Source organism: Lolium perenne, chromosome 6 (genome assembly GCF_019359855.2).
Source record: "Lolium perenne isolate Kyuss_39 chromosome 6, Kyuss_2.0, whole genome shotgun sequence".
Lineage (NCBI taxonomy): Eukaryota > Viridiplantae > Streptophyta > Magnoliopsida > Poales > Poaceae > Lolium > Lolium perenne.
In genome coordinates, this window is record NC_067249.2 from 101,374,625 (window position 1) to 101,446,713 (window position 72,089).

The window sequence follows — 72,089 nt, forward strand, 5'->3', positions numbered from 1 at the left end:
ATCTGTTCCCATTCTTATGCAGGCTGAAACTGTTGCGCCTTTACTCAAGTGGATGCAAAATGAGGCTGCTGTGAGGACGATGGTGCCGACACCATCATCCGAAAACCTCTACAAGCACGAGGCCATGGGCCAGCTGGGTGGTGATCTTTTAATGAATCTGGTATATTTTCTTAATCCACATACATGATTTTATTATTATCTATTTAATTACTGTTGGCTTTGCCTAATGCTTACCAAAAGTTCAGAAACACTGCGTTTGCTTACAATCATCATGCACTAATTTGTCACTTTTCAGTCTGCATCATCCAGTATATAAACTGTTGAGTTGGCTTCTTTTGTAATCATTTGCATTGTTGTCAACTGTTGTCTATGCACAACCCTATTCTTCCACTTACATCCCGCACTATTTGCATCAGTCTATCTCATAGATTTATTAAATATCAATGATGAGTTCTGTTGCTATTCATATGCAGGATGAAGCTTCTGTGCCTCTACTCAAATGGAAAAAAAAATGATCCTGATGAGGCTGCTGTGAAGACGATGGTGCCGCTACCATCTTCTGAAAACCTCCTCAAGCACAAGGCCACGGGCCAGCTGGGTGGTATCCTTTTCAGTAAGCAGGTATATTTTCTTAATCCTCATACATGATTTGATTTGTCTGTTTATTGCCGGCTTTGTCTAATGCTTACCAATAGTTCAGAAACACACACAACCCTATTCTTCCACTTACATCCAGCACTATATGCATCAGTGTCTCATAGATTCATTTTATATATCACTGCTGATGTCTGTTGCTCTTCAATTTTCATATGCAGACTGAAACTGCTAAGCCTTCATTGGTCAAAAGGATTGCAACTGCTGCTGATGAGGCATCTGCAGAGGCTACCACCAAGTTACTGTCAGCCCCACCTTCTGGATGCTTATATAAGCTCAAGTCCAAGGACCAGCCGGGCCGTAACCATCCAAGGGTTCGGGTATATTTTCTTAAGCCACATTTACATGCCATGATTTATGTCTGATATTATCACCGGCTCTGTCTAATGCTTTTTGGAATTCGGAAACGCCAAATTAGCATGCTTATATTCATCATACACTAAATTTTGACTGTTCAGTTTGTAACATAGTGTTATGCACTCGCTTGTCAACATTTGCATTGCTCTGAACTATGCACTTTACACAACCTAATTCTTCCACTTACATTCAGCGCTACGCACCAGTAGTACCTCCCATGTTTCCTTCACCATCCCGATGCCGAGCTTGCGGGAATATGGCGGGCCCATGTACATACCCCGCATATAACACCTCCTATGGCTCTATCTACCTTTCTAATAACTCCTTCACAGAGTTACAGGTATGAATTCTCAGTGGTTTAGCATGAATTGGCATATAGTAAAGTCTTGTTTTTAGTCTTCCTGCTTCTTACATTAGTATCAATTTTCACCTGCAGACTGTACCTTGTGAACTTCGTCCAATGATTAACCAGATGTGTCCGCATGAAGGGTCTTTCACTATGCATGGCAATGGCAAATTGATGAACACCTACACGGTCTATGAGGTGTATGTCTACAAGACGCAGGCCATCACATATTTGTATGGACATGATTGGAGAAAGTTTGCTTTTGACTACGGTCTGAAGAAGGGCGACGAGCTGAGGATCAGAAACTCAAACGGGCAGATATACGTAACTGCTTACAGAGTTGGAGACACTTCGAAATATATATTATGTAACTTTTTTGTACTCATATCCTTTGATTACTGCATTCTGAGCAGTTGTTCTAAACCATTCCCTCTGTTCTAGCTTGCTGGGTTTAACATGATCAAAGTTACAGATCCCCTGATGGAACAGGAGCGGATGTCACAAAGGGCACCCACACCAGCACCGGCACCGGCTTCCCACTCTCCTGCATCAGCACCGGTTCCTGTACCAGCTCCGTTTACTGCATCTACCCAGCAGGCTCCTGCATCAGCACTGGTTCCTCTAGCTGCACCGTTTACTGCACCTGCCCAACAGTCTCCTGCATCAGCACTGGTTCCTCTAGAGGCATTGTTTATTGCACCTGCGCAGCAGTCTCCTGCATCAGCACCAGCTCATGTACCAGCCCAGGCTCCTGCACCTGCCCCAGCCAGATCACCGAGGTCTCAGCTCATTGCTGTGGCCACCCGTGTGGTGACCAGGACGCATCTGAAGGCTATGTTCTTGAGTATATGATAGCATAACTGCTCTTATCTTGATGTCTTCTCTACTCAAAGTCTCACATGGTTCAGTCTTCAGTGCATTGGTGCCATTGACTAATTTTTGGTGGTATCTCTTGCTTTGAATCAGAAATTGCCTAAAAGTATCTCCAAGGATCTCAATGCTGGCCGAAGGGGCAAGATTTCCCTCGTCATGGAGAGTGAAGGTCTCACCGTGGAGGGACGGTACTCCGTCAGTCCAACTGATGGCGTCTTGGCTGTTACTTCCAGTGGAAAAAGTTCATTGACGGTGCCAAACTTCGCATTGGATCAAAGTTGAAGGTCAAGATCTTTCGATGCCATTTGTGACATGCTGGTCATAAAGTTTGCGGTTGTCTAGTTCTGTTGTCCCATGAGCCCTTAGCAAATGCATTTGTAGTTATACTTATATAAGGTTATCTTATCTGAACTGCTAATTAATTGTATGGGTGGTAAAACTCTGGCAAGCTTTTGCTCTTAGCAAGTATGTATGTATGATCAGCTATTATGATAACTAATGTTTGTGTTCATCTTAATTTGCATTTCCGTTTTAGAAAAAAACTTAATTTCTATTTTGGCTGACCTGTTAGAGAACTATCAGATTGAATCCACAACATGATTCAAATAGATTCATTACACCGAGCCACATGTCTTGACCTTGCTATACACTAGTTCCATTAATCAGTGCAAGAAGGCTTACCTGAGCTGCCTGAACCACGGCAGATTCGAATCCACCTTAGCTATCTAGCTAGAAATACAACCTTTGCAGAAAGAGGATTTGCAGTATGGGGAGGCTGACATTGGGGACCCATGAGGCAGCAGCGTTGTCAACGTTTTAAAGGCGGCAGGAGATCGAAACAAAAAAAATAAGCCAAAAATCAGTTGGTAAACAAAATCCAAGAAATGAAACATTTACCTTTCTGAGAGGATGACATGCGGGACCCTTGAGGCAGCAGCATCCTCAACTATTCCAAGGCGGCAGGGGATCAAAATAAAAAAAGGAAATAGCCAGAAATTAATTAGGGTCAAAAATAAATCTATCAAAGGAAACCTTTATTGTTCATAGAGGATGACATGTGGGACCGACCTGCCAGCTGCGCCGTCATCGTTTCAAAGGGGGCAGGGGATCAAAAGAAAAAGGCAAATAGCCAGAAATTAGGGGTAAAAAATAAATCCAACAAAGGAAACTTTTATTGTTCACAGAGGATGACATGCGGGACCCATGAGCCAAAGAGCTTCCTCAACGTTTCAAAGTCAGCATGAGATTGAAAGAAAAAGGAAAGTGACCAAATATCAGGAGCCAAAAATAATCCAAGAAAAGAAATTTTATTGTACATAGAGGATGACATGCGGGACCCATTTTGCAAAGACGATCTTAACGTTTTCAAGGTGGCACAGGACGAAAAGAAAAATGAAGTAGCCAGAAATCAGGGGGTGAAAAAAATCCAAGAAAAGAAAGATTTCAATTGGGTTGCATCTGGACATCTGGGCCTTCGAACTATCCTGCTGGGCCTTTTGACTCGTACAATTTCAGCCCACTCCAAGAAAAGAAAGTTCGGATTTTTCTAAAAAAACAGGAAAGTCCTATGCTTCGCAAAAACACAAAACAAGGAGATTCAACATATAAGTTTGTTTATGTAAAAATAAAGATTTAATTTATCCGTTTGCAATAGCTCAGAGCGAAATACACTGTTTATTGTCTGCAAAATAATCAAGATATCACATGTTTCTTGTACGAGGAGGCTGACATCGGGGACCTATGAGCCAGCAGCGTCGTCAACGTTTTAAAGGCGGCAGGGGATGGAAAGAAAAAATAAACCAAAAATCTGTTGGTAAAAAATCCAAGAAAAGAAACATTTTCGTTCTGAGAGGATGACATGCGGGACCCATGAGGCAGCAGCATCCTCAGCGTTTATTGTTCATAGAGGTTGACATGTGGGACCCGTGAGCCAGCAGCGTCCTCAACGTTTTAAAGGCTGCAGGTGATCGAAAGAAAAAATAAGCCAAAAATCGTTTGGTTAACAAAATCCAAGAAAATAAACATTTACCGTTCTGAGAGGATGACATGCGGGACCCATGAGGCAGCAGCATCCTCAACGATTCCAAGGCGGCAGGGGAAATATCCAGAAATTAATTAGGGGTTCAAAATAAATCCATCAAAGGAAACTTTTATTGTTCATAGAGGATGACATGTGGGACCGACCTGCCAACAGCGTCCTCATCGTTTCAGAGGGGGCAGGAGATCAAAAGAAAAAGGCAAATAGCCAGAAATTAGGGGTCAAAAATAACTCCAAGAAAGAAAACTTTTATTGTTCGTAGAGGATGACATGCGGGACCCATGAGCCAGCAGCTTACTCAACGTTTCAAAGGCGGCATGAGATCGAAAGAAAAAGGCAAGTGACAAAATATCAGGAGCCAAAGATAATCCAAGAAAAGAAACTTTATTGTACATAGAGGATGACATGCGGGTCCCATTTAGCAGCAGCGGTCTCAACATTTCAAATGCGGCTTGAGATCAAAAGAAAAAGAAAGTTGATTGTACATAGAGGATGACATGCGGGTCCCATGAGCCAGCAGCGTTTCAAACGTGGCATGAGATCGAAAGAAAAAGTCAAGTGACCAAATATCAGGATCCAAAAATAATTCAAGAAAAGAAACTTGATTGTACATAGAGGCTGACATGTGGGACCTATGAGCCAGCAGAGTCCTCAACGTTTCAAAGGCGGCAGGGGATCAAAAGAAAAAGGAAATAGCCAAAAATCAGAGGGTGAAAAAAAACCAAGAAAATGAACTTTTATAGTACATAGAGGATGACATGCGGGTCCCATGAGCCAGCAGGTTCCTCAACGTTTCAAACGTGGCATGAGATCGAAAGGAAAAGGCAAGTGACCAAATATGAGGAGCCAAAAATAATTCAAGAAAAGAAAGTTTTATAGTACATAGAGGATGACATGCGGGTCCCATTTAGCAGCAGCGGTATCACCGTTTGAGAGGCTGCACGGGATCAAAAGAAAAAGGCAAGTGACCAAATATGAGGAGCCAAAAATAATTCAAGAAAATAAAGTTTTATAGTACATAGAGGATGACATGCGGGTCCCATTTATTAGCAGCGGTATCACCGTTTGAGAGGCGGGACGGGATCGAAAGAAAAAGGCAAGTGACCAAATATGAGGTGCCAAAAATAATTCAAGAAAAGAAAGTTTTACAGTACATAGAGGATGACATGCGGGTCCCATTTAGCAGCAGCGGTATCACCGTTTGAGAGGCGGCAGGGGATCGAAAGAAAAAGGCAAGTGACCAAATATGAGGTGCCAAAAAAAACTCCAAGAAAAGAAAGTTGATTGCACATAGAGGATGACATGCGGGTCCCATTTAGCAGCAGCGGTCTCAACGTTTCCAAGGCGGCAAGGGATCAAAAGAAAAAGGAAGTAGCCAGAAATCAGGGGGTCAAAAAAAATCCAAGAATAGAAAGAATTTTGGTTCATAGAGGATGACATGCGGGACCCATGATCCTGCATCGTAAATGGCTCGATCGGAGAACGTTGAACGAGATGGCGCGATCGAGAAAAAAAAACAATGCCAGAGAGGCTGCCATCTGGGCCCTACATCCCTCGGCGGTGCGGATTTGCGTTGACTCAGCCGGCGAACCCGAGATTTCGAGATGCACCACGTCCCGGGCCACCATACGCGACGTTTTGGCCGTTTTCGTCGGGCTAGGTGGCCTCAAAAACGAGAAAAAAAATGTTTTGACATGCACAACGGAGAGACCAAAAATCGTCGGCCATGGTCACCAGCAACCACGGCGCGACTTCAACTTCGTCGGCCATGGCAACTTTTCTTGTAGTGCTTTTCTTACCGGCAAGTTTAAAATCTTTATTAAGTTCTCTTACAGCCCAATAAGCTTTGTGCTCTAGTTCTAAAGGTAAATGACAGGCTTTTCCATAAACCATTTTATAAGGAGACATACCCATAGGATTTTTATAAGCAGTTCTATAAGCCCACAACGCTTCCTTCAACTTACTAGCCCAATTTTTCCTAGATTTATTAACAGTCTTTTGCAAGATAGATTTAATTTCTCTATTTGATAATTCTACTTGCCCACTAGTTTGAGGATGATAAGCTGAAGCAATTCTATGATTAATACCATATTTAGCAAGAGTTTTTCTAAAACCACCATGAATAAAATGAGAACCTCCATCAGTCATAAGATATCTAGGTACTCCAAACATAGGAAAAATAACATCTAAAAGCATTTTTAAAGAGGTCTCACCATCAGCACTTTTTGTGGGTATGGCTTCCACCCATTTAGTAACATAATCAACAGCAACAAGTATATGAGTGTTACCTTCTAAAGAAGGGAAAGGACCCATGAAGTCAAATCCCCAACAATCAAATGGTTCAATAACAAGAGTATAATTCATAGGCATTTCATTGCGTCTAGAGATATTACCAACTCTTTGACATTCATCACAAGATAAAATAAACTTTCTTGCATCTTTAAAGAGAGTTGGCCAATAAAAACCTGACTGTAGAACCTTTTGTGCGGTTCTATCTCCGGCGTGATGTCCTCCATAAACACTACCATGACACTTACTCAATATCTCTTGTTGTTCATATTCGGGGACACATCTTCGCATAATACCATCCACTCCTTCTTTATATAAGTGTGGGACATCCCGAAAATAATGCCTCAAGTCATAAAAGAATTTCCTCCTTTGCTGAGCTGAAAAGGTTGGAGGCAAGTACTTGGAAACAATAAAGTTAGCATAATCAGCATACCAAGGACTATCTCGCGAGCTCACCTTTATTGCAGTCAATTGTTCATTTGGAAAACTATCATTAAGAGGAACAGTATCATAAGCAATATTTTCCAATCTAGACAAATTATCAGCAACAGGATTATCAGCACCTTTCCTATCTACAATATGTAAATCAAATTCTTGCAAAAGAAGCACCCATCTAATAAGCCTTGGCTTAGCATCTTTCTTTTCCATAAGGTACCTAATTGCAGCATGATCTGTATGAACTGTGACTTTTGAATCAACAATATAAGGTCTAAACTTGTCACAAGCAAAAACTACAGCTAATAACTCTTTTTCAGTTGTAGCATAATTTCTTTGAGCAGCATCAAGAGTCTTACTAGCATAATGAATAACATTCAATTTTTTTATCTACTCGCTGTCCAAGAACAGCACCTACAGCAAAATCACTAGCATCACACATAATTTCAAAAGGTAAATTCCAATCAGGAGGTTCAACTACAGGAGCAGCTGTTAAGGCTCTCTTTAGAGTTTCAAAAGCTTCCTTACAATCATCCTCAAAAACAAAAGGTACATCTTTTTGAGGAAGATTAGTAAGAGGCTTTGAAATTTTAGAGAAATCTTTAATAAATCTCCTATAAAAACCAGCATGACCAAGAATACTACGAATACCTTTAACATCCCTAGGATAGGGCATCTTCTCAATTGCTTCAACTTTAGCTCTATCAACTTCAATACCTCTCTCAGAAATTTTATGTCCCAATACAATTCCTTCATTAACCATAAAGTGGCATTTCTCCCAATTAAGAACAAGGTTAGTTTCTTCACATCTCTGCAAAACTTTATCAAGGTTTCGCAAACAATTATCAAAAGAATTCCCATAGACAGAAAAATCATCCATGAATACCTCTACAATCTTTTCACAAAAGCCATGAAAAATAGCAGACATGCATCTTTGAAGAGTAGCAGGAGCATTACATAAACCAAAAGGCATACGCCTATAAGCATAAGTTCCATAGGGACAAGTGAAAGTGGCTTTCTCTTGATCTTTAGCTCTAATAGCAATTTGTGAAAACACAGAATAACCATCAAGAAAGCAGAAATGAGTATTTTTAGATAACCTTTCTAGCATTTGATCAATAAAAGGTAAAGGGTAATGATCTTTCTTAGTAACTTTATTAACCTTTCAAAAATCAATGCACATTCTATACCCTACAACTACTCTTTGAGGGATGAGCTCATCATTATCATTAGGTACAACAGTTATTCCTCCTTTCTTAGGAACACAATGTACAGGACTAACCCATCTACTATCAGCAATAGGATATATAATAACAGCTTCAAGAAGTTTCAATACCTCATTCCTTACCACATCCTTCATCTTAGGAATTAGACGACGCTGATGTTCAACAACAGGCTTTGCATCATCTTCCATGTTGATGGCATGTTGGCAAATAGAGGGAGAAATCCCCTTCAAGTCATCAAGAGTGTAGCCAATAGCTTCTCGGTGTTTCTTCAATATTTCCAATAATCTTTCTTCCTCAAAATCTGAAAGCTTAGCACTAATAATAACAGGATATGTTTTCTTATCATCAATATAAGCATACTTAAGATTATCAGGTAACGGTTTCAAATCAAAAACAGGATCTTCCTTTGGTGGTGGTGTTGTACCTAGATCTTCGACCGGTAAGTCATGTTTAAGAATGGGTTGACGAAGGAAAATTTCATCAAGCTCATTCCTTTCTTCCCTAAAGACTTCACTCTCATGATCCTCCAAATATTGCTGCAAAGGATTATTAGGAGCAAGAGCAATAGATGCAAGCTGTTCAACTCTAAAATCATCATTTGGCAATTCAGCTTCATAAGGAACTTTGGCAAATTTAGACAAATTAAACTCATAAGATTCACAAGCAAATTTAGTCACAATTTTCTCTTTCTTGCAATCTATAATAGCTCCACAAGTATTTAGAAAAGGTCTACCAAAAATGATAGGACAAGTCTTACTAGCAGCAGAACCAAGTACCAAAAAGTCAGCAGGATATTTAATCTTACCATATAGAACTTCCACATCTCGAACAATACCAATAGGAGAGATAGTTTCTCTATGAGCTAGCATGTAAAGCTCATAAGGAATGGGTCCCGCATGATTTCATAGCATGAACCACATCAATATCTTCAAGTTCACAAGAACCAATTTCATGCATGATTTCCCTGTAAAGCTCATAAGGAATGGCACTAGAACTTGCACCAATATCGCATAAACCATAATAACAATGATCACCAATTCTATCAGAGAGCATAGGAACACTGGCTTTCCTAGACTTACTAGGATGTGAAACAATATTAAAAGCATCTTCACAGAAAATGATGTGACCATCTTCTACATTTTCAGTCACAAGGTCTTTAACTATTGCAACAGTGATGCGTGTGGTTAACACGTCCGTTGGGAACCCCAAGAGGAAGGTGTGATGCGCACAGCGGCAAGTTTCCCTCAGTAAGAAACCAAGGTTTAATCGAACCAGTAGGAGTCAAGAAGCACGTTGAAGGTTGATGGCGGCGGGATGTAGTGCGGCGCAACACCAGAGATTCCGGCGCCAACGTGGAACCTGCACAACACAACCAAAGTACTTTGCCCCAACGAAACAGTGAGGTTGTCAATCTCACCGGCTTGCTGTAACAAAGGATTAACCGTATTGTGTGGAAGATGATTGTTTGCAGAAAACAGTAAAACAGTATTGCAGTAGATTGTATTTCAGTATAGAGAATTGGACCGGGGTCCACAGTTCACTAGAGGTGTCTCTCCCATAAGATAAACAGCATGTTGGGTGAACAAATTACAGTTGGGCAATTGACAAATAAAGAGGGCATGACCATGCACATACATATTATGATGAGTATAGTGAGATTTAATTGGGCATTACGACAAAGTACATAGACCGCTATCCAGCATGCATCTATGCCTAAAAAGTCCACCTTCAGGTTATCATCCGAACCCCCTCCAGTATTAAGTTGCTAACAATAGACAATTGCATTAAGTATTGCGCGTAATGTAATCAGTGACTATATCCTTGAACATAGCACCAATGTTTTATCCCTAGTGGCAACAGCACATCCACAACCTTAGAACTTTCTGTCACTGTCCCAGATATCAATGGAGGCATGAACCCACTATCGAGCATAAATACTCCCTCTTGGAGTTACAAGCATCTACTTGGCCAGAGCATCTACTAGTAACGGAGAGCATGCAAGATCATAAACAACACATAGACATAACTTTGATAATCAACATAACAAGTATTCTCTATTCATCGGATCCCAACAAACGCAACATATAGAATTACAGATAGATGATCTTGATCATGTTAAGCAGCTCACAAGATCCGACAATGAAGCACAATGGGGAGAAGACAACCATCTAGCTACTGCTATGGACCCATAGTCCAGGGGTAGACTACTCACACATCACTCCGGAGGCGACCATGGCGGCGTAGAGTCCTCCGGGAGATGATTCCCCTCTCCGGCAGGGTGCCGGAGGCGATCTCCTGAATCCCCCGAGATGGGATCGGCGGCGGCGGCGTCTCAGTAAGGTTTTCCGTATCGTGGCTCTCGGTACTGGGGGTTTCGCGATGGAGGCTTTAAGTAGGCGGAAGGGCAGGTCAGGAGGCGGCACGAGGGGCCCACACTACAGGCCAGCGCGGCCAGGGCTTGGGCCGCGCCGCCCTGTAGTCTGGCCACCTCGTGGCCCCACTTCGTCTCCTCTTCGGTCTTCTGGAAGCTTCGTGGCAAAATAGGACCCTGGGCGTTGATTTCGTCCAATTCCGAGAATATTTCGTTACTAGGATTTCTGAAACCAAAAACAGCAGAAAACAGCAACTGGCACTTCGGCATCTTGTTAATAGGTTAGTTCCAGAAAATGCACGAATATGACATAAAGTGTGCATAAAACATGTAGATAACATCAATAATGTGGCATGGAACATAAGAAATTATCGATACGTTGGAGACGTATCAGCATCCCCAAGCTTAGTTCTGCTCGTCCCGAGCAGGTAAAACGATAACAAAGATAATTTCTGGAGTGACATGCCATCATAACCTTGATCATACTATTTGTAAAGCATATGTAGTGAATGCAGCGATCAAAACAATGTATATGACATGAGTAAACAAGTGAATCATAAAGCAAAGACTTTTCATGAATAGTACTTCAAGACAAGCATCAATAAGTCTTGCATAAGAGTTAACTCATAAAGCAATAATTCAAAGTAAAAGCATTGAAGCAACACAAAGGAAGATTAAGTTTCAGCGGTTGCTTTCAACTTATAACATGTATATCTCATGGATATTGTCAACATAGAGTAATATAATAAGTGCAATATGCAAGTATGTAGGAATCAATGCACAGTTCACACAAGTGTTTGCTTCTTGAGGTGGAGAGAAATAGGTGAACTGACTCAACAATGAAAGTAAAAGAATGGTCCTCCATAGAGGAAAAGCATCGATTGCTATATTTGTGCTAGAGCTTTTATTTTGAAAACATGAAACAATTTTGTCAACGGTAGTAATAAAGCATATGTATCATGTAAATTATATCTTACAAGTTGCAAGCCTCATGCATAGTATACTAATAGTGCCCGCACCTTGTCCTAATTAGCTTGGACTACCAGATCATCGCAATGCACATGTTTTAACCAAGTGTCACAAAGGGGTACCTCTATGCACTTTGTACAAAGGTCTAAGGAGAAAGCTCGCATTGGATTTCTCGCTATTGATTATTCTCAACTTAGACATCCATACCGGGACAACATAGACAACAGATAATGGACTCCTCTTTTATGCATAAGCATGTAACAACAATTAATAATTTTCTCATATGAGATTGAGGATATATGTCCAAAACTGAAACTTCCACCATGGATCATGGCTTTAGTTAGCGGCCCAATGTTCTTCTCTAACAATATGCATGCTTAACCATAAGGTGGTAGATCGCTCTTACTTCAGACAAGACGAACATGCATAGCAACTCACATGAAATTCAACAAAGAGTAGTTGATGGCGTCCCCAGTGAACATGGTTATCGCACAACAAGCAACTTAATAAGAGATAAAGTGCATAAGTACATATTCAATACCACAATAGTTTTTAAGCTATTTGTCCCATGAGCTATATATTGCAAGGGTGAATGATGGAATTTAAAGGTAGCACTCAAGCAATTTACTTTGGAATGGCGGAAAATACCATGTAGTAGGTAGGTATGGTGGACACAAATGGCATAGTGGTTGGCTCAAGTATTTTGGATGCATGAGAGGTATTCCCTCTCGATACAAGGTTTAGGCTAGCAAGGCTTATTTGAAACAAACACAAGGATGAACCGGTGCAGCAAAACTCACATAAAAGACATATTGTAAACATTGTAAGACTCTACACCGTCTTCCTTGTTGTTCAAACTCAATACTAGAAATTATCTAGACCTTAGAGAAACCAAATATGCAAACCAAATTTTAGCATGCTCTATGTATTTCTTCATTAATGGGTGCAAAGCATATGATGCAAGAGCTTAAACATGAGCACAACAATTGCCAAGTATCACATTACCCAAGACATTATAGCAATTTACTACATGTATCATTTTCCAATTCCAACCATATAACAATTTAACGAAGAAGAAACTTCGCCATGAATACTATGAGCAGAAACTAAGGACATACTTGTCCATATGCTACAGCGGAGCGTGTCTCTCTCCCATAAAGTGAATGCTAGGAAACATTTTATTCAAACAAAACAAAAACAAAAAAACAAACCGACGCTCCAAGCAAAGCACATAAGATGTGATGGAATAAAAATATAGTTTCAGGGGAGGAACCTGATAATGTTGTCGATGAAGAAGGGGATGCCTTGGGCATCCCCAAGCTTAGACGCTTGAGTCTTCTTGATATATGCAGGGGTGAACCACCGGGGCATCCCCAAGCTTAGAGCTTTCACTCTCCTTGATCATGTTGCATCATACTCCTCTCTTGATCCTTGAAAACTTCCTCCACACCAAACTTAGAACAACTCATTAGAGGGTTAGCGACAATAAAAATTAACATGTTCAGAGGTGACACAATCATTCTTAACACTTCTGGACATTGCATAAAGCTACTGGACATTAATGGATCGAAGAAATTCATCCAACATAGCAAAAGAGGCAATGCGAAATAAAAGGCAGAATCTGTCAAAACAGAACAGTTCGTATTGACGAATTTTATCTAGGCACCAGACTTGCTCAAATGAAAATGCTCAAATTGAATGAAAGTTGCGCACATATCTGAGGATCACTCACGTAAATTGGCATAATTTTCTGAGTTACCTACAGAGAAAACAGCTCAGATTCGTGACAGCAAAGAAATCTGTTTCTGCGCAGTAATCCAAATCTAGTATGAACTTTACTATCAACGACTTTACTTGGCACAATAAAACACTAAACTAAGATAAGGAGAGGTTGCTACAGTAGTAAACAACTTCCAAGACACAAAATAAAAACAAAGTACTGTAGATAAAAACCATGGGTTGTCTCCCATAAGCGCTTTTCTTTAACGCCTTTCAGCTAGGCGCAGAAAGTGTGTATCAAGTATTATCAAGAGGCGAAGTGTCAACATCATAATTTGTTCTAATAATAGAATCAAAAGGTAACTTCATTCTCTTTCTAGGGAAGTGTTCCATACCTTTCTTGAGAGGAAATTGATATTTTATATTACCTTCCTTCATATCAATGATAGCACCAACAGTTCGAAGAAAAGGTCTTCCCAATATAATGGGACAAGATGCATTGCATTCAATATCCAAGACAACAAAATCAACGGGGACAAGGTTATTGTTAACGGTAATGCGAACATTATCAACTTTCCCCAAAGGTTTCTTTGTAGAATGATCAGCAAGATTAACATCCAAATAACAATTTTTCAGCGGTGGCAAGTCAAGCATATTATAAATTTTCTTAGGCATAACAGAAATACTTGCACCAAGATCACATAAAGCATTACAATCAAAATCTTTAACCTTCATCTTAATGATGGGCTCCCAACCACCCTCTAGCTTTCTAGGAATAGAGGCTTCGCGCTCTAGTTTCTCTTCTCTAGCTTTTATGAGAGCATTTGTAATATGTTGCGTGAAAGTCAAATTTATAGCACTAGCATTAGGACTTTTAGCAAGTTTTTGCAAGAACTTTATAACTTCAGAGATGTGGTAATCATCAAAATTCAAACCATTATAATCTAAAGCAATGGGATCATCATCCCCAATGTTGGAAAAAATTTCAGCAGCTTTTTCACAGGCAGTTTCAGCAGTTTTAGCAATTTCAGGCAGTTTCTCGCGCTTTGCATTAGAAGTGGAAACATCGCTAACACCAATTCTTTTATTATTAATAGTAGGAGGTGCAGCAACTTGTGTAGCATTAGCATTACAAGTGGTGGTAATAGTCCAAACTTTAGCTACATTCTTCTCTTTAGCTAGTTTTTCATTTTCTTCTCTATCCCACCTAGCACGCAGTTCGGCCATTAATCTTATATTCTCATTAATTCTAACTTGGATGGCATTTGCTGTAGTAACAATTTTATTATGATGATTTTCATTAGGCATAACTTTTGATTTCAAAAGATCAACATCAGCAGCAAGACTATCGACTTTAGAAGCAAGTATATCAATTTTCCCAAGCTTTTCTTCAACAGATTTGTTAAAGGCAGTTTGTGTACTAATAAATTCTTTAAGCATAGCTTCAAGTCCAGGGGGTGTGTTCCTATTATTATTGTAAGAATTACCATAAGAATTAGCATAACCGTTACCATTATTATAAGGATATGGCCTATAGTTATCACTAGAATTGTTCCGGTAAGCATTGTTGTTGAAATTATTATTTTTAATGAAGTTCACATCAACATGTTCTTCTTGTGCAACCAATGACACTAACGGAACATTATTAGAATTAACATTAGGCCTACCATTCACAAGCATAGACATAATAGCATCAATCTTATCACTCAAGGAAGAGGTTTCTTCGACAGAATTTACCTTCTTACCTTGTGGAGCTCTTTCCGTGTGCCATTCAGAGTAGTTGATCATCATATTATCAAGAAGCTTTGTTGCTTCACCAAGAGTGATGGACATAAAGGTACCTCCAGCAGCTGAATCCAATAAATTCCGCGAAGAAAAATTTAGTCTTGCATAGAAGGTTTGGATGATCATCCAAGTAGTCAGTCCATGGGTTGGGCAATTTTTAACCAGAGATTTCATTCTTTCCCATGCTTGTGCAACATGTTCAGTATCTAATTGTTTAAAATTCATTATGCTACTCCTCAAAGATATAATTTTAGTAGGGGGATAATATCTACCAATAAAAGCATCCTTGCATTTAGTCCATGAATCAATACTATTCTTAGGCAGAGATAGCAACCAATCTTTAGCTCTTCCTCTTAATGAGAAAGGGAACAATTTTAATTTTATAATGTCACCATCTACATCTTTTTATTTTTGCATTTCACATAGTTCAACAAAATTATTAAGATGGGCAGCAGCATCATCAGAACTAGCACCAGAAAATTGCTCTCGCATAACTAGATTCAGTAAAGCAGGTTTAATTTCAAAGAATTCTGCTGTAGTAGCAGGTGGAGCAATAGGTGTGCATAAGAAATCATTATTATTTGTGGTTGTGAAGTCACACAACTTAGTATTTTCAGGGGTAGCCATTTTAGCAACAGTAAGTAAAGCAAACTAGATAAAGTAAATGCAAGTAACTAATTTTTTTGGGTTTTTGATATAGCAAACAAGATAGCAAGTAAAGTAAAACTAGCAACTAATTTTTTTGTATTTTGATTTAGTGCAGCAAACAAAGTAGTAAATAAAACTAAGCAAGACAAAAACAAAGTAAAGAGATTGGGAAGTGGAGACTCCCATTGCAGCGTGTCTTGATCTCCCCGGCAACGGCGCCAGAAATTTGCTTGATGCGTGTGGTTAACACGTCCGTTGGGAACCCCAAGAGGAAGGTGTGATGCGCACAGCGGCAAGTTTCCCTCAGTAAGAAACCAAGGTTTAATCGAACCAGTAGGAGTCAAGAAGCACGTTGAAGGTCGATGGCGGCGGGATGTAGTGCGGCGCAACACCAGAGATTCCGGCGCCAACGTGGAACCTGCACAACACAACCAAAGTACTTTGCCCCAACGAAACAGTGAGGTTGTCAATCTCACCGGCTTGCTGTAACAAAGGATTAACCGTATTGTGTGGAAGATGATTGTTTGCAGAAAACAGTAAAACAGTATTGCAGTAGATTGTGTTTCAGTATAGAGAATTGGACCGGGGTCCACAGTTCACTAGAGGTGTCTCTCCCATAAGATAAACAGCATGTTGGGTGAACAAATTACAGTTGGGCAATTGACAAATAAAGAGGGCATGACCATGCACATACATATTATGATGAGTATAGTGAGATTTAATTGGGCATTACGACAAAGTACATAGACCGCTATCCAGCATGCATCTATGCCTAAAAAGTCCACCTTCGGGTTATCATCCGAACCCCCTCCAGTATTAAGTTGCTAACAACAGACAATTGCATTAAGTATTGCGCGTAATGTAATCAGTGACTATATCCTCGAACATAGCACCAATATTTTATCCCTAGTGGCAACAGCACATCCACAACCTTAGAACTTTCTGTCACTGTCCCAGATATCAATGGAGGCATGAACCCACTATCGAGCATAAATACTCCCTCTTGGAGTTACAAGCATCTACTTGGCCAGAGCATCTACTAGTAACGGAGAGCATGCAAGATCATAAACAACACATAGACATAACTTTGATAATCAACATAACAAGTATTCTCTATTCATCGGATCCCAACAAACGCAACATATAGAATTACAGATAGATGATCTTGATCATGTTAGGCAGCTCACAAGATCCGATAATGAAGCACAATGGGGCGAAGACAACCGTCTAGCTACTGCTATGGACCCATAGTCCAGGGGTAGACTACTCACACATCACTCCGGAGGCGACCATGGCGGCGTAGAGTCCTCCGGGAGATGATTCCCCTCTCCGGCAGGGTGCCGGAGGCGATCTCCTGAATCCCCCGAGATGGGATCGGCGGCGGCGGCGTCTCAGTAAGGTTTTCCGTATCGTGGCTCTCGGTACTGGGGGTTTCGCGACGGAGGCTTTAAGTAGGCGGAAGGGCAGGTCAGGAGGCGGCACGAGGGGCCCACACTACAGGCCGGCGTGGCCAGGGCTTGGGCCGCGCTGCCCTGTAGTCTGGCCACCTCGTGGCCCCACTTTGTCTCCTCTTCGGTCTTCTGGAAGCTTCGTGGCAAAATAGGACCCTGGGCGTTGATTTCGTCCAATTCCGAGAATATTTCGTTACTAGGATTTCTGAAACCAAAAACAGCAGAAAACAGCAACTGGCACTTAGGCATCTTGTTAATAGGTTAGTTCCAGAAAATGCACGAATATGACATAAAGTGTGCATAAAACATGTAGATAACATCAATAATGTGGCATGGAACATAAGAAATTATCGATACGTTGGAGACGTATCAAACAGCAGGTTCAACATTTATTTGCTCCTCAGGTTCCATAGGTTTCTTTGCACTTTTGTTAACCACACTAGTTATAACAGAATACTCCTTCATTTTAGCAGGAAAAGGAATTTTTCAATATAAGCTTCAGGAAGAATGTGATCAACAGTTTTAACTTCAATACATTTACCTATAGGTGAATCAGTTTTATCTTTGTAAGGTTCATGATACTTATTAAAACTCTTCCTAGGCAATTCAAAATGAGAGGCAAAAGCTTTATAAAAATTTGCAACAACTTGAGAGTCAAGACCATAAGTAGCACTCATATTTCGAAATGTATCAGTATCCATAAAAGTTTCAATGCATTAATAATCATAATTTATACCTGAATCTCTACCTTTGTCGTTCTCCCATCCTTCAGTATTCTCTTGAATCCGATCAAGAAGGTCCCATTTAAACTCTTCTTTGTTGCGCATGAATGATCCAGAACAAGTAGTATCCAGCAAGGTTTTATCTTGAAAAGAAAGTCTTGCATAGAAATTATCAATGATGATATTACCAGGAAGCTCATGAATGGGGCATTTGAGCATTAAAGACTTCAATCTCCCCCATGCTTGGGCAATACTCTCTCCATCATGAGGCCAGAAATTATATATGCGGTTTCGATCTTTGTGAATTTCACTTGGAGGATAGAATTTAGAATAAAATAGAGGCATAATATCCTTCCAATCAAGAGAATGCCCATTCTTCAGCAGTTTATACCAATGCGCCGCTTTACTAGACAGCGACATAGAGAATAGTTTCTTCCTAACTTCATCAATACCTGCACACTTGAATAACCCGCATAATTCATGTAAAAACAGTAAATGATCTCCAAGATGGACAGTTCCATCCCCATCATAGCGGTTATCCACAACACGTTCAATAATTTTCATAGGTATTTTATATGGAATCACTTTCTCACCTGTCGCCTCATCCACTACCTTTGCAGTAGTAGTAGATTTTCCAAATAGGAATTCAAGAGAAGATCTCTCCATAATGAATTATAGCAGCAGGCAGAAATAAAAAAAGCACGTACAGTAAATGTTTTCCTTACCAGTTCCACTTACCAATAGCGCTTCACTCCCCGGCAACGGCGCCAGAAAATAGTCTTGATGACCCACAAGTATAGGGGGTGTATCGTAGTACTTTCGATAAATAAGAGTGTCGAACCCAACGAGGAGCAGAAGGTGTTGACAAGCAGTTTCGATGAAGGATTCACTGTAAATGCTCGCAGACAAGTTTTCAGGAGGTTTTGATATAGCAGATAAATAAAATACAAGTAAGTAAAATGCGAGAATAATAATTGTAGCAAGTGGCCCAATCCTTTTTAGCACAAAGGACAAGACGGTTCGTTTACTTATGATGACCAAACGTTCTTGAGGACACACGGGAATTTAGTCTAGTGCTTTCGCTTCATATAGTTGATTAATCTTCATTGTTTTGATAAGTGTTGTGTGGGTGAACCTATGCTAATGCACCGCCCTTCCTAGGACTAATACATACTTGTGATTAAACCCCTTGCAAGCATCCGCAAATACAAGAAAGTAATTAAGATAAATCTAACCACAGCCTTAAACTCTGAGATCCTGCTATCTCTCATGCATCGATATACCAACGGGGGTTCACGGTTCTGTCACTCCGGCAACCCCACAATTAGCAAACGAATACAAGATGCATTCCCCTAGGCCCATAAAGGTGAAGTGTCATGTAGTCGACGTTCACATGACACCACTAGAGGAATAACACCACAACTTAAATATCAAACCATTAAATATTACTCAACATAGTTCACTACTAACATTTAGACTTCACCCATGTCCTCAAGAACTAAACGAACTACTCACAAGACATCATATGGAACATGATCAGAGGTGATATGATGATGGATAACAATCTGAACGTAAACCTTGATTCAACGGTTTCACTCAATAGCATCAATAACAATGAGTAATCAACACCGGGAGAGTTTCCCCTATGAAATACTCAAGATTCAACCCTAGATGTTACAGCGGAGACGAGGTGCAGCGGTGGAGATGACGGTGTCGGTGGTGGAGATGATGATGATGATGATGATCCCAATGAAGTCCAGCTCGATGACGGTGACGATGGCGACGATTTCCCCCCTCCGGGAGGGAATTTCCCCGATAGATTTCTACCTGCCGGAGAGCTCTTTTCTCTCTGGTGTTTTCCGCCTCGAGGAGGCGGCGATGACTATCCTCGATGTTTCCCCGCACCTTAGGGTTTCTGGGAGATGAAGTACGCGAATAGGCGATGGCCGAGGGGGTCGTGGGCCCCCTCCCCACGTGGCGGCGCCGGCATTGGTGGTCGCGCCGGCCCATGGGGAGGGCCCATGGCTGCCCTCCTCGGCCTCCCCTTTTGGCTGGCTCCGTCATCTGGAAAAATAGGAGCTTCGGTATATTTTCCGTGAATTGTTGATCTTCAGAAATATTGTATCCTGACGGTGCTTTTTCCAGCAGAATTCTGACTCCGGTGAGTAATTCTCCAATAATCATGAAACATGCAAAATAGGTGAAAAAAACATAAGTATCATCTCTAAATATGAAATATATCAATAAATAACAGTAAATTATGATATAAAATAGTGATGCAAAATGGACGTATCAGGAGGCGTGCCTCCTACCACCGCACCAGGGGACCACGCGAGGATCCCCACCGCCCCCATCACCGGCCGCGCCAGGCTTCACCGGCGGCGGCCTCCGGGGACGACGAGGAGGGGAAGGGAGGGGGAGGGGAAGACGGCAGCGGCGGCTAGGGTTCGCCCGAGTCGCCCTTGGAGGAGGACGACCAGTGCGTCCGTCTGTGACCTCACTCACCTATAAAATGGGGAGGATTTCACTTCCCGGCCTCTACACCAACCAGGGATGCCCACAGCCATTTGGTATGAGTACTAAGATTTTTAATCTTGGTTAAGATTAAAGCATAGTCCTCAAGATAAATTGCATGAGTTCCAGGACCAGCCTGGGCCTTAAGTATAAATAGGAACCTTAATTCGCGTCCGTAAGAATTTGAACTCAGGTGCTGGATTTGAACTAAGGTGCTTATTGTTGTTTAGTGGGGCCAAAGGACTGGAAAACTCTCTTTTGTTTAGTATGAAAGCACATCCACATTGTCCAAGTAAAGAGTAAAACGCTTGGGAGGTCATAAAGTTGTCAGGAATGAGTGCATTGGTCACCAACTCGAAAAATGCTAACTTTCAGTCACCAAATTGTACGATAGTGACACGTTGGTCAGTCCGTCATGGTGGACGTTAAGTGGGTGACGTGGCCATCTGTCTTTTTATAAAATACCCCTTAATCTTCTAGTTCTTCTAATTAGATTCCTCTTTTCTTCAAAAACGTGGCTGTCTATCTTTTTATAAAATACCCCTTAATCTTCTAGTTCTTCTAATTAGTAGTCCTCTTTTCTTAAAAGAAAAAAATGTATTTCACAATAAGTTTCTGCCACAATATTGTGAAATAGCATAAGAAGTCGTTTGAAAGCCAGGCTTTCATTTTATTTGTAGCATTTTGAAACGAATACATCTATTCATTTCATTTACATTGTAATTCCAGAAATGGACACTTGTTTGGTTGCCACAGGAATTGCAAATGACAGCAGAATTCAATATTGAATTTGTAAATGGCTTCCATAGAGAAACACAAATGACAGGTCTCAGCTCGGAATCGTGTTTACCCATGGCATCATTTTGCTGGATTTCCTAAATGAAATGAAGGCCCAATTCTGTGGCAACCAAACAGCCCACCTATGGAATTCCAAAATGAATTCCAGGATTCCAGGCCCAAATGATGGATACCAAACGACTTCTAAGGTTAAATTGGCTAGAGCATGTAATTCCACATGGTATGAGACCACAAGGTCCTGGGTTCAAATCATAGCCAACACATTATTTAAAATAAATACTTGCAGCCTCCCTAAAAAAATGGGTGAATAGCTCATGTGCGACGTCTTTCCATGGAATTGGATGAGAAGCGACGTTGTTCGTGAAAATAGCTAGCATGCGATGTTGTTTAGGTAGGAAATAGCTTAGGGCCACCCGTGCCATAAAACGGCCGTTAGGGAGACAGTTAGGTTAGTTAATGGTTTTGTTAAGTTAGTGGTGGCCCTGAGTCAAACCAACTGACCCAACCGCACACTTCCGATCGAGCGCGCGCGTGACATTTTCTGGCAGCGGCAGAGCTCACCATCCTTGTCGACGGCGACGGCGGTGGCGGAGCTTGCTCCGAGGATGACGGTGCTTTCATTCTACTGCGGACATGGTGAGTGCCATTCGAAACCCTAATTCCTCTTCATCATTCTCACCCCATTAGATCTGAGGCTGGGTTGGATTGATCTTAGATTGTGGCCGGAGGCGGTGCTGAGCGAGGGGAACGAGATGGGGGAGGCGGGAGAGGGGACAAGTAATCGGTAATTCATCCCATCTTGAAGCTTAATTTCAATTCTATTTGCTTACTGCCTCGAATCGTAGCTCACATTGCCCGCCAAAAACAGGGGAAGGGGTACATTTAAAATTTGCATAAAATTATTTCCCTCCAAGGCATTGTTAATTGATGGAAGCATGTAGGAGATTGAGAGAGACACGATGGTTGAATGGGATGTACCTAGTGAAGACATTGATCCACAAGAATTAGAAAGAATGGAAGAGGAGGCGGTGAGGAATGTGGTGGATAAAATTGGGGAGAGTGTGGTTTGGGGGGCCAAAGCAAGAAGTATCTTTGTTAGCGTTTGATGATTGGAAACAGGAGTATGTTAGGATTGAAACAGGGGAAGAAATGGTAGAAGAAATCGATCGGCGAGACGGCTGGACAACCATTAGTGTTCTGTTTTTTGCAGAGCTCATTTGATCTGAACCCTGCATCTAGAGTTGGATATGTGGCATCGAAGTTGGCTTTTCATATTGTTGAGGATGATTGGGCAACACAAATGCAGATAATGCCTATAGTTACTAAATTGGCAGTGTTATCAGGGGATGCAGGTGCAGAAGAGGCAGATCATGTTGAGGAGGTCCTTGTATCTATTGATTGGAATACAGTTGACATAAGTGACCGAACAGATTTGGTCATTGCTCCAATGTCTGACATTCAAATGGCAACTATGTTTCGTATTCTTGTAGATGAGAAATACAAGGAAAAAGAGAAATATGAAGCTACAGATGATGGTAACAAACAATCAAGACCTACAAATGCAGATGCTGATGCAGATATAGATTCAGAGTTGATGCATGATGCTGCAATTGAAGTGGGTGATGGACATGATGATGAGCTTATTTGTGTTTATGACAAAGAAAATCCAGTTATTGAAGTAGGTAGATTGTTTCCAAGCATGGATGAGTTTAGGATGTGTTTCAGTATTTATGCAGTCAAACATGAGTTTGAAACCAAGACTTTGTGGATAGATATAAAGAAATTCTATGCCAAGTGCAAAGGTTATGATGGTGGTGCCATGCCATGCAAGTGGTATATATCAGCTAGACGTCAACCTGATGGAAGGACAATAAGGGTGAATCAAATTCCAAAAGCACATACTTGTATTACAAGTTCACAAATAGTTTCAAAAATGGCATCCCAACTTTGGGTGGCAGAAAAAATCACTCTTATTTTAGCCAAGACACCAAACACCACTGCAAAGAAACTAAAAGTAGACCTGAAAAAGGATTACCCAATCCAGCTGAAATATACTACAGTTAGGAAGGCAAAGCAAAGAGTGATGAAACAATTATTTGGTGATTGGGTAAATACATTTAGAATGCTTTATAGTTTCAAAGCAGAAGTGGATAAAAGGTGTCCTGGCAGTGTTGTTGAGATAGATACTGAGGTGCATGACACCAGATGGGAAAGTGTACTTCTCCAAATTCTTCATGGCTTTAAAGTCTTGCATTTATGGCTTCAAAGCAGGTTGCCATCCATATTTAAGTATAGATTCATCATTTTTGACTGGCAAGTGAAATGGTCAACTTGCAGCTTGCAATGCTCTAGATGGACACAATTGAATGTACCATGTAGCTATTGGCTTGTTTCAGTCTGAGACAGCGGCTTCATGGACATGGTTCATGATGCAGTTGAAAAGAAGCATTGGTCCAGTTCCTCTTTGGCAGTCCACACTGACGCATGTAAAGGGCTAGAAAATGCAGTGAAGAAAGTTTTTCCCCATGCTAAGCAGAGGGAGTGCTTTGGTCATATGTGGATGAATGTGATCAAAAAATTCAGAGGAGATGCATTTAGTCGCCTGTGGCCAGCAACAAGAGCATGTAAGCTTAGTACACAGGAGTATCATCTGAATAAGATAAAAGAATCAAGAACTGAGTTTGGCCCTTGGATGGAGACCTACCATTCTCTTTTGTGGTACAGGTCAGAATTTAACACTGCAATCAAGTGTGATCATATCAACAACTATTTAGCCGGTTTACTTTGTGAAGAGGAACTCAAATGGTATCAGAGATGTAAGTCCCAGTTCCTATTGGAAGGAGACACGGAAAGAAACGTATTCACTCTCTTGTCCAGGAAGAGGGCCTGATCGAAGTTCAGGAGAAGCTTAAATCCTATATTACATCTTACTATAAGGGCCTGTTTGGCGAACATGAGGAATCGGATCTATCCATGGATGAATCCAGAACGGATGATATTCCACAGTTGACTCCAGAAGAAAATGCCATTCTAATCGCCCCTTACTCCGAGGAGGAGATTAGGAAGGCGATCTTTCTGATGGAGCATAATAAGGCACCAGGACCAGATGGTTTTCCAGCCGAATTCTATCAGTCTTTCTAGGATATTGTGAAGACTGATTTATTGGAATTGTTTGCTGAGCTCCATGCGGAACAGCTGGATCTATTCCGTATCAATTTTGGTGAAATCATTCTTTTACCGAAAGTTCCTGATGCAGAACGGATCCAACAATACAGACCCATATGTATTTTAAATGTTTGTTCCAAAATTTTCACAAAAGTAGCTACTATTCGACTGAATTCAGTGGTAGATCATGTGGTGCGTCCTTCCCAGACGGCTTTCATGCAAGGTAGATACATCCTAGATGGAGCTGTCACTTTGCATGAAACAGTTCATGGGATGCACCGTAAAAAGTTGAATGGGGTCTTACTCAAAATCGACTTTGAAAAAGCCTATGATAAAGTTAAATGGTCCTTTCTTCAACAAACACTTCGGATGAAATGATTTTCTTATGAGTGGCGCGCTTTAATTAATAATGCCATTTTTTGTGGTAGTGTTGCCATAAAGGTCAATGATGACATTGGCAAATACTTCCAGACGAAAAAGGTTTAAGGCAAGGCGATCCATTTTCCCAATGCTCTTTAACATTGTGGCGGATATGCTAGCAATTATAATTGAACGCGCTAAGTTCGATGGTCAAATTGAAGATGTGGTTCCCCATTTAGTTGATGGGGCTTATCAATTCTTCAGTATGCCGACGATACAATTCTATTTATGGACCATGATTTGGCAAATGCACATAATCTGAAGTTAATCCTTTCAGCATTCGAGCAATTGTCAGATCTTAAGATCAACTTCCATAAAAGTGAGTTGTTTTCTTTTAGCGAAGCCATAGATGATGCCAATCTTTATGCCGAGCTATTCGGTTGTGGGCTTGGTTGTTTTCCAATTAGCTATCTTGGTATTTCGATTCATCATCGGAGACTAACTCTGGCTGAATGGAAAATTGTCGAAGAACGACTTCAGAAACGCCTTACTAGTTGGAAAGGAAAACTCCTATCCCTTGGGGGAAGATTAGTCCTCATAAATTCAGTACTTACAAATATGGTACTGTCTATGATCTCTTTCTTCCAGTTACCCAAAGGAGTTTTGCACCGATTGGATTACTTCCGATCAAGATTCTTTTGGCAAGGGGATAGTGAAAGAAAGAAAATCGGTTGACAAAATGGAGTGTTGTGTGCCGTCCAAAAGATCAAGGTGGACTTGGTGTTCATGATCTAGAAGTTAAAAACAGGGCCTTGCTAGAAAAATGGCTGGTCAGGTTATCAACGGAGGACGGTGTATGGCCACAACTGCTACGGAAAAAGTATGTAGGCTCAAAGACGATATCCCAGGTTATTTGGAACTGGGGGATTCACACTTCTGGGCTGGCATCATGGCAACAAAGAAATTTTTTTCCGTTTGGCTCCTTCTCCATTAGGAATGGAGTGGAGATATGTTTTTGGGAGGATCAATGGTTGGGAACAACCACTCTCCGCGAACAGTATCCAGCCTTGTACAACATAGTTCGTTATAAAGGAGACACCTTGCAGAAGGTGATGGAATCTTCTCCACCCTCGGTAACGTTCGGATGTGATCTTATTGGTCCCCGCCTTGACTCTTGGAACGAACTGCTTCAGCGGTTAGATTCAATACAGTTATCTACGGGGACTGATGAATTTTGTTAGAGTCTTACCAAGAATGGTGTTTTCTCAGTAGCCTCAATGTATAAAGCCCTTTGCATTCCTACCCAACCGGTTTTAAATAATAAATCCATCTGGAAGATGAAGATACCATTAAAAACTAAGGTCTTCGCATGGTATCTTCGTCGAGGTGTGATTCTTACTAAAGATAACTTTGTAAAACGCAACTGGAAGGGTTGCAAGAAATGTGTGTTCTATCACGAAGATGAGACAATAAACACCGTTTCTTTAATTGTCGGGTTGCTAGATCTATATGGTCAATCATTCAGATATGTTCTACCTTGTACCCACCCCGTAGTATAACCAATATATTTGGCAATTGGTTAAATGGTGTGGATTCAAGGTATAAAACGATTATCCGAGTGGGAGCGATTGCAGTTGTATGGTCGCTTTGACTGTGTAGAAACGACAAGGTTTTTAATGACAAAATTTTTTCTATTATGCAGGTCATCTATAGATGTACAACTATTCTCCGTTCATGGTCACCGTTTCAACGCTTCGAGGATCGAGACCTATTTATGGAGGTGTTTACACGATTGGAGAATACGATCAAGTACTTTATTACCCAACATGGGTGGCTGCATAGCCATAGGATAGAAGCCAATTGAGCTGTCGACTAGTTGGCTTTTTTCCTTTTCCCTTTATATACTTGTTTTTGCTTGAATACTGAATTCATAAACGGCTGTGTGCATCTTAGCTATGCAGAGGCTGGATGTAATGCTTGATACTTCGAGTAATAAAACGCTCTTTATCGGAAAAAAAAATGCCCAATGTGTAATCGGGCGAATAAAGATGGTGGCCATTTATTTCTGAAAGGCAAAAAAGTTAAACCTGTGTGGCGCGAGCTATTGTTGGAAGATGTTCGTGTAGAACTTCTGTCAATGCCAAATCCTGTTTGAAAGAATCTGGACACTACCAAAGGAAAAGCAAGTCACCTCCATCGTGCTTTTGTGGGATTGGTGGACTGCTCGAAACAAGGTAAATGCAGGCGAGCGAGAGAGGACAGTGGGAGAAGTCTGCCACTTAATCCAGAAGCACGCCCGGGAGTTTCAGACTGTGACTGCATTAAACAACACTAGATTTAGATGTGCGCCTTGGCGCACGATCCCGTGTAGTTTATGTCTATGTTCATTTTATGTAACAATAATAAAATTTAACTACCATTATAATAAAACATTTCTTAGGTTTTACAAAACATTGTCATTAGAATAAAATTGGGATAAAGCACACGAAACTACCAGACATGATAAGACATGTAATACAAAATCCCTTCTATGTAATCAGCAAATCAACGGGGGATCAACCAACTATTTAAGCAGATGTGAATCTTTGAGATTTATTCACATGTCATATCAAAAACATGCATCTCTAGGGAACACAGGGAAATACATATCGATGGTAGTCTTATATATAGTAAGAGAAAAGCACATTGCTCTTGCATACATAAAAGTTACATATTGGAGAGCACAAGGAAATACATATCAGTGATAGTCTTGAGGTAGAGCAAAGCACACTGCCATATACATACATAATTGTTACTTACATATACTAAAGTCTCGAGAAATATGGCTAGTAGATGCATGTATTCTTCTGGCACAACTCTTCTAATTGAGAAAGCAACATATTTCTTATATTGTTCTCGAAAGCTCAATCTCTAACCTTTTTGAGTTGCATGGTCTAACTTCAGGACAAATGTAGATAGATACAGTGATCTTTTAATTGTGACAGAAAGCATTATCTACCATTTACCACTGAGAAGCAAAGTACCATTGTAAATAACAGGTTATGAAAATGGCAAGCCTGTTCAAGGTGTGTCAATGAGGAAAAATGCTAATGAATCTAAATAAGAGTAGAAGGATACAGTGAGCCAAATAAACCACAGTAGTTTTCAATTTCTCAGAATAAGACAAATACCTTTTTGAATCAACACAATTTATGCCTTTATTACTTCATATTTTCAGGTTTCCAATACTGATTGATGGCTTTTGTATGCAGAATTAGGGACAAGCCTCTACTCCTCTATTCAGAGCTCTTCTAAAATATCGTAACCCCAAAATATTTTTATCAGGCCATTGGTTAGGACTTGTATGTTTCCCTTTCACTTTCATGAAGTAGCGAGTTTCAAAATTTTGAACCATTGCCAACTCGAATAGTCTTTGTTTTTTTCTTTCATGAAGGACATACACCTAATGCTTTGTAATACCTATCATGGGTATTTCCTTTTTCACAAACAAAAATACATGAATGGATCTAGACATTATCCTCGATATATACGCCAAAATTGATTCATTATTTTTCTAGTGCATAAGTAGCTAAAGCAAACTATCCACACCCCAATCTGCAACTAAATACAAAAGAGATGTGGGCAACGTTAACTCGAAATATTGCATGTATAAGCTTCTATACTACATAATATAGATGTACTTTTATTCAGACAAATAAACTTCAGAAAAACATAAAACACACAAGATGTGATGTTTTATAGTCGAGACTGGGTCACTTACTGCCATCATGTAATTTCTTCGAGGACTGCGCCATCAAGGGAAAGGCATACATTCCATTAGAAACCTCAACATAAGGCATCGCTGCTGCCTTCTCAAGAAGGCTTTCCCTAAAATGATAGATAAATATTTTGACCGCATTTAGTCGATGGGTAAAAGAGGAAGCAAGCTTAGATAGATTGGTAAAGAATAAATATGAGAAGTACGAAAATGCGAAGGGACTGGCTCATGACACATCAATTGATAATTAAGGGATATGTTCAACAATCTGCTTGAACATATGAAGCTGAGAGTGAGAGTACATTACAATGGTCTCCTCCTTTTCGTAACAGATTGACTGGTTCAGTATAAAGTACATGTATGACCAAAGCAGAGATGCTCATTATGCACCCTCTTTATTGGATCAATTTTCAGAGCCACCCCATGAACAAAAACACAAGAAATGCTACCTGATTTCAAAAAGGAAAGTACCCTACCTATACTTGTTGCATGTCATGGTAATCAGTGGAGTGAAGAATTCATTAGGTTCTTCTACAACGAACCTAGCTACCAGACATGAAGTTTTGTTAGCTGGGTGTTCCAGGCCTTCCTGTGAAAGTTCTACATGGTACCAAACAACCAATATGGCCAGCAACGATGAGATATATAGAAGCTGACCTGTGAAAGCTTCCGCAAAGCACGACAAAGGCTTCCGTGATGCATGGCGAAGAAATTGAGCCAACCTAGCAGCAGCTGAAAGAGCAGCTGGATAGTAAAATTGAGAGAAGCCATGATTATTGGAGGAACAAGGAGAAATGGCCGACGAGGGGAACAGATAAGGGCGCTGATGGGTGAGTGGGACATAAATAGCATACCAAAGTCCATCAATCTAGCAATTTTACAGTATGATACTATGCATGACAATCAGTATAAAAAATGGGGTTAGTGAATGACAATAAAGGAAAACTGAGAAATATACTAACCAATAATGTGCTCGCTAGCCATTAAGCGATGCAATTAGGAATTCATAAATTATTTTAAAACCATTAACATTGCAAGCTTAGATGAAAACACAACAAAACATATTCATAATCAAACAAAAGTGGTTACTACACTGAAATACCACCTTGAACAGTGCTACCTAGCTCAGATCTCAAGCCACCATTTCTGGAATCCTGGAGCAACTCAAATGCCAATATGATATCATACATAATAAGTATGAGAATCAGTTATAGACCTCTACTATTTCTTTAGTAGCGCATTGATCGTATTAATTTTGTGGCCTTCATGTGAAACTGAATTAACGAAGCTACGTGCATATTTAGGTTTGTTTTTCTGAGACGAATTATTCAACTAAATAGTGTAGTTAATAATGGCTCCAACAAAGCAGTGGTGTTTTACCTGAACCACGGGCAACACTTGAGCATCATCCTGAGACCAGAACCACACCTAGAAGATGCTGTAAAACATAAAGTGAAGAGTTAAACAAAAAAATTAATCATACACTTACCTCGAGACAATGATCAAGTTTTGTATTTAGAAATGACCAAATATATTTTACACTCTGAAGACACGAAGGCTATTACCTAGCCCCCAAGTTTCATGGCATACCAGACTTGGAATAAGATCCTATATGATGCTTCTCTGTTTGTAGACCATGATTTTGCACCTGTATGAAAGGCTCATGCCCATTGTCTCAATTGCGGATGCCACTGTATTTGGTGTGTACATACCGCCACACGAACCTGCCCCTGGGCATGAGTTGTGGAGCACATACTTTCTTTCCTCCTTGCTGATTGATCCACTAACAAATTCTCCGTAGCTCTGCATAGTCATCAAGATAAGCATAAGAAGTACATTGCTGCATGCACAGCTACATGTAAATAAGAAACAGAGTTGATGAACAGCTCAAAGGTGATCCACTTACCTGCAAAGCAGATACTATGTCATATGAATTTCCCTGGAAGTTTCCAGGCTGCATAAACAAATTTCAAAGTCAGGAAAATATCAGTAAAACATTAAAAAAAACTAAATCACTAATGCACACATTTAACAGATTATGGAACTGGTAAGCAACACCAAAGTCCAAACCCACGATTAACCTAACAAGCCTGTGAGCACACATGGTCAACCACACTGAACTGTGTTTCCACCACAAATTTCCCAATTTAATTGTTACTTATGCGCAGGATCATTTATATTTCTCAAGAACAGTTCAGTTTCATCACAGCTAGTCACATCCACAAACTAAGCAAACATATTATTGAACAATTAGCTCAAGAAGTAAGACAACAACATACTGTGCTCACTCACGTTCTTGTCGCATCCAGGTGCCATAGCGCTCCACGCCCATGACGGTCTCAATGATGTCGGCGATACGGTTGCCGGACTGGAGTCTGTAGCACATGCCCCTGGTCCCCATGGAGATGGCGTCGCTGACCCGGACGGTGTTCATTTTTTCCCTTGGTCTCTGTCTAATATAAATAAAGTGTCACTGGCATGTAAGAGTAACATGAGCGAAATCCCACCTTACGAATCCGATATGAGTTGTGGGTCTTTTTATCTCAGCGGTAAAGAAAATATATAGTTAGGACATGCTCGAGAGCCTCGATCAGGTGGCCAGCCACCATTCCAAGCGGCATGGGAAGCCCTATTATTCACCTACATCACAGTAACAATTTCTATAATACACACATGTAGCTCTAAAAACCCAAAAATTTGCACCTTTCAAAAGACAAATAGGCAAGCAATGATTGATCTGTTCGTGCAGAAATAAAAATATAGCACTCATACATCTCATTATTGATAGCTTGCAAATGAGAATCACATAACTAAGAGATGAAAATATCATATGGGTAAGTAATATCTGATTGCAGGTAAATTTCAGAAGAAATGCATAATTGAGACAACAATATAGCATTAATAAGGTAGCTAGCTTGTACCTTCAGCCTGCTTAGATATTTCCTCAAACAGTTTATATGCATAGATACAAAATACATCTGGATCTGCACAAAACAAAGAACAAAGATTATGGGAGTGGAAGAGAGCGGGGATGAGGTAAATCAAGAGGATGAGAGGAGTACCTGTAATCAGCAAAGGCGTGGAGGTGGAGAGATGGGCCGATGGAAGCTGAACCTCGTTGGCTGCCGCTCGATCTAGAGGGGCTAGGGAAGGAGATGCAGAGCACGCCCTCCTCTCCCTGTCTTCTCATGGTGGGGAACCGTCCAGCCAGGAGGACCAAGAAATAGAGGAGGCAGCGGCTGACCTTGCCCTGCTCGCAGTTGTCAAGGACGAGAACGACCTTGGCAGCCTCAAGCAAGAGGATAATGGAGAGGGGCTCGGTCGGGGATTCCACGCCGAGCAGATCGGGAGAGGCACGAAGTGCCCAGCTGCTGCAAAACCTCACCATCATCTCCAACATCGGTGGCACCATGGAAGGCTTCCTCCTCCGCCTCCTCGCCATCTATCTCGACGGAGAAGACCACGACGACACGCAGGACGGGGATGAGGCGCGGTCTGGGTCGGCGACCTTCGTCGGCGGCGGCGGCAACCGGATGAGGCGCTGCTGACGTGAGGCGATTGGAAGAGGAGGCGAGCGGATTGGGAGAGGAGGAGGCGACAGGATCGGGGGCGCGGAGGGCGGGCGCGGAGCGGAGGCGGCGGCTGGGAGCGGAGGAGGAAGGGGAGAGGGAGCGACGGGATTGGAGCTCGCAGCCACGCGCGACGGGAGAGTCTGGGCCGAGCGGGCTTCACAGGACCCGTGGATAAAATGCGGGTCTGCGGGAGGGCCTCGCGCCCTGGATGGAATGGCTGGCCGAGATCGCGCCACGTCAGCTTGATCGGACGGCCCAAAATCCAAACGCCTGTGAGAGCTCCATGGGGGTGCAGCAATCATACCGTGAGACTAGATTTAGATGTGCGCCTTGGCGCACGATCCCGTGGATTTCACATCTTGTATAATAACAATAAAATTCAGGCAAAAATGATAATATATGTAAATTTGAATTACCGACTTCAAAGTCATTATCTCGTGAAGTTCAATATAGACTAAGCGTTCCGTCGTACAGTGGCATCAGATGCATACACAGGTAATGTTTGCATAACGGAAATCACAATCTATTTCTCATGAATACAAAATGCAATAAGTTTGTAGCTTCCTATTAGACAGCTACAACCATGAACCGATGGTCCATCTCAATGAGAAAATTCTCTGAAGAGCGAGGCCTTTGCTGGGAAAAGGGAAGAACCAATCTTCTTTTTTTCTGTTTGAAACCTAGAATAGCATAATTTTAGGAAAAAGGCATTCATGTAAAGATGCAACTCTGAAGGGAACACAAGTGATCACATGAAACCACAGATGCAACCTGCAAGGCATTAGGGTATGCAATCAAATCACCCATATCTCTTTTCACAACAATATCAATGTCCAGGTCTATACCATTCAAGAGGACATAGGAACTGTTGCTCCACCAATGCGTTATAACTATAAAAAAAGGGACATGGGATTTCAGCACTTTCACGGCAATACCGTTTGTCTTCAAAAGTTGCATGTAGAATGACTGGAATAAAAATAACCAAAGAAGATAAGGGGGAAATGTATATGATATATAGAATGACTGGAATAATCTTAAATGGTACCTCAACACTTTAGGAGAATCTGAATGAACATACAGAGGGACTGTAAAAAATAAAATATTCAAAGCATTCCTTTTCTATGAAGACTCGGAACCACCATAATGTAGAGAAAACATCAGTGATTAACATTCCATTGACAATCAGAGAGGTTGTTGTAGATACTGAAATAGAGAAATGTGCCACACACAAGAAAATAGGGAAATATACTACAATAGGTACATGAACACATTGTTCAGAGATTACAATAGCTAAACACAATGAGAGGTACCATTCGGGTTCAAAGCAGAGCTATTCAAACTTATTACATTAAGAGTCTAGGACGAAATACCAAAGCACAATGACTCCATGACCAGAGATCACTACGCAAAACAGACACCAGAGGTAGTGACACAGTAGTGATAGTTCAGGTAACAATGATCTAACCTCGTAATCTATAGGAAGCCCATTGGAGTCGTAGTGGTAGCCATCTTCCTTTATCTGATGCATCGATATACTGTAGTGGGCTGGAGTAATCTTGCAAACCATAAGTTTTCATAAGTCAGAACACTAAGTCAATCTAGGAGTAGACGGTTAAGGTAAACCATTGGCAAAATAATAATACATGCATGTGCAAATAGATTGAATAATGCAGTAGTTGGCAGCAAGATGACAGTACTTGATAACATCAAATAGATTGAATGGCATACTTGATAAGGGAATAATACCTGCTCTCAGCTCTAACGCAAAACCTAAAGAAAGTCCAGTTTAATAAAGCCATATTTTGGGGTGCGCCTTGGCGCAGAATCCCTTGGAGCTCATGCTAATACACACTTTGTGTACCAACGATAAAAATTAGGCGAAAAAATGATTAAAAAATCTTGGTTTTCACAAAACAATGTTAATAGAATGAACTTACGATAAAGTAGATGGGATTACAAACAGAGCACAAACCTACCTACATCATGCTACAAAATCTAACCATGAAAAATACAACTGCAGAACTGGTCGACACCAGGACTAACAGAAATGGAAGTTATTACTTTAGTTACCTCATCAAACAACTTAGGTATTTGCTTTATCTTCTGTCAAGCAGACGACCAAATGAGCACGAAACAACATATGAGAACCTGGTATTAATTGACAAAGACGTCGTAGCTAGGGCTGCTAGAGCGGTTGGTTCATGAATAACAGGCAGACTAAGCTGACATAGAAGACAAGTAACCTGTAAGTAATAAGGAACCTAGTACATAAAGCAGAAACACACGTGTTGTTAAGGCTTTTAATTTTCAGTGCGGACTCATCAATTTTTAGCGAACATATTTGAATAAAAAATAATATCTTCAACTTAAGTATACAACGCTGCTAGAAGGAAAAACAAAATGGCATAGTCAAATTTAAGTAAAAATTAGTTCATATTCGGTTCCTAGTTCTATCTGGGGATCAAAAATCACAATAAAGCAGACAAATTGTTAATCATGCATATCTCTTAATAACATGTACACAGCTGGCACAAATGAAGGCATTGCGGCATGTTATCGAAGATAAAATCAGCAGAGAATCAGTTCCTAATTCTATTTTATGTCCATGAAAATCAATAGAGAATTAGAAGAAAATGTTAGCTCGCCCAAGAAGTTCTAAATCTTCAACTAATCACCTTTTTCGGATTCAACCAAAGTTGTTGATTCCAAAGCATCTTTAGTACCAACCAAAAGTAGCAACATCCTTTTACATGCAATCTATAAAAACATGTGCCCTAAATAAATGAGCGCGATAGAATAAAGAATACTACATGTTACACATAGAAAATATCTACTGGTTACAGAGCTAGTTATTGAGCATTTTCCATCCTTAAATACACGTCGACCATTGTCACAGCATTTTCATCAATAACAATCTCCTCCTGAAATTATTTTGGAAATTTTTCCTTCTTACATACAAACACACTTGCCGTTAAGCTCCCCGCAGGGACTCGAAGTAAAAAAAAAAATATCAAAGAAATCGGAAAGAATAGATAGAAGAAAAAAGCAAATCGAAGAAAAAAACAGAGGGAGCCATGAAGAAATCGGAAAGAACAAATCGAAGAAATAATATACACGAGCCATGAGAAGAAAGAAGATATCCAAAACAAAGAAAGGAAGAACAAAACAAAGAAGAAGAAACAGTAAGAAGAGAACCCAAAAGAAAATAAAGAGCAGTACAAAACCGAGAAGGGAAAGAACAAAAGGGGCAATAAGAATGGTATTTAATCTATTGTGTCATAGTTTTGCAACACAGTAACAAAAGGGGCAATAAGATGGTCATGGATCTATGTTTGAAACAGTAAGAGATGATATCCTTTTGGTAGACTTTATGCACGGTACACGAGAGGTGACTGTTCTAAAGTTTACCTCTACCAGTGTTGAGCGTGCCTACCAGTATTGAGCGTGTGGAAGGCCTCACTTCTGGAACTCGTAGGCATGAAGAACTGGGTACAAAGGGCAGGCACGGAGAAGAAATCAGACTTTTCTACAGAGGCGGAGATAATATAAAACAACACGATAACATCGACATGCGTAAAATAGCAGCAGAAAACAAAGGCAAAGGAAAGCATGAAGAACATAAGAAGCAACACGGGGAAGCACCTGCTTTTATGAATGGACAAATGAACTAAAACTCGTACCTTTTATACTTTCTAACCACTCAATCCTCTATTACCAGCACCGAACCGACATGAAAATACATATCTATCACCACTAATATACAGACGCACATAGAGTGCACATATCTCAAAAGGACATAAGCAGCGCAACAAGGAACACCATAGAAAAAAATATGAAACATGAATTTACCAAACCATACAGATTATAAAGAAGCGATGAGAGGGAGTACCATCAGCTGTCTTAGTAATGTTCCAGAAAATAGTAATGATTGGTTATTTACGTCGTATAGCACAGACAACTTCCGCGTCAAAATGAACCACACGGTCACCCCAAAGAGCCAGCTTCATTTCATTGCCCCTGCAGATTTACATAGCCAGAAACAATAAGGTACATAAATCATCAGCAGAATCATCATCTCCAAAAGAAAACAGAAGGATCATAATAACTTGCAGATGATCCTTGAGCATAACCATCTTGGGTTCAAAGGCATTGTCTGATGCATGGCCTGAACAGGTATGATGTCTGAGACCATAGTGATCCTTCCAATAATATCTGAAGTAAAAGAAATTTAGAAAGGGCTAGATAAAAACCTCCTAGCAAAGGAACAAACAGGTTAGAAGAAAGTGGAAAGAATATACCTTCAAATATATGGCTTGCTGAAGTTTTTGAGTAGCCCTTTGTTCCTCTTCAGCTGCAGCTATCACAATCTCCTTATCTCTGAGGCAAAGAGTAGAGAATAAGCAGAACACCAAATACTTTGAAGCATCAGAACAGTGCAACGTGACATTCAGTACGAACTAAATTTCCTGATGGAATCTATATTGTATTGCAGCCGGACATTCTAATAATATTAATTCTTCTCATCATTCTTAAAACAACGAATATTGAGAAAACTCATTATCTAGAAATAGAGTACATGTCAAAGCCTGAGCTTCTTTTGAAATTTTGCAGCAGTTTATAGGATGAAGAGAAACCAATGGAGACCTCACATTTAATTATCCAGGCCTAAGAGTATGGAGTATAAAGTATATGTTAACTGGTATAGTGAGTAGAAGTGAATCACAAGGAAGATAAGATCTTGGGTACATGCGTTACATGTGAGTTCAGCTACAGCGACGACCATGGTTGTTCCATTTGCAGCTCCAGTTGAACCCCTTGGAGGAGGGACATAGAGCACATCAGCAAGGCAGATTCGGCAAAGGGGAGAGCAGCTACAGTGGAGAAGGGTGGAATGGTGGATGGTGTCGGGATCGTGACGGATTGTGTGAATATTGAAGTAAACAACCATGTTAACCATGCTGCTACTTCTGCAGTGTAGCAAAAATAAAGTACTCGACCATGGCATGGAAAGCCCGTCAAGCAAGAGTAAATAAAAACCACTAACTATACTGAAAATGGTCTTGGGCTGTAATAAGAAAGCACAAGCATCATTGTCTTAATTATTATTTTCTTAGAAGAAGAGTCCCTCATTTATTCATGTAGTAAAACACGCGCATTGCCGCTACATGACATCATCTTCCTTTACTAAATGAGAGACGTATTCACATCTCAAGCGATCTAGTTATATGAGAGAAAAAGGAGGACAAATCAAATTATTAAATCAGTTTCAAAAAGAATTGAATTACTGGAATCTTGTCAGTACAGTAGCAAACAACTACATGTGGTTGCAAGATTAGATTTAGTTTGCCTGGTAGCTAATCTGCTATCTATTTTGCTGCAGCTATTTTATAATCCCTTGCCCCCTTAAGCTCAATCAGTAATTTAGGCCCATCAGTTTTAGCACCAGATGGTGGCCTCAAACGGACAGGCACTGCAGGAGAAATCCTTCATTTATTCATGTAGTAAAACACGCGCATTGCCGCTACATGACATCATCTTCCTTTACTAAATGAGAGACGTATTCACTTCTTAAGCGATCTAGTTATATGAGAGGAAAAGGAGGACAAATCAAATTATTAAATCAGTTTCAAAAAGAATTGAATTACTTGAATCTGGTCAGTACAGTAGCAAACAACTACATGTGGTTGCAAGATTAGATTTAGTTTGCCTGGTAGCTAATCTATTATCTATTTTGCTGCAGCTATTTTATAATCCTTTACCCCCTTAAGCTCAATCAGTAATTTAGGCCCATCAGTTTTAGCACCAGATGGTGGCCTCAAACGGACGGAGAAACCTATTCGTAATACAATGTAGATGCAGGATGGGACATAAATTCAGTTAAAAATAAAGCATGCACAATCTGAAACTAAACAGAAAGAGTAAGGTAGACAACGGTTCTCCAAGCAGGGGAACTTTGGAGAAAATTTAAAACACATGTATGGACGGGTAACCATAGTTTCTAACATGCATGGCTGAATAATTTTCATAAGCAATAGCCCCCACGTGAACCAGGGATGCTAGGAAAATTAAAAAGCAACTGCCGGAAACTACATGGATTTTCTATCTAGAAAAGCTAACTTCACATGCACATGGAAATCACTAAATCGGGCTACTGATATGTAGACATCTTCTACTACAGTTCAACTAAAAATAAAGAACATCACTGAATATTAATCAGTCGAGAGCAATATACTCAGGTAAATTCTAATACACAACTACTTCAATGAAATTTAAAGGAAAAAAACATGCCAAGATTTTCTCTTGCTTAAATTGATAGTGGAAGTGTGTACTTAATAATTGTCTTGCTGTTCTGTACGAATTTTTCTTCCTAGTGAGTTATTAGGCACCTACTCTAGTTGTAACAGAAATCCATTGGATGAACAATATACTTGTATAGCAGTGAGTGAAAGGAACAGAGAAGAAGGTGGTAACACAAGCTGTACCAGCAGTTTGGTACCTTACATGTCCGTCATCATTGGGTTCAGGTCCAATTGAGCAGCTCTAGAGAGATTGTCGGTGCTCTAACCTGTTTAAACTTTGAGCGAGGCCCCGTATTTTGTCGTTGGGGACAAACCTAGGCAGAGCAGATTGTAAGAAAAGGAACAAATCAAGAGAAAGAAAAGGAGAAAAACCATCCCATAAGTTTTTCTATAAGATTTTCACAAATTCAGACAGAGGTATAAGTTAACAGTTTCATTATGTGATTAACTAAACACATGGCTTGTACAAATTAAGGAGGGGACACAGAGAGGAGGCTGATTAATTTATACTACCAATTTTTTTTGTCATTCACCATGCTCAAACAATTTGTTGAACTGTCACCATCAAATTTATTTCACTGAAGTCATTATGTGTCTTCTGCTATATAAATTCATGCAAGCACACAAGAAAGAGCATATTGCCTACTTACTTTCGGAGACTTATATTGGAAGAGATGGAGTATATAAGTCATTGTAGTTTCTTAGTTCATGATGCCAAGCCTCATCTTCAACACTGCCCGCTGAATTCCCTGATTTTTGACATAGTAAAGAAACAAATGTAAGCAAAGTTAAGGGGAAAAGAAGGTAGCATACAAGCAGAATAACTCAATTGACTTTCACATCAAAGTCAAGCAGATCGCTGCACATGAACAGTGCCACAACAACAACCTAAAATGCTATGATCAGGGAGCATAATGAAGCGTCCACCCTCAAACACGAGAGGTAAAAATCAAGTACGTATTTATTTATATACTACACACCAACAAAATTATACCAAACAACTCATAGTGGCTGAACTAAAATTATTTCTTCTCTCTCTCTCTTGACTCTTACCTTCTCTTTCTTTGACATGAATATATCACCAACCACGTTTCCTGGATTTTTCTTGTATATTTCATCAATGACAATCTGCCTAGATTTTCATCGAGCACCTTGTGGCATAAATCAAAAGAATCTGCAAAGCAAAAAAATTAAAGAAAATTGGGGATCAAACACAGTGAAAGAGAGACCAGGAGAACAAGAGGAGTGAGTACCTGCAAGGACACAAAGGGGACCGGAGATGGAGGAAGCCCAGCTCTCCCTCATCTTCTCCTCTTGCTCCAGTCCATATTTCTCCACCCCTCTCCTTCTCACGATGAGAGGCAGTGTGGGGCTGGAGGAGGCAAAGTCCAGCTGCAAAAGGGAAGGAAATTGCATTGTGTGCGTGAGAGAGGGAGCTGTAGAGAGAGAAGAGAGGAGACCTGGGATACCTGCCATTCCCCGCACGTGCTCCTCCTTGCCACCGTCGGTGGTGGCTCTCTGCTCCGTCGTGCGGCGACCGTCGCGCGATGAAGAGGGCGGCATCGATCTCAGCGACTCACATGGCGGCGCGCTCCTGCCACGCGGTCCTCCTTTCCACCATCCATGGAGGAGCGTGAGAAGCGGGCGAGGCGGCGACGGGGATGAGGTGCAGCTCGGCGGGGAGGAGGCGGAGCTCGACGGCCGGACGACTGGGTGGAGGAGGCCACGCACGGAGAGAGCAGGGACAGGGGCGGCGGCTGAGAGGATAGGGTTTGGCTGGTCGCTAGCTTCTCTCCTACTCGATCCCTTTTTTCTTTTCTCCTCGAGCCAATACCCGTGTGAAACGTGGCCCAATCTGCTGACTGGAAACGAGACGAGGCAACCGGCCAGCCCGTGCGTGCCTGGTGGCGTGCGTGGATACCCTGCGAGGCGCCCATGGACCTGCAGCAATTATACCTCTATCGATATCGTTGTTGGACCACCACCTGAAGAATCATTGTTCCTGATATTAACTTCAACCCACCTACTGAACAAGGTCAGAATTTAGAGCAAGAAGAAGAAGCAAACAATGCAAAACAACAACTGTACAATGCAGATCTTAATTTCCACTTCACTTCATCTACTCCCAGAAATCAAGAATAATTGAGTGTACTGGCATGCTTAGATGGCATCTAGGTATGTTGACTGCTGGAGTAAATGACAATATAACTATACAACACTACTCCAACAACTACAAAGAGGAATTATAATACTCGTACATCAAGTACTCCTACAACAATTTTTTTTGCTTGCTCACTAAACAATTACCTCACTTTTCAACTACTCAATCATGAATCATCACAGCTCAGAGGAGAACAGCACAACAAGTATGAAGCATGGTACTACACGGCCAGTAGAAAACTTGCAATTTACCTGCATTACAATACACTTCTGCAGAAAAATGCACCTAAAATTAAGGAGTGTATAAGAAGTACAACACAACCAACTTTACTTTCAGGTATTTAGGCGAATATAAAAATGCCCTTAGATAATAAGGAGTATGCAAGGTGTATATAAGAAGTACAGTATGATCTAACCTGTTCTTATAAATCTTGAAGGACTAATGTAGTGGCCCGCAAAAAAACGACTAATGTAGTGAAGCTCTTAAATCAACAGTTATCTCCAGCAGTATAGCACCACTGGAAAAAGCCGCAAAGGAAGCTGAACGAAGAGAACTTGTACAATGTATTTACTCGCTTCCTGAAATATCATACTCAAAGTTAATAGCTGGTACATGGATAAGCACTTTGAATGGTTAAGACTGCCTTGCATATAGATATGTGCTGGATATACCCTAAATAAAGAAGATGAGAAGCATCAAACCTTGGAAAAAAAAAAGCAATAATCCTAGGGAAATAACATGAAGAGCATAGAAACTTACAGTGGTTTTGTCTCTCCACACTTGCACATAGTAGACATGATCTTTCAACAGTTGTAACCACCAAATGTGACATTCGACATCTCTAGACTGCGCAAATATTGTTTAGCACCTGAAAATCCAAAACAGAGCAACAATATAGAAAAGAATACAAGGTGGATCCACAAAAATACATTTAAACACACAAAAATGTAAATCTAACCTGTGATATCTTTATAATGTCCTATTAATTTTTAAAGAACGATGGTGGGTCAGAAACCTGGCAAACCGTCAAACTACCATCAGATGAACCATAAGCATGCACATCTGAAATGGCTCAGTCAAGTTTCAGTATTGTAACTACCAAGAGTAAAATCAATAATGGATGAGTATACTACTTAATTAACTCAGGAGTCAGGAGTGTGAGAATACTTCATCTTTGACAGAGAACAAAATGTATAACTATGATAAAAGAACCTGATGCTTTGCAGTTATCAAAGATGTAATGCACTCGAACAAAAGAGAATGCAGGTTCACCAAATCTGACATGGCACCCAGGTTCGCTGATTTGAGCTGACACTTATAGTGAGGCTTAACACACCATTGTTACTTCTGAGGTCCTACAACAAAGAAGTTACATGTATCAGCCTTCACACCAACATCCGTACCGGACATGCTTTTTCAGGGCAAAAGGCATCAACACAAGCTTCATAAGAAAGCTAAAACAAAAGAACCCACATGGAACTCCAGCTGTCTACTTCAGAGGTTGTTACCGGTATGTGGTGAGATGCCTTGCTGTTGACCATGATATTAACCCACATGGAACTCCACTCTTTTGCCTGAAACAAGGTGTTAGATTTAGTCCCTAATTCCATGGAATATGTTCAAATGATGTTCAGCTTCATCTTTCGCATGTTGGTCACAATAAATGTAATAATGCATACATAGCGGTTATCAACTTATTGGTGTGGGCTTCTCAGGCAATCAGAAGAACATGTATAGAAGATAGATGCTCTGAACAGAGTCAGTGACACCAGATGCAGATACAACCAGAGACTCGAGTTAAAAAAACCAAAATTGTAGCCGTGTTTCCATACGTATGTATCTATCAAAATAATTAAAAGGTTATGACATGTTACATAAAAACAAATGAGATGCGACAAAGAGTTCATTAACTGAATAAGAAGGCTAATTTTTAAGATAGCAGACCCTCTGATTCGACAATAAGGGCAGCTTCATGGGATTCGGACTGGACCAGAAAATAGAGTGGAAATTCAGATATAAATGCATATTTGCTGAACAAATACATAAGAACAAAGGATTATATATCAGTTAACACAATATCAGCGGCTTAATAAAGAATGATTCAAATTCGTTGGGATAAGAGCCTAAGCAATGGCCATAACAGATTACAAAATGAAGTAGCCTTTCATACCTTTCAGTCCTAATGTTCAACTACAAATGTTCAAATAGAAATGGAACATAACTGCATAATGTCCAGCGATAGCTTACAGAGGAAAGTCACACACTATAGCTAAATATCAGAGATAACTTTTTTGTTGAGCCTGCCTGGATTTTTATCGAATACCTTCTAGGCATAGATAAGGAATCTACAGAGAGAGATATCATGTGAAAAAGATGAGAAAGGGAAAGAGGACAGGATGAGAAAGAGAGATGTGAACCTGTAAGTGGAGTAGTTGACTTGTTCTTGGCGTTGAGGGCCGGGACAGGGGTGCCATGGTAGGTGTCGGCCATGGCCCATGCTCCTCCCTCCGGTGAGGATGAGCTGCACGGGGAGAAGGAGATGATTCCAGACCTAAAATTGAAGAAATTTCATAGGCCTTGAGGATTTAGTAATGCCATTGGGGAGAGGGGATCCCATCACAAACCCATCTCCCAATGAAATCCATCTTTTCCCCTCCCAAGAAGTAGAGAGACACACACAGAAAAAGCAAACGGGGTGAAAAAATTGGAAGGAGAAGAGGCTGCGTAGAGGAGGGTGGAGAATACCGGTACTGCCAGCGCGCCGTCAACGAAGGCGCGGCCGACACCCACGGCCCGCCTCGCCAGAGCCGACGAAGACCGAGGCGAGCGTGGCCATGCCATCCAGAGCCGCACGAGGGAGAGGAGTGCAGCGTACAGCTGCCCTATTCCCGGCGATGGAGACGCCACGAGGTACGGCTAGCGCACCTCCGAGGAAGGCCGCGGCCGACACCCATGGCCCTGCCTCGCCGGAGCCGACGAAGACGAGGCGAGCGCGTCCGTGCCAGAGCCGGTCGTTTTTGCCTCACTGCTCGTCCTTGGCCTTGATTACCCAGAGCGGGGCGCCGGCAGCTCACCGGGGAGGAGGACAGCGGCGGCGGGGAGCGGGAGATGGGGATGCGGCTGCGGGGAGCGGGATTGGGCAGGCGGCGGCGGAAGAACGAGAAGATTGGGGCGAGGAGCACGACTGGTTAGGGTTCTGGACCACGGGCTGCAGTTTTGTCTCATCCAATCGCTGCGTGAGGAAATACCCAATATACCCCTGCGGGTGGAGGTCTTTTCCACATGCCAATCACATGTCCGACAGAATCAGAAACCCCCGGAGCGACCGACGAGCGGGCCAGGCCAAACGTGGGGCCTAGGATCAGTCGGAGGCGGGTAAAAGATGGCTGTTTCATGTCTTTAGCTAGCAGGAGGACAAAGAGTGGGAGGAGAGGCAAGAACAAACGGGTGAGATGGATGGGTGAAAAGATCCAATGGTCCAGAATCACTAAACTCTGTGAGACCCCCATGGGGGGGCAGCTATTATACCTTCAGATTTTCAGACCAAACAAAACACAGGGTGTGGATGCGGTTCAGCTGCACTGGGAGAAACCAGTAGAGAATTGCGTCAAAGTTAATTTTGACGCTGCGTTTCAGGCCAATACCGGGCTGGGAGCATGGGGATTCATAGCCCGATCGGATACAGGGAATTTTATCACTGCCGTGGCTGGCAAGCTTCAGCATCTACGGTCTGCACTCCAGGCTGAGACGGAGGCATGTGTGGCAGCAAATGAAGGAGCGGCAGCCCTGGGACTCCATCGCATCATTTTTTTAGTCTGATTCACGGACTTTAGTTAATGCCATGAAGTCAAGCAGCCACGACCTTGCTGATATTGGAGTTCTCCTACGTGAAGCTAGAAGCATTTGTATTGGCTCCTTCGAGTCATATGAGTATAGGTTCTGTCCCCGTGACTGCAATAAAGCTACACATGAACTAGCACAATTCAGCCTGTATGCCGACACCGAGTGCATCGGATGGGCTGAATCTGCCCCTCTTTTTTGTAACTGAACTGGTTGCCAGCAAATCTGCTGTGCCCAAAGGTTAATGTAATCTCCGTTTACTTTTCAAAAATAAACATTTTCGCCCGTCAGGTATTTGGCCACTCCAATACTCAAATCACTGCCACCGACACATAGGAAATCCCAAGAAAATCATGCATGCGAACCGAAATTGGTCTTACGCCTCCCTTGCAACTTGGCCCCTCACTCCACAGGTCGAGCGACGCCGGCCCGCTTGTCCGGCCATGGCGGCGAGCGTGCGGCACGGGCGTTCACGAAGAAACGTGGGTGGGACCTAAACCGAGCTAAAGGGGATTTATTTCTTTTTTTTTTCTTCTTTCTGGTCCATGTATTGAATCAAGGGTATACCAGTCCAGAAAACAAACTTTTAACGGCAGGAACTAACGGAATTGACGGAAGGGTCATATAAGGAACCAACTAAAAATTCAGCGTCAAGGGACAGAATTTTTTTGCAGGGCTAAGAAAAGAATCCAAATTTTAACTAAGGGCATCTCCAGCGGCGCGACGCATTTTAATATCCGCGAGCGTCCGTTTGCGTCGCGCTGCGGACGCAAAATGACCGTTTTTGTTCGCGCGTCCGTTTGCGTCTGGGGTCTGCTCCAGCGGGGCGACGCATTTTTTTTCCTTTTTTTCCCTCTTCTCCATTTAAACATAGTTTCAAATATAACATTTTGAAACATGATTTTACACAAAATAACACATAATTTGGAACATGGTTTACACAAACTAACACATAGCTTGAACCATGGTTAACACAAATATAAAATTTAAAAAAAAGAAGCCAGTTGTGTTGATATCCTTATGTTCGCTGCCAAGAAAGAACATTCAAGGGTACCCAGTCACCCAAACTGGAAAATCCAGCGGGAGGAGATGGTGCCCTTGTTGGTTCTACCAATGAAGCGAACATCCAGAAACCTCGACTCGGCCGTCGGCCCGTAGCAGATTCGCCGCAAAGAAAGAACACTCAACGTTCTAACTATCGGTGTCGGAGCCGGAGTCGTCGGTGTGGTAGTGCCCGCGGCAGCTGTGTCGTCGAACACCTTGACGATCATCTCGCCGTCCCCTCGTAGAGGAAGGTGAGGCGGCGTGGCTCGAGGTCGAGGTCGCGGGCGAACTTGTCCCACCCCGTGTGCGGGTACATCTTGCCTGCCCGTCGAACAGGACCTCCACGGTCCGGCGGCGAGAGTTGCGGTGGCCTCCCGTAGCTGCAAGTGCGCCGGCTCGACGCCGTCGGCGAACTCGGCGAACTTGTCCGGTGCCGCTTGATGGCGAGTGGGTCGTCGTCGATGCGGAGGAGGAACTCGAAGCGAGCGCTCCTCTGCGAGGACGAGGAGGGCGCGGCGACGGCGAGCGTGGGGCCGTAGCTGCTCCACCACGGCGGCCCTGCCCCGGCCACGGGGGCGCCCAGGGCCGCGGCCTCGACCGCCTCGCCGGCCACCAGGACCGGCCATGGACTTCCTCGCGGGCTTGGCTGCGTCGCAGGAACACCTAGGCGGCGCTACGCTCGAGCTTTGTGGCGGCTAGGGTTTCTTTGGAGGAGTGGATGAGGAAGAAGAACGCGCGGCCCCTTTATATAGGTCGGCGGCATGCGGTGGCCGCGGACGCGTGGCGTCGCCATTAACGTGGTTGGCGGAGGTGGGCGGCCGCTCGGCAGCCGAGGCATCGTCGCCATTAACGTGACGCAGAGTGCCGAAGCGACGCAGCTTTGCAGTCGCTGGCGTGTTTGAGAAGACGCATCGACGCAGGGTCGCTGCCAGGCGGGCCAGCCGAAACGTCCGCCAGACACGAGCGGACGTTTCCGGACGTCCGCAGAGACGCATCCGAGGCGCATATTTAGGCCAGGTTTGCGTCTCCGCGGACGGCCCGGTCACTTTGCGTCGCCCCGCTGGAACAGGCCCTAGACGCATTTCTGGTCATCGGCGGACAAAAACGGTCACTGAGCGTCCGTTTGCGTCGCGCCGCTGGAGATGCCCTAAGGCCAAATAAGGAATTCTCTCTATTTTAGTTTCAAAAAGAGGCCAGTTTTGTCTAAGTAGCCAAAAGGGTTGTATATCTTGCACGGTTTTTGCTGGACAGATGACTTTCAGTTGTATACGCAGTGATCAATCCAATGAATGTCATTTATGATGAAAATAAATTATTCTCCAACTACCAGAACATCGAATGCATTACAGATGCTATCAGTAAAAAACCCTTGGCAGATCACTTCAATAAGTATTATTCATGTGACAATCAGTTGACCAAACCTTAGATGGTGGTCGGTGTATTTCCTTTCCCCTCGCCTTCCCATATAGGTGTATACGATCTAGCCACTATTCTTTTTTTCCCCGGAAGAACAGAAAAAATAATGTTACAAGCACTTAGAGTTCCATGAACCCAAAGTCGTGCTAAAACATTAGATAGGTCAACAAAGTCATTACCAACAAGGAAAACAAGGACTTGTGCCACTGAAATCTCCATCCAGAGGAAATATCATGTGCATCCACAGTGTATACCGATCCAGTCTTGTCATCCTTGATTTTAATGCTAGAGGAGCCTGAAACAAAAAGGGGCAGGTTGGACATAGAAATATTATATTGTTGCCATATTAAGCAAGTATTTTTAAAGGAAAAGCACAAGAAACTTACAGTTGTAATTGTCCCATCCAATTAATTGATTTTCTAAATCGTACAGAACCAGTTTATTTGAAAATGCTATATCTGGAAAGTAAGTTGGCAAACATCAGGTGCAGCAACGGGAGAAAACATAACACTTTAATAGTTCAAAGAAACATACCTCCCAAAAGCACCATATCTTTCCCATCCTTGGTTTGTAATCCACCGCTCTGGAACCCCATGCAGTACAAATCGTTCTGCATAGCAGTATTGTATATTCAAGTACGAAATGTGTACTATGACAGTGACTTAATTAACTTGGCACTGAAAACTTAACACTGGTAATAATGGTAACCTCATAGGAAAGTAGCAACTACCAAAATAACAAGGGTAAATTAGTTGCACAGCTATTTGCACAGAATTCAGATAATACAAATTAAATGCCAAAATTTTGTCGACCTACGTTACTACAAATGGTAACCAGGCCAAAAAAGGCACCACGGTCCCTTAGGAGACATGATGATCGATTAAAAATAAAAAGCAAGGGGGGCTTCTGGAAATTAGGTTCAGGTCATCCCAGATACTGTAGTGTCACCACAGAGGGACTGAAATATAGATCGAATAAACTGTAGAACTGCTTCTACATCTTACTTGATTTCGCTGGATGAAGAATTGTTGTCACCAAAGCCCTTTGAGTGCTCTCCCTACTTTCTACCTAGGCGCCCTATGGCTTGTTGATGGGCTATTGAAATTGTAGGCACTGTTAGGAGAATTTGCCTACAGGGAAATCTAGTAACTCCAAAATACCTAAATCACTTGCTGCATGGGATCTTGTTTGTAGGCCGTAACTTAAGGGTTGGCTTGCAATTGTCAATCTTTCTGTACAAAATAAACACTCCTGCTTAAATTTCTTCACAAGTTCTGTAACAAAATGGATACCCCTTGGATTCAACTCATTTGGAGCCTAAATGACAACTCCACCTGTCAGGCCTCAACGATCTCTTGCTCTTTCCGGTGGAAAGACATTCTTAAGCTTTGCTCAGTGTTCAAAAGGCTTGATAGCTGCAAAATCATGTCTTGCGGTTCAGCACTTTCTCGTAGTGATATTGGATACCGGAGATTTGCTTCAACAAATTCTCCAGGCTCTGTCCTTTGCTATTGATAAACTGGCCAGTCAAGGAAATTCTCCTGCTAGCTTATCCCATCGAAGCCTTTCACCTATCTTCAATCTTTCATCTACCCAAGCCCTTGAAGAATTTCATGAGTTCCGGAGATTAGTCCTTCAAGCCCAAGCTGGCCTAAACATGAATGAACATGATGTCTGAATGTACAGCTGAGGTCCTTCGTTGCTGTTTCAAGAATATACAACCTCAATTGTGAGCATATTGAAGCCCCTGCCGTGGATCTGATAAAGGCCTTCTGGCTCCTAGGAAAAGTTTCTGGACTGGTAACATTGGTTTTGTGCTCTGCGAAGATAGTTGTCATGGAAAACAAGAGACCGTCTTTTCTGGAACTGCTCTTTCACAGAACGTTGTTGGCTTTCGATCAAACTTAGACTGGATGCTAGTCAAGACCTTGCCAGTATGTTCTCCTCTGCTAGAACATTTTTTCGCGAACCATTTTTCTTCAAGGTTATCGCTACTGCTGCTTGCTCCATTTGGAAGCAGAGGACTGCTAATTTTTTTGACAATGTAAATCCTAGCTTTGGTTCTTCTCCACCAAAAGAAACATTTTCCTTCTTTCTTACAGAATGAAGGAGGACCTTAGGCTAGCTCTTATTGTCTGTCAAAACAATTTGTAGTCTTCAGGCTACACCTTCTGCCCTCTCTTATAAATTTTTGCCTTTTATCAATAATGGTTTTACTGTCAGGGCCTCCGGCCTACAGTTTTTTTGGTTTTAAAAAAGTGGAGTAACAGTTCTTTTTTCTCAATATTTGAACATAATATCCATCATGATTTTTAGATTCTTAAGCCTATCCTTTGTTTTCATGTCATGAGTAATGTTATCAATATCAATAAAAGGGTCATCAAATGTGCACATTTGGAAGTAAAGGACAATTGAGTTATGTGCCAAAACTATAGATGTGATGTTGCTAGTTACACTAAAAACAAGACAAAAGATGAGGTTTATTACCCCATTTTGAAAAAGATAGTCATGTGGCTGAACATTGAGTGAAAGGTCTCCCTCAAAGTGAAAGGTGACAACGGGGAATCCATTATCTACACTGCAAAAGATTTGGGAGAATGAGTTAGAAACATTTGACAATAAAAACCAAAATAACAATCTTCATTTTGCTTATGATACCCCATTGGGCCTAGTCTACTCTTGTTTAGCAGAAAAAGAGACCACACAAGGACATAATCTCTTTGTGTTGAATGGAAGGCTAGTATCAATATCTACCCTCTAATGCAAGCTCATGCAAGCGAGTGTATAATTGGTCATTATTGTGCACCAGGCATACCTTCCAGAATACCTGAAGCAAAGGAAATCTTCAACATCATGAAAGGACATATCTACATACTGAGCAAATACCTACAAACCATCAAGACGATAAAACAATTAGAAAACCCAGCCCTCCACTGCGAGAATTGGTTAACAGAGAAGTTTGCGTACCTCAGACAGTATAGCCTTATGAACAACCTCTGGTAGATAGGCCAATGTTGTTCCACTATCAATGATGGTGCCTTTACTTTCACGTGTATCAAAAATACTTTTTGGGAGCTGTAGCATAGCACCACCAACATCAATTTCTTTCAAGTTGACATTGTAATGCGGCCTACAAAGTAAGTTTTCATAAGGCGTCAAAAATAAAACATTGTGATGTGGATAAATACATAGCACCCTTCTTTTCAAAAATAAAAACTATGTCTGTGCCTAAATAGTGATGATATAATTAAATAGCTATTGTGGGTGTTCTAGCTCTTTAGTCGGAACTTTTTTTAATCTTCTGAAGGATTAGAACTTGTCAATAAAGATGGTTACATGCATCAATAGGTGCAGAGGCCAGAGAGCCACCATGGTTTTCTACAAGAAGTAGCTAAATAAACATTTCATTCGACTTACAGTTAGTAGTACAACCTAACTACAATACCCTTTTAATTTTATTGCGGACACATGAACATGTAGGATTGTCCGAAATGGATATTCAACCAAGTATCTGATGTAGCGTGTTAGAAAATGGATCTCTAGGGTTTTATGACGGGACTCAGTATGTGTGTTTATGATCCACCAATCAGGAGTTGAATCGTTTTTCGGAAATGTTGCGTGACCAACGGTCTAACAATCAGGACTTGAAGGGAAGCACTGCTTGAAAGCTCTGAATGCTGAGTTGGAAAAGTCACATCCAAGTTACTACTATCAGCTAGATCTTGAAGCCTTCATTAGCTTGTAGCTAACTCTTGACCGGCTTTTCCTAATTAGGAAAGCAATGTTGTATAATTACTTTTGGCACATACCGCAGATAGAAATCGATGGAATCAGCTTCCTGTGATGAATAGACAAGCCCCCACACATTAACCACATGGACATGGGAACACATGGTGTACCAATTCTGTCTCATAGCAAGGAGTAGGATGGTATGCTAGACTATCTAAAACTGAATGAATGAGATTAAACAGGATAGCTCCACATGGAGAAGAGGTGAAGATATATAGGTTTGAAGGAAGTAAACATGGAGCAGCAATAAAATGACATACATGCCGGCGACCAACGGCGTGGTCTTCACTTTGGGCTGCACGACATTCCCAATAGCGAAAATGCCTCCACCATTTACGGTGTCCAAGCAATGCGCGAAGATCTTGGTGACTTTTCCTGCATTGGCGAGCTGCGACAGCATGGAGGAATTAGCCTGGCCAAAGCCAAGAATCCCGTCAAGGGCCTGGTTTGAGGAGCCCAGATCCCCACCAATCTTAGCCCCGCACCTGCAAACGAATGCAGAATCATGAGCTGGACCCGCGAAAAGAAGAATACTACTACAGACTGGTTTATAGAGAGAAACGCACCCGAACGTGATGCTTGTATTGGCCAAGGCGGTCTGGGCATTGCCAGACACCTGGTTGTAGTGCAAGGTGTCGGTGACAAAGAATCCGGTGGTGGAGCTTCCGTCCCCGTATGCGATGCTGTAGCCGCAGGGCGAGGAGGCGGAGGGGCAGGTGGGGGGCACGCCGCCGTTGGCAATCACGCAGAAGTCCTGGCCGCACGTCACCCCGCTGTGGCTCCCCGATCCCGCCGGGTCGTAGAGCGTGAGCTCAATCTGCAAGCCAGCGCGTTCGGTGGTCGGGATTCAGGAACGGAACGGCCCGAAACGGAAAGAAGCATCGAATGAGCGCGCGGAGGCAGGTGAGGTAGTGAGTTACCCCGAGGCCGCTCTTGCGGGGGCAGGTGTCGCAGGAGACGCAGTTGACCCAGAGCAGGTCGCTGCCGGTGTCCACCTGCACGTAGAAGCTCTTGGCCGGCGTGCCGATCCCAATCTCCGTGAAGTAGAGCCTGCGCTTCGCTCCAATCAGGCCGCGCGCGGCAAAGAGCGAGAGAAGAAGGAATCGTAGTACTAGTAACATACGTAGAGAGTAAGCAACGGAGAGAGGAATTGATTATTACCCTGTCTCGGTGGGGAGCCCGTTGCCGCCGAGGGGCAAGTCGACGGCGCTGAGGAGGCGGCCGTGGCGGCGGCCGTCGTGCTCCCGGAGGGCCGCCAGGTGCTCGTCCCCACCGGGACCTCTGCCCTGGTGGCGCGGGAACTTGCGGCGCACCTGGAAGACGCCGGTGGCGGCCGCCCGGCCGGGGGCGAGCGCCGACAGCGCGAGCAAGAGGAGGAGCAGCTTAGGAATAACGGAAGGCTCCATTTCCCGGAGTTCGTTTTGCGTAGAGTAGATCCTCCGCCTCCGCTTCCTGCCGGCGACGGCGAGGAAGACTAGAGGGAAAGTTTCCGCGTTTGGGCACGTCGTCCCAGCGGGAAAGGGGGGAGCCGACGAAAAAGAAGAGCGGTGAGAGCAGAGAGAAGGCCGACGCACGCCGGTCGTAGAGATGAGAAACGGTGTGAACTCTAGTCTACTGTGTGGTGGGACGCCTCGGCCTCGGGGCAATCGCTCGCCTGTCTCTTGGTGTATTCTAACCAGTGGACTGTTTGATGCAAGCTAAAAAAGTCTTCGGTCCTGGGCATTGTCGAGTAGTGGAGTAGTACAGTTTACGGGTGCGTTCGGTTTTTTCCCAAGGCTGCTTACCAAAAATTGGTCAACATTGGCTGGGGAGTGAAAGACTACCAGAAACTTGGAATTTTTTTTTACTACTATACATACAAAAACGGCATACTTCGGTGGCAATTCAAACACACCCTACTTACCGTTAGATAAATTCCATTCAAGATTTTGTACGATGTCGCCTATAACATTCATTTCAGAAACTATGCTTCTTCGTTGATTACTACTATATTCTTTACATATCGTGTATCCCTCTCGTAAAACGTGGTGTCGTGGATTATCGATTGTACATGTAACTAATCAAGGAGGCAAGGGAGATGAGTGAGGCGGCCTGGCGAACGCCGACGAGGAAGCCCCGAAGGAGGCTAGTGCTACCGCCGGTTTGCCTGTTAGTGACGCCAGCGGCCGCGCCGGCGACCGTTTCCTCGGGATCGGGATCACGTTTTGGGCTCCTTGGGGAGATCTCGGAGAGAGATGATGAGATTTCAGTGGCGGAGGAGGTAGCCTGGCATCCAGGTCATGGGAGAAGCAGCCGGCGGCGGATCCATCTTCAAGGCCGAGTGCGTCGAGGGCAAGGTCTTAATCGCCACCAAGAACCTCCAGTCAGGAGGTTGGAAGTAGGCCTGCGTCCTCTTCGCCGCCGGGGGTGTGTTTGCCCAAGCCATCGATGCGGCTGAAGGCGTGGAAGGGTCCCCTGCCGTCGAGGAGGATCACACCACCGGCAGTTCTGCCGGACTTCATCGTCTCGTCAACGATCGGCGCCAGGGGTGATCCGCCGGTGGTGGAGGAATGGGTCGAGCAAAGGCGGCCAGGTGCAGCGACGGGGGCTGCGGCGAGATGTTCGCCGGTCCAGGTGGTGGGCGCGGCGACGATCAAGCCGCGATTCGAAGTTCCGAAGGCGGGATCAGCGGAGCATGCAGATGGGCCCCAAGCGAGATGGGTCGGGTTCGGCCGAGCGTTGATGGGCCTCCAGCGTGCAACGCGTCGTTACCCTAGCTCCACGCCTGGACGGTCACATGCAATCACGCCATCGACACCGCCTCCGCTCTATCACGTCTCCAATGTCGCCTCCGATCATCGTCATCGGCCGCCCTACCGTGTCCCAGCGCCACAGTTCTTGTCCGTGCCGCCGAGAGAGACTCCACAATGTTCCTTCGCGCAGGTGGTTGCTGGGGACCGCGCCGTCGTGGTGATGTCCGGACCTTCGCGTCCGCCCTGTGCCGCCCGGGGCAACAGCGGCTCCGCCGAGGACGGATGTGTCCGCGCAGGGCACCGTGCGGCCAGGGGTAGTTGATGGCGTGTATTTCACACGTTCGTTGGGCAACCCCAAGAGGAAGGTATGATGCGCACAGCAGCAAGTTTTCCCTCAGAAAGAAACCAAGGTTTATCGAACCAGGAGGAGCCAAGAAGCACGTTGAAGGTTGATGGCGGCGAGATGTAGTGCGGCGCAACACCAGGGATTCCGGCGCCAACGTGGAACCTGCACAACACAACCAAAGTACTTTGCCCCAACGAAACAGTGAGGTTGTCAATCTCACCGGCTTGTCGTAACAAAAGAGTTAACCGTATTGTGTGGAAGATGATTGTTTGCGAGAAAACGAGAACAAGTATTGCAGTGGATTGTATTTCAGTAAAGAGAATTGGACCGGGGTCCACAGTTCACTAGAGGTGTCTCTCCCATAAGACGAACAGCATGTTGGGTGAACAAATTACAGTTGGGCAATTGACAAATAAAGAGAGCATGACAATGCACATACATATCATGATGAGTATAGTGAGATTTAATTGGGCATTACGACAAAGTACATAGACCGCCATCCAACTGCATCTATGCCTAAAAAGTCCACCTTCAGGTTATCATCCGAACCCCCTCCAGTATTAAGTTGCAAGCAACAGACAATTGCATTAAGTATGGTGCGTAATGTAATCAACAACTACATCCTTAGACATAGCATCAATGTTTTATCCCTAGTGGCAACAGCACAACACAACCTTAGAACTTTCATCCTTTGTCCCAGGTGTCAATGCAGGCATGAACCCACTATCGAGCATAAGTACTCCCTCTTGGAGTTACAAGCATCTACTTGGCCCGAGCATCTACTAGTAACGGAGAGCATGCAAGATCATAAACAACACATAAGCATAACTTTGATAATCAACATAACAAGTATTCTCTATTCATCGGATCCCAACAAACGCAACATAGAGAATTACGGATAGATGATCTTGATCATGGTAGGCAGCTCACAAGATCCGACAATGATAGCCCACTGGGGAGACGCGAACCATCTAGCTACTGCGATGGACCCAGAGTGCGGGGGTAGACTACTCACACATCACACCGGAGGCGACCATGGCGGCGTAGAGTCCTCCGGAGATGATTCCCCTCTCCGGCAGGTGCCGGAGGCGATCTCTGGATCCCCCGAGATGGGATCGGCGGCGGCGGCGTCTCTGGAAGGTTTTCCGTATCGTGGTTCTCGATGCGGGGTTTTCGTCACGGAGGCTATTTGTAGGCGGAAGGGCGCAGTCGGGAGCCGCACGAGGGGGCCACACCATTGGGCGGCGGGGGCCCCCCGGGGCCGCGCCGCCACGTGGTGTCGCCACCTCGTGGCCCCACTTCGTGTGTTCTTCGGTCTTCTGGAAGCTCCGTGGAAAAATAGGCCCACGGGCTTTGATTTCGTCCAATTCCGAGAATATTTCCTTACTAGGATTTCTGAAACCAAAAACAGCAGAAACAAAGAATCGGCACTTCGGCATCTTGTTAATAGGTTAGTTCCGGAAAATGCACGAATATGACATAAAGTGTGCATAAAACATGTAGATAACATCAATAATGTGGCATGGAACATAAGAAATTATCGATACGTCGGAGACGTATCAGCATCCCCAAGCTTAGTTCTGCTCGTCGTCCGGCAGGTAAAACGATAACACAGATAATTTACGGAGTGACATGCCATCATAATCTTGATCATACTATTTGTAAAGCATATGTAGTGAATGCAGCGATCAAAACAATGTGTATGACATGAGTAAACAAGTGAATCATATAGCAAAGACTTTTCATGAATAGCACTTCAAGACAAGCATCAATAAGTCTTGCATAAGAGTTAACTCATAAAGCAATAATTCAAAGTAAAGGCATTGAAGCAACACAAAAGAAGATTAAGTTTCAGCGGTTGCTTTCAACTTGTAACATGTATATCTCATGGATATTGTCAACATAGAGTAATATAATAAGTGCAATAAGCAAGTATGTAGGAATCAATGCACAGTTCACACAAGTGTTTGCTTCTTGAGGTGGAGAGAAATAGGTGAACTGACTCAACATTGAAAGTAAAAGAATGGTCCTCATAGAGGAAAAGCATCGATTGCTATATTTGTGCTAGAGCTTTGATTTTGAAAACATGAAACAATTTTGTCAACGGTAGTAATAAAGCATATGCATCATGTAAATTATATCTTTATAAGTTGCAAGCCTCATGCATAGTGTACTAATAGTGCCCGCACCTTGTCCTAATTAGCTTGGACTACCTGGATTATCACCGCAATACATATGCTTTAACCAAGTATCACAAAGGGGTACCTCTATGCCGCTTTGTACAAAGGTCTAAGGAGAAAGCTCGCATTTGGATTTCTCGCTTTTGATTATTCTCAACTTAGACATCCATACCGGGACAACATAGACAACAGATAATGGACTCCTCTTTTAATGCTTTAAGCATTCAACAACAATTAATTCTTTTCTCATTAGAGATTTGAGGATGTTTGTCCAAAACTGAAACTTCCACCATGGAACATGGCTTCGGTTAGCGGCCCAATGTTCTTCTCTCACAATATGCATGCTCAAACCATTCAACTCAGAGTAGATCGCCCTTACTTCAGACAAGACGAACATGCATAGCAACTCACATGAAATTCAACAATGAGTTGATGGCGTTCCCCAGTAAACATGGTTATCGCACAACAAGCAACTTAATAAGAGATAAAGTGCATAATTACATATTCAATACCACAATAGTTTTTAAGCTATTTGTCCCATGAGCTATATATTGCAAAGGTGAATGATGGAATTTTAAAGGTAGCACTCAAGCAATTTACTTTGGAATGGCGGAAAATACCATGTAGCATAGGTAGGTATGGTGGACACAAATGGCATAGTGGTTGGCTCAAGTAATTTGGATGCATGAGAAGTATTCCCTCTCGATACAAGGTTTAGGCTAGCAAGGCTTATTTGAAACAAACACAAGGATGAACCGGTGCAGCAAAACTCACATAAAAGACATATTGAAAACATTATAAGACTCTACACCGTCTTCCTTGTTGTTCAAACTCAATACTAGAAATTATCTAGACCTTAGAGAAACCAAATATGCAAACCAAATTTTAGCATGCTCTATGTATTTCTTCATTAATGGGTGCAAAGCATATGATGCAAGAGCTTAAACATGAGCACAACAATTGCCAAGTATCACATTACCCAAGACATTTATAGCAATTACTACATGTATCATTTTCCAATTCCAACCATATAACAATTTAACGAAGGAGAAACTTCGCCATGAATACTATGAGTAGAAACCAAGGACATACTTGTCCATATGCTACAGCGGAGCGTGTCTCTCTCCCATAAAGTGAATGCTAGGATCCATTTTATTCAAACAAAACAAAAACAAAAACAAACCGACGCTCCAAGAAAAAGCACATAAGATGTGATGGAATAAAAATATAGTTTCAGGGAGGAACCTGATAATGTTGTCGATGAAGAAGGGGATGCCTTGGGCATCCCCAAGCTTAGACGCTTGAGTCTTCTTGATATATGCAGGGGTGAACCACCGGGTGCATCCCCAAGCTTAGAGCTTTCACTCTCCTTGATCATGTTGCATCATACTCCTCTCTTGATCCTTGAAAACTTCCTCCACACCAAACTCGAAACAACTCATTAGAGGGTTAGTGCACATTATAAATTGACATATTCAGAGGTGACACAATCATTCTTAACACTTCTGGACATTGCATAATGCTACTGGACATTAGTGGATCAAAGAAATTCATCCAACATAGCGAAAGAGGCAATGCGAAATAAAAGGCAGAATCTGTCAAAACAGAACAGTTCGTATTGACGAATTTTAAAATGGCACCAGACTTGCTCAGATGAAAATGCTCAAATTGAATGAAAGTTGCGTACATATCTGAGGATCACACACGTAAATTGGCTTAATTTTCTGAGCTACCTACAGGGAGGTGGACCCAGATTCGTGACAGCAAAGAAATCTGGAACTGTGCAGTAATCCAAATCTAGTACTTACTTTTCTATCAACGGCTTAACTTGGCACAACAAAACACAAAACTAAGATAAGGAGAGGTTGCTACAGTAGTAAACAACTTCCAAGACACAAAATAAAAACAAAGTACTGTAGGTAAAAACATGGGTTGTCTCCCATAAGCGCTTTTCTTTAACGCCTTTCAGCTAGGCGCAGAAAGTGTGTATCAAGTATTATCAAGAGATGAAGTGTCAACATCATAATTTGTTCTCATAATAGAATCAAAAGGTACCTTCATTCTCTTTCTAGGGAAGTGTTCCATACCTTTCTTGAGAGGAAATTGATATTTTATATTACCTTCCTTCATATCAATGGTAGCACCAACAGTTCGAAGAAAAGGTCTTCCCAATATAATGGGACAAGATGCATTGCATTCAATATCCAAGACAACAAAATCAACAGGGACAAGGTTATTGTTAACGGTAATGCGAACATTATCAACTTTACCCAAAGGTTTCTTTGTAGAATGATCAGCAAGATTAACATCCAAATAACAATTTTTCAGTGGTGGCAAGTCAAGCATATCATAAATTTTCTTAGGCATAACAGAAATACTTGCACCAAGATCACATAAAACATTACAATCAAAATCTTTAACCTTCATCTTAATGATGGGCTCCCAACCATCCTCAAGCTTTTTAGGAATAGAGGCTTCGCGCTCTAGTTTCTCTTCTCTAGCTTTTATGAGAGCATTTGTAATATGTTGCGTGAAAGCCAAATTTATAGCACTAGCATTAGGACTTTTAGCAAGTTTTTGCAAGAACTTTATAACTTCAGAGATGTGGCAATCATCAAAATTCAAACCATTATAATCTAAAGCAATGGGATCATCATCCCCAATGTTGGAAAAAATTTCAGCAGCTTTATCACAGGCAGTTTCAGCAGTTTTAGCAGTTTCAGGCAGTTTTTCGCGCTTTGCATTAGAAGTGGAAACATTGCTAACACCAATTCTTTTATTAGTATGAGTAGAAGGTGCAGCAACATGTGTAGCATTAGCATTACTAGTGGTGGTAATAGTCCAAACTTTAGCTATATTCTTCTCTTTAGCTAGTTTTTCATTTTCTTCTCTATCCCACCTAGCACGCAGTTCAGCCATTAATCTTATATTCTCATTAATTCTAACTTGAATGGCATTTGCTGTAGTAATAATTTTATTATGATGATTCTCATTAGGCAAAACTTTTGATTTCAAAAGATCAACATCAGCAACAAGACTATCGACTTTAGAAGCAAGTATATCAATTTTCCCAAGCTTTTCTTCAACAGATTTGTTAAAAGCAGTTTGTGTACTAATAAATTCTTTAAGCATGGCTTCAAGTCCAGGGGGTGAACTCCTATTATTGTTGTAAGAATTCCCATAAGAATTACCATAGCCGTTGCCATTATTATAAGGATATGGCCTATAGTTGTTACTAGAATTGTTAGGTAAGCATTGTTGTTGAAATTATTATTTTTAATGAAGTTTACATCAACATGTTCTTCTTGTGCAACCAATGAAGCTAATGGAACATTATTAGGATCAATATTAGTCCTATCATTCACAAGCATAGACATAATAGCATCAATCTTATCACTCAAGGAAGAGGTTTCTTCGACAGAATTTACCTTCTTACCTTGTGGAGCTCTTTCCGTGTGCCATTCAGAGTAGTTGATCATCATATTATCAAGAAGCTTTGTTGCTTCACCAAGAGTGATGGACATAAAGGTACCTCCAGCAGCTGAATCCAATAAATTCCGCGAAGAAAAATTTAGTCCTGCATAGAAGGTTAGGATGATCATCCAAGTAGTCGGTCCATGGGTTGGGCAATTTTTAACCAGAGATTTCATTCTTTCCCAAGCTTGAGCAACATGTTCAGTATCTAATTGTTTAAAATTCATTATGCTACTCCTCAAAGATATAATTTTAGCAGGGATAATATCTACCAATAAAAGCATCCTTGCATTTAGTCCATGAATCAATACTATTCTTAGGCGAGAGATAGCAACCAATCTTTAGCTCTTCCTCTTAATGAGAAAGGGAACAATTTTAGTTTAATAATATCACCATCTACATCTTTATATTTTTGCATTTCACATAGTTCAACAAAATTATTAAGATGGGCAGCAGCATCATCAGAACTAATTCCAGAAAATTGATCTTTCATGACAAGATTCAGTAAAGCAGGTTTAATTTCAAAGAATTCTGCTGTAGTAGCAGGTGGAGCAATAGGTGTGCATAAGAAATCATTATTATTTGTGGTTGTGAAGTCACACAACTTAGTATTTTCAGCGTTGGCCATTTTAGCAACAGTAAATAAAGCAAACTAGATAAAGTAAATGCAAGTAACTAATTTTTTTGTGTTTTCGATATAGCAAACAAGATAACAAATAAAGTAAAACTAGCAACTAATTTTTTTGTATTTTGATTTAGTGCAGCAAACAAAGTAGTAAATAAAACTAAGCAAGACAAAAACAAAGTAAAGAGATTGAGAAGTGGAGACTCCCCTTGCGGCGTGTCTTGATCTCCCGACAACGGCGCCGAGAAAAAGAGCTTGATGGCGTGTATTTCACACGTTCGTTGGGCAACCCCAAGAGGAAGGTATGATGCGCACAGCGGCAAGTTTTCCCTCGAAAGAAACCAAGGTTTATCGAACCAGGAGGAGACAAGAAGCACGTTGAAGGTTGATGGCGGCGAGATGTAGTGCGGCGCAACACCAGGGATTCCGGCGCCAACGTGGAAACTGCACAACACAACCAAAGTACTTTGCCCCAACGAAACAGTGAGGTTGTCAATCTCACCGGCTTGCTGTAACAAAGAGTTAACCGTATTGTGTGGAAGATGATTGTTTGCAGAAAACAGTAGAACAAGTATTGCAGTGGATTGTATTTCAGTAAAGAGAATTGGACCGGGGTCCACAGTTCACTAGAGGTGTCTCTCCCATAAGACGAACAGCATGTTGGGTGAACAAATTACAGTTGGGCAATTGACAAATAAAGAGAGCATGACAATGCACATACATATCATGATGAGTATAGTGAGATTTAATTGGGCATTACGACAAAGTACATAGACCGCCATCCAACAGCATCTATGCCTAAAAAGTCCACATTCAGGTTATCATCCGAACCCCTCCGGTATTAAGTTGCAAGCAGCAGAGACAATTGCATTAAGTATGGTGCGTAATGTAATCAACAACTACATCCTTAGACATAGCATCAATGTTTTATCCCTAGTGGCAACAGCACAACACAACCTTAGAACTTTACATCACTGTCCCGGTGTCAATGCAGGCATGAACCCACTATCGAGCATAAGTACTCCCTCTTGGAGTTACAAGCATCTACTTGGCCAGAGCATCTACTAGTAACGGAGAGCATGCAAGATCATAAACAACACATAAGCATAACTTTGATAATCAACATAACAAGTATTCTCTATTCATCGGATCCCAACAAACGCAACATATAGAATTACAGATAGATGATCTTGATCATGTTAGGCAGCTCACAAGATCCGACAATGATAGCACAATGGGGAGAAGACAACCATCTAGCTACTGCTATGGACCCATAGTCCAGGGGTAGACTACTCACACATCACACCGGAGGCGACCATGGCGGCGTAGAGTCCTCCGGGAGATGATTCCCCTCTCCGGCAGGGTGCCGGAGGCGATCTCCTGGATCCCCCGAGATGGGATCGGCGGCGGCGGCGTCTCTGGAAGGTTTTCCGTATCGTGGTTCTCGTCATCGGGGTTTTAAATCCACGGAGGCTATTTGTAGGCGGAAGGGCGAGTCGGGAGCCGGACGAGGGGGCCACACCATAGGGCGGCGCGGGCCCCCTGGGCCGCGCCGCCACGTGGTGTCGCCACCTCGTGGCCCCACTTCGTGTGTTCTTCGGTCTTCACGGAAGCTCCGTGGAAAAATAGGCCCACAGGCTTTGATTTCGTCCAATTCCGAGAATATTTCCTTACTAGGATTTCTGAAACCAAAAACAGTGAAAACACAAGCGGCACTTCGGCATCTTGTTAATAGGTTAGTTCCAGAAAATGCACGAATATGACATAAAGTGTGCATAAAACATGTAGATAACATCAATAATGTGGCATGGAACATAAGAAATTATCGATACGTCGGAGACGTATCAGTGGTTCTTCCCTCCAACAGCGCGCCTTACCTGGGTCCCCCAGGTTTCCAAGGGTGGTCGGCTTGGGATGGAGGTAGTATGTGATATGCAACAAGATATGGCTCAGTAAGAGTATCTCCACGGGCGCTCCCAATAGGGCTCCCAATAGCTCTATTGAGATTCTAGTGAGAGAAAATGCCGGCACCGGCGCTCCCCAAAAAACGACGGCATATTTTGGAGCCTCATAAAGGAGCTGGCGCGCCCAAAAGGATCCCTACTCAAATGATGCTCACCGGCCCACATGCACTAATAGCCCCTCCAAAGATTCTCATCTCTCCTACTTTTTCTGCCCCCAACTAATTTCCTTTAAGTGCATGCATGTGCTATTGGAGCTATGCTATGGGGGTGACTGGTGTGAAACACACCTCCCCATAGTACATACACTGCTGCCAACGCGCCCCATATGTTGCTGCCGGTGCTGCCCGCGGCCATTTTATAGGGCTCACCGGTGGAAATGCTCTAATTTTGGTGATTTTCTTTTGCTTTGTCCGTCGCTCAAGAAATGTTGCCATTTTGTTTACTTCAAAATGCACCTCCAGACTGTTACCTCACTTAACATTTGTTGACCTCAGGTCATCTCCAACGGGGCGGCCCATCCCGCGCCCGCGCGTCCGGATGGGTCGAACCAGACAAAAATGCGGCCCAGCGCGCGGACCCATCCCTAAAACGGATGGCCGCGGCGTCCGGGACGACCCAAAGCCGGCCCAAATCTGGCCTCGTTTGCGTGGCCACGGTCACGGAGGGCTGCCCTTTCGCGTCCTCCCCTTATTCTCCCCTGGCCCTCCTGTATGCCTCGCAAAACACACCCACTCCACTCCACTCCACTCCCAAAACGTAGAGATGGACGGTGAAGGTCCTGTGATAACGCGTGAAGAACACATCCGTTGGGAACCCCAAGAGGAAGGTGTGATACGTACAGCAGCAAGTTTTCCCTCGGTAAGAAACCAAGGTTATCAAACCAGTAGGAGATGAAGGCCACGTGAAGGTTATTGGTGAAGGAGTGTAGTGTGGCGCAACACCAGGGATTCCGGCGCCAACGTGGAACCTGCACAACACAATCAAAATACTTTGCCCCAACTTAACAGTGAGGTTGTCAATCTCACCGGCTTGCTGTAAACAAAGGATTAAACGTATGGTGTGGAGAATGATGTTTGTTTGCAAAGAACAGCAGAGAACAATGATTGCAGTAGATTGTATTTCAAATGTAAAATAATGGACCGGGGTCCACAGTTCACTAGTGGTGTCTCTCCAAGAAGAAATAGCATGCTGGGTGAACAAATTACAGTTGGGAAATTGACAAATAGAGAGGACATAACAATGCACATACATATCATGATGACTAATATGAGATTTACTTAGGGCATTACGACAAAGAACATAGACCGCTATCCAGCATGCGTCTATGCCTAAAAAGTCCACCTTCGGGTTAGCATTCGCACCCCTTCCAGTATTAAGTTGCAAACAACAACCAATTGCATTAAGTGCTGTGCGTAATGTAAACAATACAAATATGCTTAGACAAAGCATCGTTGTTTTATCCCTAGTGACAACAACACATCCATAACCTTAGAACTTTCTGTCACTATCCCAGATTCAATGGAGGCATGAACCCACTATCGAGCATAAATACTCCCTCTTGGAGTTACAAGTATCAACTTGGCCAGAGCCTCTACTAGCAACGGAGACCATGCAAGATCATAAACAACACATATATGATAGATCAATAATCAACTTGACATAGTATTCCATATTCATCGGATCCCAACAAACACAACATGTAGCATTACAATTAGATGATCTTGATCATGATAGGCAGCTCACAAGATCTAAACATGATAGCACAAGAGGAGAAGACAACCATCTAGCTACTGCTATGGACCCATAGTCCAAGGATGAACTACTCACGCATCAGTCCGGAGGCGGGCATGGTGATGTAGAGTCCTCCGGTGATGATTCCCCTCTCCGGCAGGGTGCCGGAGGCGATCTCCTGAATCCCCCGAGATGGGATTGGCGGGGGCAGCGTCTCTGGAACTTTTCTCGTATCGTGGCTCTCGGTAATAGGGTTTTCGCGACGGAGAGAATAAATAGGCGAAGGGGCAGAGTCGGAGGAGTCCCGAGGTGGGGTCCCCACCTGGCGGCGCGGCCAAGGGGTGGCCCGCGCCCCCCTATGGTGTGGGCTCCTCCTGGCCCCCCTTCGTCTCTCCTTCGGACTCCGTGAAGCCCCTGGAAAAATAGGAACGTGGCCTTTTGTTTCGTCCAATTCCGAGAATATTTCCTGTGTAAGATTTCTGAAACAAAAAACAGCAGAAAACGGAAACTGGCGCTTCGGCATCTTGTTAATAGGTTAGTTCCGGAAAATGCATCAAAATGATATAAAGTGTATATAAAACATGTGAGTATTGTCATAAAACTAGCATGGAACATAAGACATTATAGATACGTTTGAGACGTATCAAGCATCCCCAAGCTTAGTTCCTACTCGCCCTCGAGTAGGTAAACGATAACAAGGATAATTTCTGAAGTGACATGCTACTATCATAATCTTGATCAATACTATTGTAAAGCATATGAGATGAATGAAGTGATTCAAAGCAATGGTAAAGATAATGACTAAACAACTGAATCATATAGCAAAGACTTTTCATGAATAGTACTTTCAAGACAAGCATCAATAAGTCTTGCATAAGAGTTAAATCATAAAGCAATAAATTCTTAATAGAAGGTTTTGAAGCAATACAATGGAAGATATAAGTTTCAGCAGTTGCTTTCAACTTCAACATGTATATCTCATGGATAATTGTCAACACAAAGTAATATGATGAGTGCAAATAAGCAAGTATGTAGGAATCAATGCACACAGTTGACATAAGTGTTTGCTTCTAAGATGGAAAGAAGTAGGTAAACTGACTCAACATAAAGTAAAAGAAAGGCCCTTCGCAGAGGGAAGCAGGGATTACTTATGTGCTAGAGCTTTTTATTTTGAAAACATGGAAACAATTTTGTCAACGGTAGTAATAATTCATATGTGTTATGCATAAAACATCCTATAAGTTGCAAGCCTCATGCATCGAATACCAATAGTGCTCGCACCTTGTCCTAATTAGCTCGGATTTCCATGGATTATCATTGCATTACATATGTTTCAACCAAGTGTCACAAAGGGGTACCTCTATGTCACCTGTACAAAGGTCCAAGGAGAAAGATCACATTTTATTTCTCGTTTTTGATAGATCTCAACTTGAGGACATTCATACCGGGACAACATAGAAAACTGAAAGTATAGAGATGGTAAACCTAGAGGGGGGGTGAATAGGTTTCTACAAATTTTAATTCTTTCTTTGCAATATTAGGCTTTGCGGAATATAAAGATGAGCCTAATGCAAACTAGGTGAAGCAACCTATATGAGGATACAACTAACTCGAGCACGAAGACTCTCACAGGCAGTTAAATCACAAGTAAGGAGTTCGGTTAGAGATAACCGATAGCACGCGGAGACGAGGATGTATTCCCGTGTTCCCTTGCTTTGCAACAAGGTACGTCACGTTTGGAGGAGTGGAGGTCCCACGAAGGATTCCCCGCGCCACGAAGGCTCACCCTATTCTCCGGAGCCTATCCCACGAAGGAATAGCTCACTCACTTGTGGTAGACTTTGAGGTAGCCTCCAAACCTTCACAATCTTGCCCGGAGCAAATCCACAGCCCGGATGCTTCCGGACTCCTCTTGCCTACCTAGGGTTTCCAAGGAACCCTAGGAAGCAAGCTTCTCAATGAATACAAGGGGGAATGAGATTTGGCTTGGTAGAACGGTAGATCGGGTCCTCCTCTAATGATTCCCCGGAGGGATTTGAGTTTGGGTGGAGGAGGAGGGAGATCTGAGGCTTTTGGTGTTTCTAGCAATGGAGTATGAGAGAGAGAGAGCTCAAGAACAGCTTGTAGTGTAGTGCCTAACTATTCAGAGGTAGGAGAAGACCTATTTATAGTGTTCTTCGAAATACGGCCGTTGGTCACTTGCCACATCAGCAGATTCTTCGAGAAACCCGGTCAACCGGATTTGGCGCCGGACAGGCCGGTCCACAGCCGGTCGAGCCGGGCCACACCGGGCCGGCCGGTTTCCAACCGGAGCTGGGACCGGGTCTTGACCGGGCAGGCTTCGACCTTGCGGATGGCGTCCGGATGTCACAGCGCAGAGTCGATTCTTGACCGGGCCGCTCGGTCCGTCGCCCGGTGAGACCGGGCCCTCGACCGGAGCCGCCGGTGCGAAAACGGGCTGGAGCCCGGACGCATCGGAGGGCTCGCCTTCTTTCTGGAACTTCGCCGGATGGCACCGGTTACAGGTCCGGTTGGTGACCGGGCTGTCCGGTGTCAGGCCGGTCCGACCGGATCTGTGACCGGCCAGGCTACGAAAAACTAGCTGATTTTTCGTCGAATTGGGGGTCTCCCGTTGCCTTTTGTTCCATTGCTATACCATCATACCTCTTTGGCTAATACCTGAAAGTCATCTTGTAGGCATGTATTAGACCAAATACTCTAGCACGGTGTCACAGATACCAAAATAATGGATAAGGGTAAAATACCCTTACAATCTCCCCCTTTTTGGTATACGATGACAAACCGAGCTAGAGTAACACATAGATATTATGATAAGCTCTAAACCTTGATTCCATATAAGATATTACGACAGCTCCCCCATAATGTGTGCACTTGGAGAATTTGCGTTTGAATGCAAAGTGCACCATTTGTGGAATATGAGAAGCTCCCCCAATATCTTTAGGAAACAAGCATGGTATGGACAAGTATATCAACATATATAAGCATAAAGCATGATTATCCATAAAGCATGATTATCCTAACATAGAGTAGCACACATAAAAGTCGTCCATACATATCCATACATGAATTATTCAAAGTAGCAAATGGTTCTTGAGAAATCAAAGCAAATACGCACAAGCCATATAAAATCCAAATAAAGCAACTCCCAATGGCTTGTGACAAGCAAAGAACCCCGTGATTCCAGACTCTACTCTCTTCTCCCCCTTTGGCATCGGAACACCAAAAAGGCGAAGAAAAGAGGAGAGACGCTAGCGTCCCATCAATAGAACTGGTGCCCCGCGGATGGAGAGTCGCCATCACCATCCCCATCGTCATCCTCTTCATCGTCATCCTCTTCATCATCATCCTCATTACCTTCATCCTCTTCATCATCATCATCATCAGCAGGAGGTGCACGAGCAAATCTAGGAGTAGAACCACCAAAGTACAGAGAAGGATCAAAGTTCTGGAACATCTCATCAGAAAGAAGAGGCATCTCCCAGTTTGGTGTGTGGACAGGCTCCAACTCAGGGCCAGGAGGAGGGATAGGCACATTCCTAGCAGCCATGAACTCATTTTGGCGCCTCCTTGTCTCTTGGTTCAAAGAGAGACTTTGATGTGCAACATCATTTGTATTTTTGCACATCTGCCATAAGCGAGAGAAGAACCGTGCGACACCATGCTGTGGGCGACTAGAGGAGCTGGAGCTAGCATGGTCATGGCGTGCCTTGGACCGGCGCTCAGAAGGCATCATTTCAGGAACATCCGGGCTATCACCTTGGGCAGGTACTTTGAAAGCTTCCATCCTGACCCGCTCACCTTGAGTATTGAGAGGTGCGGGCACAACCTTGTTGATGAGCAGGCTGAACGTCTTGGGCAAGATTAGGAGTCAACCTCTCACGAACACAGCGCCGTAACTCACAGTAGATGAGATCACAGCCATCAATAAGTTGCCGGTGCTCAGGGTGACAGTAGTACATCAAGTTCAGATGATATGCACGGCATTCACTTGTATCGCCGGACTTGCTGATGAGAGTCTCACGAAATAGCTTGGCAAGTAAGAGGTAGGAGTAGTACATCCCAGAGATGGTGGGAGGTCCAGGTGTGGGTTCCGGCGGATAGCAAATGGCAATGTCCCCACGGTGGAACTTCTGCTGAGAATATATCTTGAAGCCAGAAGCACGCCCTCCACCAAACCCCAAAGCTTCACAGAAATCAAGATAGTTGCAAGTGTATTTCTGTTTGCCAGTCATCCAAGTCATAGTCCGAGCTGCATCATCATGGAAAAAGAGCGTGCGGTGGCTGTCTCACCAAGGTTGGACAATAGCACCCATCAGTAGGTGTCAAGCACATAAGATCATACAACCCCATCCGCCTCAAGGTCGCAACCACAAAGCGAAACTTGGTGGCTTCATACATTCCAATGACATCCTTGATGGCCTTGGGCATAACAATGGTGCCTTTCTTCATGTGCTCGCGGGAGTTATAGAAGTCATCCCACATGACTTGCTGTGTGTTGGTCCAGAAGAATTGATCTCCCCCTGTGTAAGTGGGTTCCTCAAAGCGATAGGGGTTGGACTCTCTGAGTCTTCTCCATGCCCCAATATGTACATCACCAACATGGAAATCTGGCAGTACCTCATCACCATCCTGTGCTGCATGCTTATCTTTCCTCTTATTGGCAGATCTCTTGATTCGGCCTCCAGTTGAGCTGCCACCCGTAGTCTGAGGAGCACGACCAGTAGAACGCCGCGGTGGAACCCCTGAGCGCCTCCCTCGCTTGGCAACAGTGCCACGGTCCGCATCAGTCCAGTCATCACCTGTGAATTAGCAAAATAGGGCGAGGATAGCAAAGAGGTAAGTGTACATGTCATCAGCATATGTGAGGAAGCCAAAAGCATAGCCTATATTCAAGTGTTTCGACGAAATTATGCGAAAAAGCTGGGCGAGCCGGCGCAGGGGCCGGTCCGACCGGACGACAGACCGGACGAGCCGGTTGGCCATCCGGTTGACCGGGCGCTGCGCCGGACCAGCCGGTCGAGAGGCCGGTTGACCGGGCTGTAGACCGGGTCATGCTGAGTTGTGATGTTTGCCCAGAAATTCGACACAAAATCATGCAAAAACTCACAAACTTGAACATAGATTATACCAGGAGAGTGAACAATGTGCATAGGAGGGGTGTGACACTCTAGGTGGCATGAGGACTTACTAACCCTAACCCTAACCCTAACTTTTCTCAACTTTCCTCAAAAATTGGCAATGTGAGAGGGGAAAGCAAGAGGGAGAGGGATAGGGAGTAAGATTTACCCGAAGACATCGTCCTCTTGGCCCAAGAGAGCAAGAAGAACTCGTGAAGAAGGCTTGAGGACCAAATCCCCACGATCTCCCAAACTAGCTTGAGAGGGACCAAATCCTTTGGTGAAGGTGCTTGAGAGATCCCGATCTATGGTTGTGTGAAGTTTGGGGAGAATCTAGTGGTGGGAAGTGCCTAGGACGTGGTGGAGATGGTGGAGGCGGCGGCCATGGAGGTTTGAGAGGTGGGGGATAATGAGGAAGAAGATCCCCAAGGGGTATCCTCTTCAAAACATAACAGCCCGCACGGCCGGTCGGGCGCCCGGTCGACCGGGCCAGTGACCGGACGGTCCGGCGCACAGGCCGGTCCGACCGGGCCAGTGACCGGCCAGAGTCAATTTTCCCAAAAATGTGTCATTTTGCCTCGTTTTGCCCCTATTCTTAGTGTAAATGTGTGTGAATGCTCATATGATGACATGTACATATAGATAGATAGATGATGATGAGATGAGCATAGACATGGGGTTGGAAAACACAAAGTTCTCTAGGCATACCCATTGGAGTGAAAATGCAAACAAGATACAAATAGCTACAATGGGCATGATTCGAAGTATATCAAGAATCATAAGAGCATTTTGAAATAGTTTTTGCAATAAGATCATTTGGCCTTATATAGTCAAATCAAGTTGTAATGAAGGCTCAATGAGGGGCGGGGGATTACTCCCCCTATGTGAAAGCGCAAATGTCATGAGACCTCGAAGAGACATGCTTGGGTCCATATAATGACATTGGGTCTATTTATGTTGCACACATAGGTATGCATCATACCAAGATATGGTAGAATGACTATCCCCATATGTGCTATGCCTCTAAGCTAGATAGCAAGATAAATGCAAGAATATAGTGCAAGAAGTTAATCAATCCAAGTTTTTAGGATCAAGAATACCAAGTTCTCCTCTCAAGTTAACAAAGCGGGCTTCATCCAAAGGCTTAGTGAAAATATCCGCCAATTGGTAGGTTGTTCCCACATGAGTGAGATCAATATCCTTATTGGCAACATGATCATGTAGGAAGTGATGGCGAATGTCAATATGTTTGGTGCGACAATGTTGAACCGGGTTGTTGGCGATCTTTATTGCACTTTCATTGTCACAAAGAAGAGGCACCGTACCAAGAGACACACCATAGTCTTTCAAGGTCTGCTTCATCCATAACAATTGAGTGCAACAAGATGCCGCGGATATGTATTCGGCTTCGGCGGTGGATAGGGCGGTGGAGTTTTGTTTCTTGGATGACCAACTCACCAATGACCGGCCAATAAATTGGCAAGCCCCAGAGGTAGACTTCCGATCAACCTTATCACCGGCCCAATCTGAATCCGAATAGCCAATGAGTTCAAAGGTTGACCCCTTTGGATACCATAGCCCGAGAGTAGGAGTGAGAACAAGGTATCTTAGTATCCGTTTGACCGCCACTAAATGGCTCTCCTTGGGAGCGGATTGAAAACGAGCACACATCCCTACACTTAGCATGATATCCGGCCTAGAGGCACAAAGGTAGAGCAAGGATCCTATCATGGAGCGGTATACCTTTATGTCCACATCCTTCTCACCGTCACATGAACCAAGTTGCCCCTTTACGGGCATGGGTGTCTTCATTGGACTTGCATTGGTCATGTTGAATTTCTTGAGCATGTCCTTCACATACTTTTCTTGAGAGATGAAGGTGCCTTTTGCAAGTTGCCTCACTTGGAAGCCTAGAAAGAACTTCAACTCTCCCATCATGGACATCTCAAATTTCCTAGTCATCAATAGCTCAAAAGCTTTGTTATGATTGGGGTTAGTTCCACCAAAAATAATATCATCAACATATATTTGACATATAAAGAGGCCACCCCCTTTAACCCGCTTGGTGAAAAGGGTGGAATCGACCGTACCCATGCAAAACCCATCATGTAGTAAGAAATCCCTAAGGAACTCATACCAAGCACGTGGAGCTTGCTTGAGACCGTAGAGTGCCTTATGGAGTAAATACACGTGGTTGGGTCGGCATGGGTCTTCGAAACCCGGGGTTGAGCCACATATGCGGTTTCTTTTAGGGGACCATTCAAAAATGCACTTTTCACATCCATTTGATATAATTTGAAATTGTGGAAAGATGCAAATGCAAGCAAAAGACGAATAGCTTCAAGACGGGCTACCGGCGCAAAGGTATCCTCAAAATCCATACCTTCTATTTGGGCAAACCCTTGCACCACTAACCTTGCTTTGTTTCGTATAACAATGCCATTCTCATCTTGCTTGTTCTTGAATACCCATTTGGTCCCAATGACATTGATGCGATGATCCTTGGGTCTCTCAACTAGAGACCATACTTCATTACGAGTGAAACACTCCAATTCTTCTTGCATGGCAATTACCCAATCCGGATCGACCAAGGCTTCATGTACCTTAAGTGGTTCAAAACTAGACACAAAAGCATGATGTTGACAATAAGTGATAAGTAATGCATGGTGTCTACGAGTTACCACTCCTCTTGAGATGCTACCAAGGACTTGATCCACTTTCATGTCACTTGCCCTTGTAGCGGCCTTGATCTTCCGAACGGTTCCTTCATGATCAATGAATTCATCTCTTGCTAGTACTTGATCATGAGGGACCACTTGAGCTTGATCATGAGTTGAGGATGTTTCTTGATCGTCATCATGATCTTGCTCCATGGAATGAGGATCTTCTTCTTGTTCTTCGGATTGAGACTCATCTTGAGTAGAGGATGGTTCTTGAGTTGCACTTGATGGTTCGGCTTGAGTTGAGCTAGGCTCCACTTGTGGCGTGCTTGAGACATCTACTCCATCATCTTGATCATCATTATGAACTTCCATGGGCCGGATGTGTCCAATGCCCATATGCTTGATGGCACTAGATGGATCATCATTATTACCTGCAACACATGGAACAACTTGCTCCACTTGGGAGCCATTATCCTCCAAGAACACCACGTCACAAGATACTTCAATAGTCCCGGAGGACCGGTTGTAGTATCTATAGGCGTGAGAGTTCTCCGCATATCCAACAAATATACCCTCTATGGTTCTAGTTTCAAATTTACCGAGCTTTCCTTTGTTGTTCTTAACAAGGCATTTGCATC

At 42.9% G+C, this 72,089-nt stretch overlaps 3 protein-coding genes and 1 long non-coding RNA gene across 10 annotated transcripts; all 4 read right to left on the minus strand.

Moving 5' to 3' along the window:
* Nucleotides 1-26,708: 26,708 nt before the first annotated feature.
* On the minus strand, nt 26,709-32,245 carry LOC127307429 (dihydroxy-acid dehydratase, chloroplastic-like). 7 transcript variants are annotated; one of them, XR_011747136.1, is made up of 8 exons: nt 31,540-32,245; nt 31,399-31,461; nt 30,770-31,117; nt 30,384-30,431; nt 30,043-30,280; nt 29,135-29,915; nt 28,481-28,587; nt 26,709-27,036 (listed from the first exon to the last, which is right to left on the minus strand). XR_011747136.1 is itself a non-coding variant. In XM_071821974.1 (6 exons), exons 3-5 carry the CDS (start codon nt 30,791-30,793, stop codon nt 30,086-30,088), a joined length of 267 nt encoding a protein of 88 aa, XP_071678075.1. In that variant the 5' UTR covers nt 30,794-31,117; nt 31,399-31,461; nt 31,540-32,236; the 3' UTR covers nt 27,363-29,915; nt 30,043-30,085. The 7 variants fall into 7 exon arrangements, 1 of the variants encoding a protein (XP_071678075.1); XR_011747134.1 differs by lacking the exon at nt 26,709-27,036 and having other exon boundaries at nt 27,363-28,587; XR_011747133.1 differs by lacking the exon at nt 26,709-27,036 and having other exon boundaries at nt 27,363-29,019.
* Nucleotides 32,246-32,431: 186 nt separating this feature from the next.
* LOC139832258 (uncharacterized) lies at nt 32,432-40,282 on the minus strand. Its single transcript, XM_071821975.1, has 7 exons — nt 39,602-40,282; nt 39,402-39,522; nt 38,999-39,097; nt 38,546-38,662; nt 36,348-36,426; nt 33,515-36,261; nt 32,432-33,134 (listed from the first exon to the last, which is right to left on the minus strand). The coding sequence occupies exons 1-3, from the start codon at nt 39,909-39,911 to the stop codon at nt 39,076-39,078; spliced, it is 453 nt and encodes a 150-aa protein (XP_071678076.1). The 5' UTR covers nt 39,912-40,282; the 3' UTR covers nt 32,432-33,134; nt 33,515-36,261; nt 36,348-36,426; nt 38,546-38,662; nt 38,999-39,075.
* Nucleotides 40,283-41,123: 841 nt separating this feature from the next.
* LOC139831976 (uncharacterized) lies at nt 41,124-42,261 on the minus strand. The gene is made up of 4 exons (XR_011746403.1): nt 41,983-42,261; nt 41,722-41,864; nt 41,468-41,524; nt 41,124-41,377 (listed from the first exon to the last, which is right to left on the minus strand). It is a non-coding gene; the product is annotated as an uncharacterized lncRNA (long non-coding RNA).
* A 4,491-nt stretch (nt 42,262-46,752) lies between these two features.
* Nucleotides 46,753-52,217, minus strand: LOC127307430 (aspartic proteinase 36). Its single transcript, XM_051338157.2, has 10 exons — nt 51,760-52,217; nt 51,519-51,648; nt 51,165-51,415; nt 50,859-51,083; nt 49,777-49,939; nt 49,625-49,695; nt 49,297-49,387; nt 47,344-47,419; nt 47,196-47,267; nt 46,753-47,104 (listed from the first exon to the last, which is right to left on the minus strand). Exons 1-10 carry the CDS (start codon nt 52,002-52,004, stop codon nt 46,956-46,958), a joined length of 1,473 nt encoding a protein of 490 aa, XP_051194117.1. The 5' UTR covers nt 52,005-52,217; the 3' UTR covers nt 46,753-46,955.
* Between the last annotated feature and the right edge of the window lie 19,872 nt (nt 52,218-72,089).

Coding starts and splice junctions, on each gene's coding strand:
- LOC127307429 (XM_071821974.1), bottom strand. CDS start 30,793: ATGGCACCTGGATGCGACAAGAAC. Junction 30,432..30,769: donor CACCTGGATGCGACAAGAAC/GTGAGTGAGCAC, acceptor TTGTTTATGCAG/CCTGGAAACTTCCAGGGAAA. Junction 30,281..30,383: donor ACATAGTATCTGCTTTGCAG/GTAAGTGGATCA, acceptor ATGACTATGCAG/AGCTACGGAGAATTTGTTAG.
- LOC139832258 (XM_071821975.1), bottom strand. CDS start 39,911: ATGCCGCCCTCTTCATCGCGCGACGGTCGCCGCACGACGGAGCAGAGA. Junction 39,523..39,601: donor TCCCCTTTGTGTCCTTGCAG/GTACTCACTCCT, acceptor TTTGCTTTGCAG/ATTCTTTTGATTTATGCCAC. Junction 39,098..39,401: donor TCATGTCAAAGAAAGAGAAG/GTAAGAGTCAAG, acceptor GTCAAAAATCAG/GGAATTCAGCGGGCAGTGTT.
- LOC127307430 (XM_051338157.2), bottom strand. CDS start 52,004: ATGGAGCCTTCCGTTATTCCTAAGCTGCTCCTCCTCTTGCTCGCGCTG. Junction 51,649..51,759: donor GGGCTCCCCACCGAGACAGG/GTAATAATCAAT, acceptor AGCGAAGCGCAG/GCTCTACTTCACGGAGATTG. Junction 49,696..49,776: donor ATAAGGCTATACTGTCTGAG/GTACGCAAACTT, acceptor GATGGTTTGTAG/GTATTTGCTCAGTATGTAGA.